This window comes from Xyrauchen texanus, chromosome 25, assembly GCF_025860055.1.
Source record: "Xyrauchen texanus isolate HMW12.3.18 chromosome 25, RBS_HiC_50CHRs, whole genome shotgun sequence".
Taxonomy (NCBI): Eukaryota; Metazoa; Chordata; class Actinopteri; order Cypriniformes; family Catostomidae; genus Xyrauchen; species Xyrauchen texanus.
In genome coordinates, this window is record NC_068300.1 from 21,320,122 (window position 1) to 21,392,210 (window position 72,089).

The following is a 72,089-nucleotide window of genomic DNA, read 5'->3' on the forward strand; positions in this document are numbered from 1 at the left end:
GAAAGTGAATAAATCATAAAATAATAGAAGACACATTCAACTTGAATGTAAATTTTGGCATTATTTTCTTTTCTTTTAGCAGCATTAACTGTATAACCAAAACGCAATACAAACACTAAATCTATTTTGTGAAAAGTCATACACATCTGGGATGGCATGAGGGTGAGTAAATGATGAGAGAATTTTCATTTTTGGGTGAACTATCCCTTTAAGAAGATGATTTTTTATTATCATGATGACACACTTTTAGCACTCTCAGTAAAACTAGAGCAGATATGTCTGCTTTGCTTATTAGTGACCTGATTGAAGTACTCCATATATTCTAAAATAAAAGGGGGAAAAAGATCAAAATATTTCAACCCACTTTAATGAAAATATATTTTTGAATGCTGCTCTACTTCCTGTTTGAGGTCAGAGTGTATATTTGGTGACTTGGACTTGTTTTTATGCCATATTGTGTGATGCTGTCATGAATATAGGGCAGCTTTTTATTTTGTAATTAAAAATTAAAAATGCTTTAAACAGACCCTTGACAGTCAAAGCAGGTGGAGGTGAAAGTGTCTCCTAACTCTCTTTGTCTTTATCATTGTGCTGTCAGTGATGTGGTGGTGTGGTGTGTACATCTCAGTGTTCTGACCATGCCCTTATGTGATTGTTGTGGCATTCCTCTCTTCTCGTGAATTACATTTAAGCAATAAAATTGAGACCAGAAGAAGGTGAGTGTAGACGTTCTTTCAGTTGCTGTTCACACAAAACATTCTTTCCATCTTTAACAGCTGTTTTTTCAGCATCTCGCACTGGGATTTTAGAACACTGCATTAAGTTAAATCTGAAGTATGTTACTTTTTCATTGTTAAAATACTATATTCTATCCCACCTTAACATGCAGACAACTAGAAGTAAATTTTCTTGAAAAATTTCTCTGTGGCACTTTAAAAATTCCTGTGTTTGTTTTGAGCCCCAACAACGTTCCTCAACCAATGGCGTGAGTTGGGGACGTGACTAGCTTGACTGTTTAAACAACTATGAATGAGTAAACATTAAAATGGAATTGGAGAGCATTTTAATATATTAAAAACAATTACACATTTCACCTCTAATAATTTTCTTTAAACTTTTTTTAATTGAAAAATGGGTTTCCTTCTTTAATTATTTTGCTTTCTTCCTTTTGCTCTTGTCCTTAAAGCAAGCAAAACGGCTAGCTACGTGAGACTGACCTGCAGGGCAGAGGCTTCTCCAGGAGGGGGCGTACTCGTTAAGAAAAAACTTTACAACCTCAGAACTGATCCAAGAGGGACATCCTAAGTATTTGCTGGAAAAAAAAAAGACTTGAACTGAAACTTGGCTTGAGCTTTGTTGTGATTTATATCTGTGTTGATGTGTGCGTGTTCTGTGCATGCAATTGTAAATGTAGAGGTTTATGCCAAATTCGTTCACTATCACCTCTACTTTAACAAAAGGTTGTATAATTATGACTTCCTCGGGCATTAAATATGGTGAGACATGTGATCACATACACCGACTCATTCTGCACTCCTAAAATAAAACTCTACATTATCACTACAGTATATATTTTTTTAGCAGTGACTGAATCTAATTGTGAAAGATGGCGGATGAATTTGGAACAACCCATTCTTCATTATACGTTAATGTGAAATGCTCCTCTAAATAATATCTAAACATATTTGCCTTTGTCATGTTTATCTCCGGGCTGTTTAATGTGGTATGTTTTGAAATAAAGCTAGCTTCAAAAAGCGTCCAAAGCAGTGTAACTCCATGGGAATTTTTCATGTTGGAAAGAAGGATTTAATTCATAGTTACAACTGTCCTTAAACAAAGCCTAATTGTACAAGAACTGGTTAGTTTGAACAAGAACAAAAATGATATGCTTGAACAAGTTAGAAAGGTGAATAAGACAAGACTAATGCTAAGCCATTGAAGTTCTCTATTTCAGAACTGAGATCCAACGCCAGCTGGCAAAAGCACCAGATCTTTGGTTAACACGTCCATGTAGGCAGCTCATGCCCCACTTTTCAGCTCTGTTTTCTGCAGGAAAGCTCTTGTTCTCACATTCCATTTAATTTGATCAAACCATCAGGCCCAGCTTTGTGTGAGGAACTTGCCCACTTGAAACGCTTTACCTAAAAAAAAAAAAAAAAATGGACCACACACTTCAAAATAAAGGTACTTCTAAAGTTCTTTGCAGCACCTTAGGTTCAGCGATGAAACCTCTTTTTATATTTTTTGCTAAGACTTGTCACTCTAAGAATTCGGCAACAGTAGGTTGAAAGTTTTGCTTTTGTAATCTGTCTGTCGAAATTCGAATAACTGCCCCTTGTAGCAGAAGCTGAGCATTCAGTTTGTGAGGTCCAGGTTCCAGATGAATTGATCACAGAGTGGCACCAAAAGTATTTTTTTTATTTAAATGATAAATTGATTTAAGTAATAGTCAACAGGAATGCATATTTCATTAATCCTAACCCCAAACCTAAACCTAACCCTAGGTGGAGTAAAAACATTTTTTTTAAGTAAAAATGCAACCTTTGTTGTTTGTGTACGTGTTTACGTGTTTCTGAGGTTGCTCGTACTATCAGTAGTGCCGGAGAGAAATGTATTTACACGTAAATTGATGCAAAATGGTCTGATAGGTGATGCCGCTTGTCAGTAATTCAGCTGATTGGGGTTGATTTCAAGGTTCATAATCTTTGGGAAGCAGCATGTAGATTTACCATGTGGTCATGTTGTTTTCGCTGTTAATGTTTATTGGGTTAGCATCTTTGTTGATAAGATCATGATGTTGTATTATATGTTCTTCAGATTGCAGGTTTTTTTTAAAGCAAAATAGATGGATCAAGCTACCCTGATTTATTAAAAGTTAGGAGGCGACAGGTGTTCTGTTAATGATTTCTCTATAACCCCACCCACCAAAACTGAAAAAGAATCTCCATAGCCCTGGGCTCTTTACCTCTCTCTCTTTACCTCTCTCTTTTTACCTCTCTCTCTTTCCCCTTCATTTTTTGATTGTTATGATTGTTGCGCGTTCCTTTGCTGTTCAGCCTGCAGGAGGGGTGGGTTGGTACATGTCATGGTGCTGAAATATGCAACATGGACAGCAGCCTTTTCACTGTATTACTGATGGACTCCATGTGCCTCATCACCTGCAGGAGCAATCCAGAACAGTCTATTACACAAGAATCACATGCTGAAATGGTATAGATAACTGTCATGCATTGACATGTGTTTTTCCATCTTAATACAATGATTTTTCAGTACCAACGTATTGATAATAGGATATAAGGGGTTGTTAACAATAAAGAACCATCTTATGTGATCTGCCAGTCTGTTTACTAAAGTTCAGTGATTTTTTTTTCTTCCTTCTGAACTCTAGACTTTCACACAGCATATCTTGATAAACAGCTCTTTCAATTCACTCAGCCCTTTATAAGTAAATAAATGAAGTGTGTGAAAAGGAGCAAGTTAAAGAGGATTTAAAGAGCATATCAGAGTGAATTTGAGCATGCCCTTTCAGCTATACTCACTATCTTCAAACTGATACTTTCCTAATTATGCACATGCACATGCACACTCGCATGGAAGGGATATTCACATACATTTTTATTCCCACCCTCCTTATTCTCCTCTCTATCTCACTAAAAACTAACCTTTCCAACTCCCTTCTAACAAACTGCCTGCTATCCACTTGCAAAGCACTGCTGTTGACACATAGGAATCCAGACCCACACACACACACACACACACACACACACACACACACACACACGCTCTTTCTCCCTCCTTGGCAGGAAGGACTCCCCTCAGAAGCAGACGACAGCTTGTGCCTCTCCTTCTTTTCCTCTGCTGGCAGGTGTTAGAAATAAAACCATAAATAAGTAGAAGAGGGAGCCAGAGACAGCATGTGAGTGGAGGACAAATGTCTTTCTTCATTTGTTGTAAAAGAGAGAGGAGGGGAGCTATGAGCACAGATATGGAGGAGAAATAATTTTTTAAGTAGCTAGAACAGTTAGTCTTCTTTTCTTCTGTTGCAGCTGTATTTTTGAGTGACTGATAAGGAGATAGAACAGAGCACTTGGATCATCTGATCTTAAGCCGCAGTGTTTTGACTGAGTTAGAGTGCAGCTGAGTGGAAACAAAGTAACCCAGAGGAACACAAGGCGGTCATGGACACTATTCCACTTCAGCCACAATCTTGTATGGCTTGGATTTACACAGTGGTGTTGGAGTCCAGCTTGCAGTCCACTGATACCAATGAGGTACTGCTTTTCTGTAAATATAATCTATGGATATCCGTTGCATGTAGGCTGATACCACCAGAATATTTCAGGGAAAGGTTGTGCACTTTATTTTTCAAGTTTATGTAAGGAAGCATTATAAATGCAGTAGGGTGTAAAAGTCGGAGACAACAGATAAACCTGGAAATAAAAGTTTTAGCGTTTTGAAAATAAATAAATGTTTAAGATTTTCCACATTTACGTTATATCACTAATCAAATGTAAGCAAATTTGTGAATTTGACCTTAAAATATTAAGTTTTAGGAGTTTGAAAAATTTAAAACAAAGACATTTTATGACATATAATAAACAATATTTTTGCCCTTTGTATAGATTACCAATCATCAAGTGCAAATTTGTGTCATTCACCATGTTAACTCCTTTGTAGAAAAGATCAGGTTTCCTTGTTTCCATTGAAGAACACAAGATGTTCTTTAAAAAATTCTCAAAACACGTTTGGATAACACGGATTATCATGTTTTGACAAACTCCATGCTAATTCCATGCTAATTCAAATGCATGCTGTTATTAAAGCAAAAAAGGGTACATATCAAATCTCAATGTCTACATTTATGCGTTCAACTTTTTATTTATATTAAGCTGATAACAGACTTGATAACTAATTTGCTTAGTGCAACTTTTGGATATTGTGAACTGTTGCCATCAGCATAATTCGACAGTGACAATGTTTAAGGTCATATAAACAAAGGTAATCTGTCCCATGGGGTTTTCAAATTGTTGTACCAGGTAATCTGTACTTTGCTTGAACAGACACTCTTGCATTGAGTAAATGTTTTGCGTTGCACATCTGATACTCATCACCTGCCTAGACAAAGCTCATGATAGGCTTGGGATATAGTCCAGTTTATTAAATCTTGGAAAACCAAGTACCAGCACTGCCCTGCAGCCCTGCTATTAGACACAATCAGATGCAAATATGCCAGCGCTACTGAGCACTTGCAAGCTACTTAATCTTGCATGCATAACAGTGCTACAGATTTAAATGAGCCCTGAAAATGCTACAGCTGCAGGGAGCAGAGATGGAAAGTGTGCATGCATGAGCTGCTGCTGTTGATCTGTGGGGGTGGTGAGTGCTTGTCCGGAACACACAGTCAGGGATACTATAAAAGAACTGTACATGTACAATCGGTCTGTGCATACTGATATTCGAACCACTGCCCCCAGTGGCAAAAGCTGGAAGTGTTACATACAAGCTAGAACTGCTACTGCGTCGAACATTGAGGTAGATGGGCTACAACAGCAGAAGACCACTTTGGACACTTTATTTGGACCATAGTGTTTCTAATAAAGTGCTCATTGAGTGTAAGATAGTTAACAGGAATGTATAATCAACCATATGCCCTAACCAAAACACCAACCCTAAAACTATCTGTCAGTAGGGTAAAAATATAATCTGGGAGGGAAAATGCAACCTCTGAATCGTGCTGATTGATTATGTGAATATAATTACTTCCTGGTTTCCTCAGGACCAGAACATGTATCTCTGAGGCTCACGCAACACACACAAAAAAAAAAAGGTAAACACATTTGAACTTATACAGAGATGCCTTATGAAAGATGCCTCTTGTCAGTAACTTGGCATAATGGGGTTGATGTCAGGGCATCGGAATATTCAGTAGCAACATGTCGACTTCCCTTAATTATGTCGGAATTTTATGCAAAGTGTTTCATAATGAAATCTCTGATTTTTGATCGCAGACTTTGGTATCTTGGCAAACCTGAGCAGAGTTTGTGACATTATTGAGATCTCTTCTAACACTAATCACATTTGCTGTTTTGGAGAAACAATTGAGAAATTAAATAGATTTCATTTGTGAATTTTCTTTCCTATGGCAAGTTATGAATAGGGCAACGTGGCAGTTCTTAAACAAGTTGAGACAGATAAAACATTTTCTACCTGCTTGATGACTTACTCAGTCATAAGTTAAGAGTACTCGCTGTTCTTCCAATGATTCATATGATAGAATGTGTGTTGGTTGTTAATGTGCATGTGTCTTTGTGTCTGTGCTTCTTATACATTTGTTTTCATTAACGCCATGTGTGGAGCATGTGTTTTGGAGTGTTTTCTTTTCTTTCTGAGTAGGTGGGTGAGACGTCCTCTTTATGACCTAGCACCTGCCTGATAGAGGGCTCTATGTTCTCTATAGTGTTGTGTGGGCAACCGCAATTATCCTAGCTGCACAGACCCAAGAGACAGAGTTATTAAACAGTAGAAGCCATTCCTTAAATTTAAAGGTGAATTGTGTAATTTTTTCGATAGAGCAGATTAATATGCAGAAAGAGAGACAACTAAGTAAGCCCATTACTTGGTTGATTCTCTCAAAGTGTAAATACTGGGGCTCTTGGGCGCTATCAAAAAATTTCAAGTACTGTTTAATTAGGAATACTTGATTGTTTTTATTAATGACAACTTTCAGGTTTAGAGAGTAAAGGTAACTTAATGTAAATTAGTAGAATAGTAAAAATTTCTGCTTAAGTTGAGTAAACTATATTTTTTAGATAACTATCAGTATTTACAGTTACCCTGCTAAAGTTTGCTTCCATGTCTCAAAACTGAAATGTGAAAATTCTGTTCTGTTTTGTTACACTAGCAGTACAGAATTTACACACTTGACATTTAAACTAGCTTCATAATATCAGAGTGTAGGTAGCTTCTTTTAGTCTTGGCTCCAAATGCCATGGGATTGTTTATCTACCTGGAAATTGAGTATGCTTTAAACCTCAAATAAAACCGGTATCATTCTCATAGCTCATGAGTGAATGTCCACATAGGGATATGGGGACAACAAAGAAGTATCACATCTCAATAAAATCTCCCTTCCTTATTCATCTTCATTCGTATTCATCCTCAACCCGTATAGAACCAGAAGCCATTGTACGTAATTGATGTGTCATACCACTGGAAATGTAAGAGATATCCTTTTAGTAACGGTGATTATCCCACACAATTATGGGTCCTGCATGAATGCAGTGAGATCAGGTGATATTCATACACCCAGACTGGCTGGACCTTGTGGACCAGATGAAATGTCTGTGAATCTCTTGCCCATCTCCTTTATCCAATGACAACCATAGATCGACATTTGTAAGAGACAAACACACCCGGGACAAGAACACGTTTCAAAGTCTTCATGGATCTTTGGTACAGGAGTGAACTTTCAATGTTGTAGGATGTGTGTTTTAGCATGGATGAAGCTGACAGGGTGTGGCTTGGTGGTGCTTTGCTTTAGTTAACACTGTTGGCAGATATGAACATCAAAGAGACAGTGGGGGTGGCCAGAACCATGGAATGTCTATCATAAACTGCGGCTTGCCGCTCCTCCAGTTTGGCCGTGCCAGCCTATGTGTTTTTGATTAATGTGTTTGGATGAATCATTGCATGCTCATATATGCAGGTAGATATAAGAACAGAAAGTGGAGGGAGCACTAGGCTCTATGGCACAGGATGTTTGGTAACAAATGCAACTTAACAAACAGGCATGTGCATGTGCTTTTGAGGCCATATATTTGTTTTCATTCTTTTCTATACTGTGTGTCCTACTCCATGAATCCACTAACAAATAGAACAATGTTATTAACGTGTTGTGTTTTTTGACATCGCACCATGGTAATACCATGTTTTTAGGACATGTACGACAACATTACTATGTTTTTTGGACATGTACCACAGCATTACCATGTTCTTTTGTATATTGTTCAATGGTAATACCATGAATGTTTTGGACATGTATTGCACAACATTTCAATATTATTTTCAGCATGGTACATCTTGGTGTCTTAAACATTTTCCATGTTTGTTTGGACATGGTATATTCTGGTTATTTAAACATGTGCCATGGTATTACAAAGTTTGTTACACATGGTATCACGATAATACTGTGGACTCTTAAAAATGAACCATACTATTACCATGTTTTTTGGACATGTTACCATAGTAATACCATGTTTTTTGGACATGTTACCTTGCTAATACCTTATTTTTTAGATACTGTATGAATCACAGCATTACCATGTTATTTTGGATATTTTACCATGTTTGTTTTATTGAACATGGTACCATGGTAACACCATGTTTTTTGGACATGTACCACAGCATTACCATTTTATATGTTGCCATGGTAATACAATTTGTTTTGTTTGTATATAGCACAACATTACCAGGTTATTAGGGGCATGTTATTTTTGGTACATTTTGGTTACTTAAACATGTACTATGGTATTACAATGTTTGATTGAACATGGTACCATGGTAATACCAAGAGTATTGTATTTGAACATGTACCACAATGTTACCATGGGCCTTATCATGTATTTTTGGACACGTCGCAATGGCTATACCATGCTTGTGGACATGTAGCAAAATATTACCATTTTCTTTTTTTGGACATGGTATCATGGTAATATTGGTTATTATTATTATTTTATATACATGTACCATGGTTATACCATGTTTATTTGGACATGTTGCCATGGTAATACCATGATTGTTTTAGACATAGCACAACATTAGCATGTTAATGTTAGCATGGTACATTTTGATCACTTAAACCATGGTATTACAATGTTTGTTTGGATATGGTACCATGGTAATACCATAATGTTTCGATATGTACGACAATATTAACATGTTTTTTAGACATGATTCCATAGTAATACCTATCTGAACATTTACCACAACATTACAATGGCCTTATCATGTATTTTTGTTTTGGACATGTTACCATAATAATACCATGTTTTTTAAACATGGTATCATTGTAATACTGTGGTTTCTTAAAAATTAACTATTGTTATTAGTAACCACATTACTATGTTTTTTTTGGACATGTTACCATGCTATGCAAAAAAATGTCCTACTCCCTGAGAGCTGAAATAAATGTTGTAAGATATCTCACCTGACTGTGACAGGTGACTCTGTAAACAGCAAACAAAAATTGTGTCTACAAAACTCTGCCTGCAAAATGTTCTCTCCTTAGTTACCCTCATTTAGCTTTCTAAATTCAGGTCAACAGGGCCGCTCCGGGTGGAAGCATGATCCAGCTCCTCAGGCCTCTGTTCTAAAGCCCCTTCTCTAAACTCTGTTTGTAAGGCTGGCCTTAAAGGACTTGTAAAGTCTGAAAATACTGCAAAGCTCACCTGCAGAATGAACAGATGGTGACGGAAGAGGTTTGGGAAGCAATAAGAACAGGCCTTGTCTGTGTGACGACATGATATTAGGGCTACAGGGCTGCCATACTCTTCCCCCAATAGTCAGCACAGATAGGATGCAGCCACACAAATAGGGTCTGTTCTTGTTGCGTGAGCTGGGACAGACGAGACTCTTTGTTTGTTCTCGGCTACAGCTTACTGGGCAATTTAAGTGGAATGACAGAAGCGGAGTTATTTGGGGAATGTGGAAAGTGTCTACATGTGTCAAAGATCTTTATTGCGACTGGGGGTCACCCATGATAATGAACTTGCTTTCTTGCAGCTCAGAAGGCTTAATGGTTAACCATTTTATTGTATTCTCTTTTTGCATTTGCAAAAGATTTGTGGCCCTTGAATTTTAGGTTGTATAAGAAAAAGAAGGAAATTATAATTGTAATAATTTGTTGGAAGTAGGATTGTTTTGAATTATTAATAAGGTTTTTATTATTTACACTTTATTTTAGTAAAATGTAAAATGTTTTGTACAGTTTGTATATTTACATTTTTCAGCATATTTAAATGTTATTTTTACATTTACATTTATGCATTTGGCAGACGCTTTTATCCAAAGCGACTTACAGAGCACTTATTACAGGGACAATCCCCCTGGAGCAACCTGGAGTTAAGTGCCTTGCTCAAGGACACAATGGTGGTAACTGTGGGGCTCAAGCCAGTGTCCTTCTGATTACCAGATTACCAGTTATGTGCTTAGACCACTACACCACCACCACTGGTGGTTTTCGTTTATGTGTTAACTGTTACACTTCTCAGGACGCCTATACTGAATACATTACATTACTTTTAATGAAAGTGGGTTTTAAAAGTTTCAATAATTTTTAAAGAATTTGTGTATTTTAGTTTATTCTTCATGTCATAAAAATTTATTTAATTTAGTTTCAGGTTTTTCCAATTATGCTTTATGCTTTAGGAAGTTAATTGTTTAAATTTACAGAAATATTAGACCACCTGACAATCTATAACAAGCTTTTACATTTTAGTAAATGCTTTTAATGTACATAAAAATATGTGTCAAGGAATCTGCACCTCCTCTCGTTAAGTATGCTCTTTCAAATGTGTGTCAGTGCGCTTGGGTGGGTGATTGTTGTTTTTTGCGTGGTTGAGTATGCGTGCACATGGTTGCGTTTGTCTATGAAAAGTGATCCTGAAAAAGCCATACCCTACAGGTATGTGTAAAAGGTCTTTCTCTGGCTCCACTTTGTGCACACCTGTTTAGTTCTGCTTCAGTTCTGTTGATTACCACAAAAATAATTTAAACTTTTCACTTCTTTGCATTAAAAATAAATAATAAAATCGAGATTTCAGAGAGGAACATACAGTAGAAGTGAATGGGGCAAATCTGTAAATGTTAAAACACTCACTGTTTCAAAAGAACAGCCAAAAGACATAAACAATATGCGTGTTATTTTTTTGTGCCACAAATGCTGTCCTAACTTGTATTATGAAATATGTATTGAATAAATATACTGATGAGCCAAAACATTATGACCACTCACAGGTGAAGCAGATAACATTGATCATCTCCAAACAAGGCCACATGTAGTCAACATGTTGAATGCAGGAGAAATGGGCTTGAAGAAGGCCTAAGTGACTTTGACAAGGGCCAAATTGTTATGGCCAGATGACTGGTTCAGAGCATTTCTGAAACGGCAAGGCTTTTGGGATGTTTCGGGAGAAACCACAAACCGGGGACAAGGTGTTGGGCACTCAAGGCTCATCGATGCATGATGGCAACGAAGCTACCCATCTGGTCCGAACTGATAGAAGGTCTACTGTGGCACAAGTCACAGTAAATGTTTATGATGGTAATGGGAAGAATGTGCCATAACACACAGTGCATCACACCCTGCTGCGTATGGGGCTGCACATCAGAGTGCCCATGATGACCCGTGTCCACCATTGAAAGTGCCTAAAATGGGCACACAAGCATCGGAACTGCACCTTGGAGCAGTGGAAGAATGCTGTCTGGTCAAATGAATCCCATTTTCTTTTACATCACGTGGATGGCTATGTACTTGTGTGCTGTTTACCTGGGAAAGTGATGGCACCAGATGCGCTTAACGTCATATTTGTGCTTAAATTATATCTGAGTATAACAGACAAAAATGGTGTGCAATTTTTCAGCTCTTTCTTTTTAATCTTGTACATTTTGTACACTTTATTGTCATGCAGTAACTGGCAGCAGCATTGATGTTGTGATTGATGAATGCAGTCATAAAATCACACAGCCTCCCTTTGAAATCTAAATCTGTCAAATGTTAGACAGCATTTGTAATAATTATACAATAGTTATTTTTTTGTTGCAGATGAGTTTTCAGCAAATGCAGCCCCTGGTCATGCCAGTCTTCTTTTTATTTCTAAATCACAAGCTACGAGGACTAAAATTCATGTGATTGCTCCGGAATTCACCAGGTCATAAAGTCATGTCGTCAACGATTGTACATAACATGTGCAGAGGCTCACTTTGGAATTTCCTGGATTTGTCTTAAAATCTGGTTTGATCTTCATCTGTTACAATAATGAACAAACATATTTTATCTAATAACGCACAAATTAATGTACTGTTCTTGTACATATTGAATACATAATTCAACCATTCACAGTGAAGGTTGGAAAATGTATGTGAATTCCTAGGCTAATGACATCAACAAAAGCTAATTAAAGCCAGGAGTTGACAAACCTGCCATCCAATTAATTAAATGAGATAGGAGGTGTGGGTTAGAGCTACTTTGACTTATAAAAAGCACTAAAACATTTTGAGTATGTTATTCACAGAGCATCTGTTGACACGGACCATGCCTCACCATAAATAGATCTCAGAAGACCTACAATCAAGAATTGTTGCTTTGCATAAAGCTGGAAGGGGTTACAAAGTTATCTTGAAGAGATTAGATACTCCTCTAACCACAATTAGACAAATTGTCTATAAATGGATATGATTTAGTACTGTGGCTACTCTCCCTAGAAGTGGCTGTCAAGCCAAGATGACTCAAAGGGCACACCGCAGAATGCTTAATGAGTTAAAAAAGAACCCTAAAGTGACAGCTAAAGACTTGAAGGAGTCGTTGGAACTGGTTAACATCTCTGTTCATAAGTTCACTATATGGAAACATTAAACAGGCATGGTTTCCATAGTATGACCACACGAAGGAAGCCGCTGCTTTCCAACAAAAACATTGCTGCGTAACTGAAGTATGCCAAAGACCACTCAGCACTCCTATGGTGTAAAAAGGGCACCGCATACCAAAATGAAAACGTCATACCAACGGTGAAGTACGGTGGAGGGAGCTTCATTATTAGGGGCTGATATGCCTGAACTGCTTGACATCATCAAGGGAAAAATTTCATTTGAATGAAGTCCCAAGTTTAACAAGATATCCTACAGAATAATGTCAGGGTGGCTGTGCACTAGCTGAGTAGAAGTTAGGTGATGCAGCAGGACAATAAACCTAAATTTCGAAGTAAATCCACTAGAGAATGGTTTCAACAAAAAAAATCCTGCTTTTTTAGTGGCCCAATCAGATCCCAGATCTTAACCCAATAGAGATGCTGTGGAATGACCTCAAGAGAGCCATTCACACCAGACTTTTTAGATTATGGCTTAATTGAAGCAGATCTGTTAGAATGAATGGTCCAAAATTCCTTCGTGAACTTTGTGTAATTATTGATATATGCGATTAATTCAATAAATTAATCATGTAATTAAAACAATTTGAATTTTTAATCCATTGACAGCCCTATTTAAATTTATTTCCCTCAGCTTAGTATTCAGAAAGAACAACAATTAAGCAATTCATAGGTTAACTCCACTGAAAAGTTGCAAACACTGTGGCTCTGTGGTGCTATATACTGAGGGGTTATCTATTACAGCTGCTGAGAGAGTGACAGTAAATTTGGAATCTTCTCCCATTTTACTGTCTTAATCCACCACTCTCTATTTTTTTCTTCTACTGGAAAGTCATTAAAACTTAATAGTGGATTTTTTCTTTTGGTCTTGGAGCAAAGGGTAAGTTAAAATAATATTCACTTCCATTCATTGCAAACGTTTATTTCCACCTTCTAAAACACAGAGTGTGAAAAAGGTCTATTAAAACATTGCCTTGTTTGTTTGAGCATCCCGAACTGTCTGACAAAGCAACATTTCACTCAAACAATGGTGTAAATGTGGGGTGGGGTAATCTGTTTGTTCGACCAATGGCTGATGGGGAGCGTTCATTATTTTTTGCAATTCCATTTGTAATTAGTGGTGCAGAAATTACACATTTCACCTTTAAATTTAACAGATTGGAGTTAAGTATTGCAAACTGTGAGTTTGCTTTTAGTAAATTTAACAAGCCATATTTTTACCATAAACATTTAGCAAGATATTCACTTGTAAACTATTTAAGAGGTTTTTAAAAACTTTAGATTGTAATTGCTGCATCAACTTTAAATACAAATTATTACATTTCAATATATTAACAAATATATGACAAATATTGTGTTACAAATATTGAATACAGCCTGATGCATGGTCAGTCTTAAAGTTTAAGCAGTGTACCTGATCATATTTCAAAACAAGTAGCTTTGAGTGACAAGTCTTTACTTGTCTATATAATAAAGGGAGAGGCAGGGGGAGAATTTGCAGGCTTGGCTCACCTGCTGAGCAGAGAAAGAAAACAGGAAGCTGTGTGTAAATGAATGTGAATAGAGTGGTAAAAGTAGGTCATTGTTTCAATGTGACACAAATTAATGGAACATTAAAGAACTGATAGAGCAAATATAAAAAGGACTATGTGAAGGGTCTCCCGAGTGCAGTCATGCAGTGAATGGTAAATACTGATACTGTGCCTTGACAAAAGGACAAAAAATATCTTTGTTATTACACACTATAATTTATTGGATTGCTTTTATTTCCTTTCTAAATAATTTTTTCCTCCTTAGAAACAACTTTGAACTTCAGAAAAGTTGCCGTTTAATATTTTCTGCTATGTAGACCATTACATGAATTTAAAGGTTTTGTTTGAGCTTTTTTTTATTGCAAGGTAATTAGTTACTGTAATCCAACTACTTTTTAGTCAAAAGTAGTGTAAAACATACAATTGTTAAATTCTTGTAATGAGATTACAGTCACTGACTAGTTATTAGTTCATTCATTTTAAGTACATTACTTGGGTTCAGGGCCCAAGAATGCAGCAAAAATACAAGCAGGGAGATAAAACTAGTGCAGCATCCCAGAGTTGTTATAGGCCTACTAAATATCAGCACTCTTGAAAGTAACACTGCTTGTACAACCAGATTAGAGGACCAGAAGTAAATATTTTTTAATAAGACAATATACACTGAATGTGTACAATTAAAAACTCAATGATATTTAAAAGCACTAGAGTAAAGCAATGTGATTCTAACGATACACCATTCATTCAGAATGTATAAATCTCCAGATTAATTACACACTTAACTGCAGCATTTAATAATAGTGCTTTGTTTCCATACTCAGCACTACTGCCTGTGTGCATAACCCTCCTATGTTTGACTGGGTGTGTCCAGTATGCGAGGTGTTGATGTTTAAAGAAGGTGAGTGCACAGATGTCCAAAAAATGTGTTAACATTTTTCTTTAAGAAGAAACCAGGGGGTCTGATATGGTCTAAAGAAAATCAGCTTGTTAGAGTCATACCTTATACCAGGTATTGTCATATTGGCTTCTCTCTCTGTATTGTATTAGAGCTGAGAGGGTTCAGGACAGTGGCAATGCTTTGTGAAGGTAAAAAGGGATTTTCTTGATGGAGTAGGTGGAGGAAGGCCTCGGGTACTTTCAGGGATCAGGCTCCACACCAAACACAAACAAAGAAGCGAGGATTTAAATCCATACCTGCAATCTCTATAATAAATGTAGTCATTTTTCTTCTCTTACAATACCTTCACATATTAGCAGGATTCCCATGTTTATATTAACATGGCATGGAAAAACGTGAAATATTAGGGAGTTTTAAAATTGTTATTTCAAGAGCAGGAAAAGACGTCGAAAATAATAGAATCTTCAACCCCTCAGTTTTTGGGAAAATTCCAAACAATCATTCTTTTTGGGAAAAAACAGACACAGTAAGTATAGATAGAGTAGAGGTAGAGTGCAGTAAGTATTATGGGTAGGTAAGGATAGTTAACCCTTCATTTTGAGCGACTAAAGCTGATAATTGGAATACTTGCACACTGTACCTGTTTGAAGATTCATGGTTTATAGTCTAAAATAAAGATGAAAGAAAGAAAAATGTGCAAAAAATCCCATAGACTTCTATTAAAAGGGTCCCCAAACATATATGTGCCTTTCTACTGAATTAGTTTAAATTGCAGTACTACAATAAAAATACATAATCATGATCTATTTAAACCTATTGCATTAATTGTGAGAATAGTACAGTACTTTCTGTTAGAACATGGCTGGATCAAACCCTTTTAAAAATTTAAACTTATAAAAATAATACCTTTAATATAAAATTAAATATAAATTAAGAATACTTAACTTTTTGTAATTTTTTCAGTGTTGTTTTTTTAAAAGATCTTTTTACAACCTAAAAAAGTTAATATATTTTCAGAGAATGACAGTTCTTCGTTACACACTGATTTTCAGACTTTGGAGAACATTTACTTCATGGGAACAAACTACTCACCATGTGACCATGATGGACAGGGATGCGGTCTCACTTCCTGGTTGTATTTTTCTGATGTTGGATCTATTTGATTTGAGAATACTTTAGTTAACAAAGTGCTCAGGAAGTTAGACAGTTAAGGCTTAATATAATTTTTATTTATCTATAGAGTTTATTTTAAACCATTCCTCATCTGTATGAAAAACAAGCTGTATAACTAAGCAGTCCTTAACAAACTCAGTGACAATGCAAAAGTAGTGTTTGTTTTCTAAATACGGATGATGGGAACATTTATGTCTTTAATCATAAATTGCTACATTTTATTTATCATAAAATATTTGTGCTTGTAATATTGTCAACATAAACCATTTTATGAGATGAGATTAGGAACCAAAATTAAGGGAATACAATATAACTATGCAAACTAAATGTCACTATTACACCAGGATTTATGCTGCTTGTTCAATTTACTTATTAAAATGAATTAAAGCAACACAATTCTTGAACACTTTGTCACAACTTGATTTCATTGCATTCTATCCATTTAAATTTGTAAAATGGAAGTTAACATAATCCATTGGGACAACAAAAATACTTTTTGTGGTGTTAATGTTTCAATGATGAATTTAGGCAAGGAATTTCCATTTCCCAGAATACTTTGCATGGGATTTGACAGGGAGAGTAAATGATAAAATTAAGTGTAATTTTATGTGTTTTTGTGCAATATGAATATACACTTGTTAGTGTTTAATGTTTTGTTATGTTGGAATTTAGAATAGATTCTGTTGTTATGTTTTGGGGATTACCATTATATTGAAGAGTGGAGCTTGAGCTAACGATAAAAACAGGTAGATGTTGTTCCCTTTCAAAAAGCTACACTTATGATGCTGTGCTGAGTTAGCGCTTTGGGAACAACTTTAGGTGTGACCAGCTGTGAATATGTGTGCAACACGTCAATGAACATAGACCGGAATTTATAGCCTCTGCCGGTGACATCATTGGATGCACCTGTAGCAGAGCTATAAATAGATGCGTCACAGGTGCATCGTCAGATCTTTTGTCTTCAGATCACTCTGTGTGTGTGTGTGTGTGCTTCATGAGCCACTCAGAAACCTTTCTACTTTCCTCTGCTAGGAGTTAGATTTTGTTAGGCAGTGCACAGATACCTTTCTCTTCTTTCTCAAAAAAAAAAAGAAATACAGTTTAAAAAAAGGAGAAAATGACTGAAAGACAGAGAAAGCGATGTGTGTTCCCTAGTCTACGCTCTATGGCTGAGAGGGACACACATCAGCTTTGCTTTGTATGTTTGGGGGAAGAGTATGCTGCTCTCGTGTTGGGGCAGGGCGGGTGTGAGCATTCCGATCTGCTCACGGTCAAAATTCTTCGCGCTCGTCTTGCTTACTTCCAAGAGTCAGCGCCCTCACTTCAATCGTGGGGCTCTCGTATGTATCTGACTGAGGAGTGAGAGACGAGTCCGTCCCTATCGCTCGCTCTCTCCCCAGACCCAGCTGTTCCTTCCCGTGATCCTGAAGCGTGCTCCGGCACCTCTTCTGTTCATGAGGGGGACCTTGAATCTCTTGAGTCTGTGGACTTCGAATTACCCACCTCCGGGCATGATAGTAAATCATCGGAGGAATTACTCGAGGTGATTACTCGTGCGGTGGCCAGGCATCAATTACACTGGCCACACGAACAAGAGACCCCCAAACGCTCCAAGTTGGAGGACAGATTTCTGTCTGATGGCCAGGGGAAGGGAATGCCTCATCAGTCCCTTCCCTTCTTTGATGACCTGCCCTGCACACTATGGCAGTGTTATAGGCATACCAGGCTGATCTGCTGAAGGACCTGAGTGCGGGTGTCATGCTCAATGAGGAGGCTTTTTCCGAGCTTCGTCGAGCCACGGATCTATCTCTCCGTGCGACCAAGCAGACGGCCCGTGCCTGATAAGCCTTCCCTACTAGCGTGGAGGTAGTCCTGCACGGCTTTGTGGGGAGAGAGGGTTTCTTTAACGATGATGCCGAACCCGGCGAGAGATAACCCGCAAGTGTCTCTTCAACCGGCGGCATCCCCGAATACCCCATGTCTCAGCACCCATGATAGTCGAATATATGTCTGTGCCTATGTCTGCTTTAGTCAGCACGGAAAGACACTTATGGCAAAACCTATCAGGCATCAAAAATAAGGACAAAGTTTTCCTCCTTGATGCCCCGGTTTCACCTTCTGGTTTATTTGGTCAACAGGAAGTGTCAAAATGCATACCCATCTCAGAGAACCTGGCAGCATGGAAACTTCTGCCAGGTATTTCTATGTGGGTCATAAGAACAGTAGAAAATGGCTTCAGAATTCAATTTGCTCGCCGCCCTCCGCATTTCAAACTAGGGCTCCCTCTACCAGAAGAATCTATGCCAATAAATGGGGTGTCTTTGAAAGATGGTGCAGTGCACATAATGCAGATCCAGATTGTTTCAGTTCTGGACTTTCTGCAGGAAAAACTGTCAGCAGGCATATGCCCCGCCACTCTCAGGGTCTATGTGGCTGCCATTTCGGCTTGCCACGCCTTGATGTACGGGGTGCCGTTGGGGAGACATCCTATACTCGCTCGCTTCAATCGTGGAGCTATGCGACTGAGGCCTCCTGCTAGGACCAGGACCCCTTCATGGGACTTAGCAATAGTCCTTGAGGGTCTGGTTGAGACCCCCTTCGAACCTCTAGAGTCAGCGTCTTATAAGCGTCTGACTCTCAAGATGGTTTTTCTTATGGCGATTACCTCTCTAAAGAGAATTGGGGATTTACAGGCTCTGTCTGTCTTGCCAGCCTGTTTAGATTTTGCCCCTGGAATGGCTAAAGTGATTTTGCACCCTCATCCTGACTACCGGTCACTCTCGAAGCCTTCTGCTCCACGCCGTTTACAACGCAGGAGCAGGAAAGACTTCACAGACTTTGTCCAGTCCGTGCCCTTCAGACTTATGTCCACCGCACTAGCCAGTGGCGTAAGTCAGGGCAACTATTCGTTTACCATGGGGGCCGCAACAGGGGGGCGGCCACCACCAAGCAGACTATGTCACATTTTGAGAGGGATGCTATTGCCCTGGCCTATGAGGCACACGGTCAAACTTCGCCAGTAGGTATCAGGACTCACTCTACCAGAGGGGTCACCTCCTATAAAGCCTTAGCTAGAGGTGTCCCTCTGCAGCATGTTTGTGATGCGGCAGGCTGGTCCTCTCCGCATACATTAATTCGATTTTATAGTTTGGATGTTCATGCCACACCGGGCTCTTATGTCCTTGAGTCGACATCACAAGCTCATGTCTGAGACCTCTCGTGCTCTTGTGAGCTCACTACACAACCGTAAGGGGTCCAGACATCCACAGTGTGGCGGCGTGGGTATTCTCTTTCCCAAAGCACTAACTCGGCACAGCATCATAAGTGTAGCTTTTTGAAAGGGAACATCTCGGGTTACTTGACTGTAACCCTTGTTCCCTGATAAAAGTGGAACGAGATGCTGCGCTTCATTGACGCACTGGGATACCCCAGGACTGCTCTTCAGACAAAATACCTGACGATGCGCCTGTGACGCATCTATTTATAGCCCTGCTACAGGTGCATCCAGTGATGTCACAGGCAGAGGCTATAAATTCCAGTCAATGTTCATTGACACATATTCACACCTAAAGTTGTCCCCAAAGTGCTAACAGCACAGCATCTCGTTCCGCTTTTATCAGGGAACAAGGGTTACAGTCAAGTAACCTGAGACATTCACAATATTGATTGCTTGTTCGTTGAGCAATTGCTGTGCTAACTAGCATAGTTACTAAACTAGAAACTATTTTGCAGTGATGGGCCTCTTCTATTAAAATGAATGGGGGAAATTGAAATACCCGACGGCAGCCAATGGCCAGTGGATGAAGAAAGGATGTCCTGACTTACAGGAAAAGAGCCAATCACCAATTAGATACAGGAATCGCCTGTTAATCAACTTGAGAACGTGCATGCGCATTAACTATACAAGCTGGGATTTTTTTTTTCTCAGCGTAATCAGAGGTAAAGAAAATGTATGGTTACAGTTTTGTCAAAATTTACTGCTGATTTGAAATATATATATATATATATATATATATATATATATATATATATATATATATATATATATGTATATATATATATATATATATATATATATATATATATATATATATATATATATATATATATATATATTTATTTATTTATTTACTTTTATTCCAAAGGCGTTTTAACCAAATACAAGACTAAGATTTGTTTGACCATTTTTAACTCTTAAAAAGGTAAAAAATTACTAAAATATAACATGTTGTACTAATATGTACTTGTCTTGTTGTCTAGCTCACCTGAAAAACATTTAATTGCACTCAATAATTTACATTTAGTAATTTAGAAGCCACTTTTATCCAAAGCCACTTACAAATAAGGAACATAGTAAGCAATTCATCTTCCAAAAGTCAACAATGTCTGCCATTTTACACTGCCAAATTCTCAAAGTAGCTGGAATCGTACAGATGCTAACGTCAGTGAAGATTTTTATTTTAAATACTGATAAATATTCAGTGCATTTAGAGTGGATTGTCTAAGTTTTTCAGCTGGATGGATTAAGCAAATCATGTGGAGGTTGGAATCTCCTTCCACCACTGAGGAACAGACCACCAGGCGCTGCTCGTTCATTGACCACAGAGAGTGAGTTTTAACGTAGACCTAGAGGAGGGAATTGAACTAAAAGGGTGCTGTTCCACAGGCTGTTCTGAAGGCCAGATTCAAAGCCTTAAAATTGGATATGGTCAGCTACAGGTAACCATTGGAGTGAAATCAAGAGTAGGTTGACGTGAGCCCTCTTTAGCTGATTGAAGACCAGATGTGCTGCTGCCTTCTGGATCATCTGCAGTGGCTTAATTGTGTTAACTGGGAGGCCGACCAACAGAGCATTACAGTAGTCCAGTCTAGAGATGACCAGAGCTTAGATCGGAAACTGCGTAGCATAGTTTAACAGTGGCCAGCTGATAGTTGTGCAATGTGTATAAACCTCACTCTCCTGACCTCAAGAGGCACATTAGTGACTGACGCTAGGGGCTGTAGCCTTTAGCCTCCTCGTTAGCATGCCTGCCTCCCATGCCAGAGACGCCGGTTCAAGTCCCGTACAGAGCAGGTAGAACAGGAGTGTCACAACAGCCAGACAGGAAAGGTCCTGATGTTTTAAAGTGTGAACCTGCAATACTTGGAGGTTGATGAGATGAGGGCAATGAAGTTAAGCTGGTCATATATCACTACTCCCAGGTTCCAAGCTATCCTGGTTGGCGTTAGTGCAGTTGAACCAATATGAATAGTGTAAGAACACACCACTGTTCACACTAGAAGCAAGGGTCTATAGCCAATCTTTCTAAAATAATAAACCATCCTTATATTATGATGTCAACCATCTGAGCCTTATATCCAGAATATATGCCTGATATACCATCAGATATTAGGTATTAACTTTTTTTAAATAAAAGCATTTCAAACTATTTTATTTTAAGGCCAGTTCATGGCAGGAAACACCTTATGGGGCAATTGACAAATAAAGTCTATATTTTGTTTGTCACCTATATCTTGCCATCAAGTTGTGTGCCATAGTTGCAGGAGCTAAAAATTAGGCATTTGATTGTGAATGGCAGATGCCTTGATACAGCCTGAGTCTGAGCTCTCTGTCAAAGACCAATTAGAGAAGTGGTGTGAGTCTGCCTCAGAACAATATAACACTTAAACAAAAAACAAAACAAAAAAACTATCACACCACACTGTTAGATTGAGAGCTCAAACTAGTCAATATTCTTGGAATTAAAGAGTAAAAAGGGGCAAGGGTGCTTTACAGTCCATATTTGGAGTTGTGGCATTAACAAATTTAGTGCATGCATTCCTTTATCAGAATTATTGTGTGGGTTATTTCCCATTAGGAATTATGCTGCACACCTGTATGGAGCATCTGTCTAGACAGCTACACAATAAAAGAACTGTGCAGTCTTTCCCTCCATTTCAAATACAACCTATTTGTGTTAGTATTTCTATTGTTCCTGACGTTAACATTGCTCAATACCATGTTTTATTACGTTTTTGTAATTCTTTCTCTAATCATAACTACAGTGAAGAAGATGCTAGTTTTCTATTTGTTTACTTTGCAGACGCCCTGACTTACAGGAGGCCTCCAAAATTACAGGGAAATCAGATACAACAAAGACCAAATCATCCTTAATTAACATGTTGAGAACATTTGAAATGATATGTTGGATTTCACTGAAAATTGTAAAAGGTGTGAGAGATGAAATTGAATGTATGGAATAGCTGTTTCATAATGGGTTGTAATGTAGAGTATTATGGTATTCGTTTTATAGTGAGGTTTATGTGGAGCATTCACAAAATTACAGCGGCTCCTTGTACATTAGTACATTTCATTTTTGTAGCACATCTTCATGGTAATAAAATTATGCTTTATAACACGTCCAACCACTCTGTGTGCTCATCTTTGGAAAATAAATTCCACTGTACCCCTTTCCGCCTAAAGTTGGACCCAATGGGCCAAATTCCGGACAAGTGCCGCCAGGTGGAAATTGTTCCAACCTGGTATCATAATAATGTTACTATACCTATATAAAGTAACAATGACATTTATTCCCTTTCACACAAATTACAAGTAAAAGGGCAGATTATCAGATCATAAACACATATTGTTTTTGTCGTTGTTGGTTTTGCATGTCTGTTGTGAATGGAGCCCTTGCCCTGTGTGGGATTAAAAAGTTGTAAACTGCTCTTTTCCTCACACAGTGTTATGACATCTAAACACTTTTATTATAGTGCATGAAGGCCATATATTGTAATGTTTGAATTATGTATCGCTTCCTTCCCTTTAAATAAGTCCCTGCACCTAACCTATTTCACAGAAGGAGAACCAGGTTCTTTTAGTTTTAGCCTCTCGACTATCATCTTCTAATAACCCCGATTTCAGAATTATTAACTCCCCAGACATATGCACATGAACTCAAATGTATAATAAACAATAATATTTATTTACATAAAAAAATATCAAAATAATCAAATAAACGGTCTAAATAAAAAAAAAAATATATATATTTATCTTACCCTTTAAATAAAAACGTATTTTAACCCTCTATGCGTTCCATACACTCACAGGAACATACACTTAATCAAAAATAACCTCTTTCTGTGTTAATATTAAATTAATTCCTTGTAACTATATAATAAACATCTATCAAATATATACACAGTGGGCCCACACTCACACACACCGTTTCAGGCCTGTGTCGTAGCTTGCGTTCGGAGTAGCCTTCAAAATTGTAAATTGGCCTCTTCACTCGTTTAGAGCCAACAGCACCATATATTGAGTACCTGAAACTCCTTGATGTCCGATAATAAAGCTCTTACTGGATTTCAGCTTTCACACGGGCTCACAGTCCTCCTCTCCAGCGAACTGCGATGAATCACGTGCCAAAATGATTCAGTCTCTCGGCCTCTTCTTACCGTCTGAATACTTCATAGCCAGAGGACCTTGAGTGCGTCCGGTGACTCAAAGAGCTATCTGGATTCTTCCACAGTGTCCGAATAAATCCCTTGACAACTAAACACTCGTGCTCAGTGTACAGAGTCTCTATGTGTTCATATGCAAACCATCTGTATGATCTCCGTCAGTTAACAAAAACACACGAAATCTTCCAGATTTTTAGCATCAGTTCACTCAACAAAACAAAAGGCTCTTCAGTGTTATCTCTTATCAATATAACACAAAGATACATTTTTTAAACGCACAATACAGCGATTTACATACTAATCATCTCTGTTCACGACCTTTCGTCTCCATTCTTTGTCTAATTCACATCTCTCCTCGTCTCTCTATATATACATATTTCACACACTCCCTTGATTGACATGTCAGGGCACTGTTAAACATTTACCATGCATTAAAGAAGGCGTACGCGAACAAGGAATTAGCCTATCACATCATGATGGTTCCCAAATGTTCGCACCAGTACATTTCACACAAACTATATAAATACATTTTTGGGGTTTCCATCAATGAGCCTTCCCATGAGCTCTTGGTTCTTTTACCATAAATATCTTATATAACTGTGTTTAACAAAGTACACCCACAAATTACAATTTATATCACAGTTATTAGTCAAGAGATATTTTCAACAACAACCCTCATATATATCACTTATGTTAACAAATCACTTTAACATAGTGCTATTATTTATTAACCCTATTTAACACAGGGTTACAATTACATAACCAACTACATTTATAAGTGCAATCAAACTGCGTGATAGTTGAACTTTGCTCAAAAAAGCATTGCACTTGTTATGCAAAGGACTAGGGTACAAATCCTCATCTGTCTGGTAGAAAATATAACTTGCTTTTAGTGCCACTCAGTGGACATTTACCTTGGATCTGCCACAAAACTTTTAAGGAACAACGTAATATCATTTTGCAAAAATGTCGCCACAGTCACATCATTTTCATGACATCAGGCTAACATATAGCTATCATATAATTGCAAAGACTCAAGTGAAAGAACTGTTAGGGTTAAGAGTAAATTAATATCATTACTACTCACAAAATTGGACATGCTGTGGCTTTTAGGTCACATCTATTAAAATGTTCCTTTTGTATCATGTTTGCTCATCTTGCGATGTGCTTCACACACCACTGTAGTTCTATCAGGAAGACTTGTAGACTTGAAATTTAAGATGACATTTATTTGAGGAATATAAAACAGAGATGTAATGTCTCTCTTTGGCGTAAACCCCATCTGGCGGTCCGAAGAAGTTGTACTCGGAACCATCATATCCTGCCGGAGATAGGAGGCAGGGGCGAAGCGTCTACAACTGTGCAGTACGGGACTCAACTGGTGGTGGTGGGGTGGTGAAAGTTGCTGTGTTGGCACACTGAAACAGCAATGTGATATTGTGAGAAGACTTATGTTACATACAATGGCTTACATGTGATTGGCTAGGAGTTACCTAGCTAATGGTGTGATGATGTACAGCTGCTAGTCTTCCCACTAGAACTACGCTGCACTTACATTTCCAGCTTTGGCCACTGTGGGGTCATTCAGAGCGTACATTTTAGCAGACAAATGATTCAAGCTGCTATTTTCCGTGAAATTAATTCAGACAAATGCTTGAATACTTACCAAACTTGACCTAATTTAAGTGTTTACATGTAAATATTGTACCCTTAACTAATCACAGTCTGTGGTTCAGTACTGTTTAATAAACTGATTGCTAATTTAATTCAGTGTGTGCTTGTAAGGAATCCAGAATTGTTCCTTAACTCTCAAATCGCCTGTGCACCTAACAGCGTTCCCCATCTGGAGAAATAAAGAGAGCCTTTGTGTAGAGTAGAGAACAGGTAACCATTTGTGCACTGTGTTTTTGGGTTTTATTTTGCAGATGTGGGTATAGTTTTTATCTGGATAAATGGTCAGATTGTGTTTTCTGGGCTTTCATAGTTGTGTGATTGTGTGTGTGTGTGTGTGTGTGTGTGTGTGTGTGTGTGTGTGTGTGTGTGTGTGGGGTTATGCTTATGGATCATGTTGAATCTTGCAATGGAGGCAAGGTGAGTTGAATTTAAGTGCTTTTATAAAATTATAAGCTTCACATTTCTGACTTTAAACCCTACAAAAACTGGTCCCTTTCACTTCCATTGTAAGAGCCTCATTGTAACCCTGATTCTTTGTGTGGCATTACATCTTTGCATGGCATTACATCTCAGGTAAATGCTATATGATGAACATGATTTTTTAATTCCAAAGTCCTTTCAATATTTTTCTGAAGCTTAAAATCCAGTCTTAATTGCTGTAACTGTCTGGAGACAGATACAAATAATAATAATAATCATCATCATAATAATAATAATAAGTTTCATTCTTGAAAAAATAAAGTTGGTGTAAGCAGTTTGGAAACAATCTTTTACTATTTCTGGAAAAAATAAGCAGTGAGAGATTTTTCAAATAATTGTATTTATATTTGAAAATTTTGTCCACCAAATCAAAGTCAGATGGTGTAACCAACATGTTACAAAAAAGAAAAACAAAAGAAAGGACCCCTTTAAATACTCATGACATTTTTATGAAAAGGCATATTTTGTTCAGGTCAAAAAGAGTAACCCTAAGAAAACGTCTTGGTATTTGTAAAATAAAAAAATTATAATATATATATATATATATATATATATATATATATATATATATATATATATATATATCTACACACACATATGATATTTCTAAAAAAAAAATTTTTTATTAAGTTTTGTATACTTACATGTATTCAAGGGGTAAGGAAATAATTGTAATACCTTTTACTTGACATTTTACAAGATATTAAATCTTTTTTTGTGTAGACCTTTTTTAAGTGAATGCTGTTGAAATACTCCAGGGCTTTCTGCAAAGTTATTTGTGTTGACCTGTACATGAGTAAGTCTCTTATATTATTTTGTCTTTATTTTTCATTTGTTTTACAGTACCCATGTTCCTCCTGAGCCATGCTCCCTGGCCATGGATTCTCTCCTTTCCTTGATTTCCAGCCTCACCTCCAAGCGTTCCATTGCAGAGGGGAGAGCTCTGACATGTGGTTCCCAGGCTCAGTTGAGACCCAGGTTCTGAACGACTCTCGGGAGAGTAGGCCACTCCTGCGGCAGCATCAACATATTGCCGTATGCCAGCAGGAGACACTGGCCTTCATTGACCTTCAACAACCTATCACCAATGGTTTCCAATCACACATACCAGAAAAGCGTAGTTCCTTCCCTTGCTCCAAACCTGTGAGATGCACAGGAAACCAACCCTCTTACTTTGCCAAGAATGGGAGTACAGACACAATTCTGGACAGTTATTTGACCCAGGACAGCAATATTGTGGAGGTGGTTCAGGATCAGACATGCACACCCATTACTGAAGTACCTGAGACTGTTTATGAAAATTCTGAACCAGAAATTAAGAGTCTCAGTTCTAGAGGCTTATTTTTGCCTCTGTCCTCAACATATGTCCCAGGGGACAGAGAATCTTTGGACTCTCAGAAGCAGAGATCCCCCTCTTCCCCCTTAGAGTTCCAGAGGCCAGACCCATTTTACCTACAGAGACGCACCTCACTGGGATCCCTAAAGGAGAAGTCTATACGTAAGTGCCATACGTAATTCGTCCAGCATGTGTTTACCTAGGAAAACAATTGGAAAACAACAGACCCGCGCAGAAACACATTTGGTGTGAACAGCCCCTAACGCTTCCATTTTCACGTGAGTGAGAGCACTGGCGCGAAACAAGTTCGGTAGGCCTATTTATTGTTTCATTAATTTCAAACCCGAACTTGAAGTCTTACTTGAAAACCCGTCATGCTCTCGGGTCCCTTCGGGCCTGGGTCGGGTTGCAGACCTCTATTCCACGTCTTTTAAAGGCATCCAATAGGTTTTGGTGAGAAACAAACTGAAATGTAAGTAATATTTCCATTAGATTTCTTGACGTCTGTTGCGCGTTCATGAACGTATAAGAGAAGCTTGTTCACAATGGCATTAGTGTTCATGTGAGAATTTGCAAGAGTTTTTAGCTTCTCTCATTGTGCTAGATTTATGACTTCTATTTTGGGTTATATCTCACCAATACCTATTGTATGCCTTCAGATGACTTGGGGCACTATTTGCATAACTGCGATAGATCAACAACCATGCACTGTGTCTTTTCAAATTTTCGCGAGGACGGTAATTCTAAGCTAATTTTTCATGCCAGTGCAAAGTACAAGTTGTGGTAGTGCACATTACACGAGAGACATAGAGTGTGTGGAGGTTTAACGCTATTCTCCGTGGCATCCACACACAATTAAACACGTGGCCCACCTAAAGCAAACCACATTATAGTGACCACGAGGATGTTGCACCATGTGACTCTATCCTCCCTAGCAACCGGCCAATTTGGTTGCTTAGCAGACCTGACTGGAGTCACTCAGCATGCCCTGGATTCGAAATTGCGACACCAGGGGTGGTAGGACTTGGAAAATATTAAAACCTCATGCCTACTGACTTTGCGCGTATGATGTATTGCATAGCACTGCGCTTAAGACTGAGTGACTGAGAAATATGTGCCTTGCAATATGACGCACTAATCGCATAGACTACTTTTGGGTCTTTTTATGCTTTAAAATTAAGCAATATCGACTGCTATTGCATTGACAAGATGGACTGCGATATTAATTAAAATGTCTCCTTTTGTGTTCCACATAAGAAAGAAAGTAATGCACATTTTAAACAAATTGAGGGTGAGTAAATTGTGACAAGTGGTTGTGCCTTTTCTCACTTAATATGCCCTATCACTACCAGGGCGCAGGATGAGGGTGTACTCACCAGACATTTTGAGTGATGAGTCACTCAGCAGCCCAGGCCTGGAGTGTGACTACATGCTCCCGGGATCCTTTGAATCATTCGTAGAAGGAGGACTCGGCATGGTGGGATCTACCATACCCACATCTCAGAGTTCCAGCCCTATTCCAGATCTAGATGAAGACCTCTCTCTTCTTTCCATACCAACCCCTCCAAAACCCTCCTTAGATCCCCCTCAGGAGGTTTCTGAATTGGAGGTGGGCGTAAATGACGGGGGCAGGCAAAGGCTAGGGCTGGAGGACTGTAGGGCTCTGGAAGTTTCTGCCCCCAACAGTCGGGCCTTACTGGCTCTCTCACGTTCCCGCACAGCAGACAACGAGCGCCGGCGCTTCTCTGCCTCTGAGCTCATCTCCCGCCTGCAACTCTCACAGAGGAAAAATTCCTTCACCCTTAAGCTGGGCAAGTCCCTCTCTGCTCGAGTGGCCTCACGGGACCGCCACCTGTCTGGAAACCTCAGTCCAGACTGTAAGTGACTCATCAGGGCTGATTAGTTCAATGAAAGACTTTTTTGTGAAAGTCTCTTACTATGATGTCATTATGACACACAATTGCTAAATGTTTGAGGTTCCTTTTGTAAAACTTTTTTCTTTCTTCTTTGTTTGTAGACAAACCCAACTCCAGACAGCGCTTCTCAGGGGGATCAAGTGACAGTGTGCCACATAGTCCTGTGGGGTCTGCACCACCACTGTCCTCTGCTGACTGTAATCTGCCACTACACCGGAGAAGTTCAAAGCAAAGGTGGATCTACACTCACTGAGCAATTTATTAGGATCACTTTGGTCCTAATAAAGTGCCTGATATGGTCTTCTGCTGTTGTAGCCCATCCGCCTCAAGGTTTGACGTGTTGTGCATTATGAGATGCTATTTTGCTAACTACAATAGTTCAGAGTGGTTATCTGAGCTACCGTAGTCTTTCTGTCAGCTCGTACCAGTTTTGCCATTCTCCATTGACCTTTCTCATCAACAAGGTATTTCCGTCAGCAGAACTGCCTCTTACTGGATGTTTTTTGGCAGCATTCTGAGTAAACTCTAGAGACTGTTGTGTGTGAAAATCCCAGGAGATCAGTGGTTATAGAAATACTCAAATTAGGTGTACAGGTGTTTCTAATAAAATGCTCAGTGAGTGTAACCCTAGCTAGTACCAACAAAGTACACCTCAGCGAGTGGAGCGATAAACCATTCTATTTTAACATCTTTTCTACCTTTTCTTCACAGTATGAGAAAAGTTTCCATAAATGAAGATGCAGACAGTCCTCCAAGTAGCTTTAAACGCCTATCACACTTTCTACCAAACTGTACGTCTGATAAATGAAGGATTCAAAAGTGGTTTTTATACAGATTTTTCCTGTCTGTTTTTTTCTTCTTCAAAAATCTCTTTCTCTGTCTCATTTCTTTCAGTGATTTTGTATCAGGAATACAGTGATGTTGCTATTAACAGAGAGATACAGAGGCAGCAGGGGGCAGAGCCTGGAATTGATGATGAAAGAGGGGAAACTGTGTCTCCTGGCAACCTCTCTCCATCCAGTTCATTCCGCTCATCACGAGGCTCTGCCTTCTCTCTTTGGCAGGATATTCCTGATGTTCGGATGAGTGGACAACTGGACAGCTTCAGCAATGAAGAGCGTAAACTGCAGGAGGTGACCACATTCTGAACATGTTATTATTTTTATTTTAGATTTTTAGTTTTTATTACACATTTTACTGAGACAAAAACAAATCTATATTTATTCAACCTGATTTCTTATTTCAGGCCAAGTTTGAGTTGGTGACGTCAGAGGCCTCGTACATACGAAGCCTGTCTATTGTGGTCGACCATTTTATGATGTCTCCTGAGCTGTGTGAGTGTCTCGGGACCCAGGAGAGGCAATGGCTTTTCTCCAAACTGCCTGATGTGAAAGAAGTCAGTGAGAGGTGAAAGAAAATTAGCAAGACTGGCGAGAAGATGAAGTGTAACTGCAATTTAGCAATTTTTGAAAGAGATATCTCTAATTTTCACTTGTGTTCTTCAAAGTACTGCTACATCTCTGCTTGAACACCTGTATCTTCTCTTTCTCTTTCAATTTCCCCTTCCATAGGTTTCTTCAAGATCTGGAGCATAGGTTAGAAGGAGACATTTTGCGTTTTGACGTGTGTGACATTGTCCTTGAACACTGTCCAGCTCTACGGAGGGTTTATCTGCCCTATGTTACCAATCAAGCCTATCAGGAAAAGACATATCAGCGGCTCTTGTAAACAGTCCCACCTAATGAGTAGCATCTCTCTTACAAAAATACTAAACAAAAATGTATATGGTGCACTACTGTCATATTTGATAGGTTTACATGCTTGCTTTGTGTTTTCTTAGACAAGGGAATCCCCGTTTCCCTGGAATCCTTGGCCATCTGGAAGAGGACGTAGTATGCCAGAGGCTGCCTCTAACATCATTCCTTATCCTTCCTTTTCAAAGGATTACACGTCTCAAAATGCTGGTGGAAGTATGCCACCATCTCCTCTTGTTTAATTAAATCTTTTCCACTGTTTTAGAACAAGCCTCATAGATGTTACACCATCAATAGCCCCTTTCACACATACAGCCTTTTCCAGAAAATGTACTGCAATTTTCAGGATGAGAGGTCATGTGTGAACATGACCATTTTAAAATGTTGGTAAATTTTGATCTGGCAATTTTCCTTAATGAGAAAGTTAAGAGCCATATTGATGGTATGTGTGAATAGAGCCATAAGATTAACGGTTTCCGGACACGCTGACATAAGAAAGTTCTGACAGAGGGGACGTAATTCCTCTGCACCGTAACACCAGTGAATCGGAAGAAAAATGTCAACAAATTGTTCATATAGTGAAACTAGTGTGCTTCTCTTCATTCTTAAGCTTAAAGGAACAGTGGGCTATTCCGTTACATATGACACATTTAACAGCCTACTTCGGGAATGAGCAGACCTCTTTGTAACTATATATGTACACATTACTGTGCTTTTCAGCCTCAGATAGCATCTCTTAAATTCCCTGTGTGTCTTTGTAGAATATCCTGAAGCGAACAACTCCTGGATCACGAGATGAGGACACTGCCAACAAAGCTCTAAATGAGCTGAAAAAGGTGAGACAAATAATGCTTTACCAGAACGAATAGAAATCTAAATGTGATCAATGAATAAAACACCCTTATCTAGATTATAAAGGAATGTAACTCCAGTGTGCAGTCCATGAAGAGGATGGAAGAACTAATTCATCTGAATAAGAAAATTCACTTTGAGGGCAAGGTACTACTACTATTAATTTTAAAGTTTATGTACTCAGAGAAATTAGTGTTTGTATACATATGTATGGTGTATTACATACAGTGAATTTGTAGTTACTGATTCAAGAAGCTTGTCACTATTCTATGGTAATTTTCTTCTTTTTAGATTTTCCCTCTGATCTCTCAGTCTCGCTGGCTGGTCAAACATGGGGAACTTTTAGAGGTGGACACACAAAACTTGAGTATATCTGGGTCAAAGTTTAAGCTTAACACTCGGCCTGTGTATCTTCATCTGTTTAATGACTGCCTTCTGCTGTCCCGAAGGAAAGAGTAAGTCCATAAATAAAGGGAAGAGGGGACAGAGTATGGGAAATCAAGTGGAAAAGAATTGTCTGCTGTAGAATGATTTCAACCTGGTCATTATTATACCTAAGTTATTGCAAAATGAAAATTACATGGCTCAGTGTACATATCGCAGAAGTTTCCTGAATAAGGTGCTAAAACAACAATTACTTTTATTCCCTTTCACACAAATTATGAGTAAAACAGCAGATTATCAGTTCATAAACAATTACTTTTTGCCATGTTCCTCAAGCCCTGTGTATATTTCCATTTTGACAAGAATGCTCAGCATCTGCGTACAGTCCTGTCAAAGTATACTCAATATAACTGTGCACACATATACACAGACGGTTGGTGCATGCATGCTACAACTGCTATGACTCTTCAGTAGTTTTGACACATAAAGGTGTCTTTATATTCCTTCAGTCTCGACAAATGGAAGTATCTCAAGACCTCCTCACACACTCGCTCTTGACTTCCACTTTTGTTGTTTTTACTTTCATCTCCTGATGTTAAGTGCTGGTTACATCTTCTTCTAGGTCTTCTTGTGGACCCACTAATTAGTGAAAACAACTCCAGGCGCATGTGCATTCTGCCCGTTCAAAGATGCGCGGTTAGAAAAATCAGGCCGAGCACGTTCAGTGCTCACACACTCTGCTGATGACGAGATTTGCATCACGCATCCTTACTCAGATGCTCGGATGTGTGACCGAAGTATACTTTGGGTTTCACACAGCGCTCTTATGACATTGTTAGGGAAATTATCCTAATAAAGATATAAGACTCAAGAGAAGTCTTAAATCTTTCCCAGATCAAGAAATTATATTTCGATACAAGATGACAAGAGCAAGCAGCTTGTCAAGAGAAGTCAAGGAGTCTTGCACATCTAACTCTGATTGGTAACATTTCTTTAAACAAACAACATGCCTTGATGGAAACAGGGCGTATTGTCCTTATGCTATGTTTAGAAACTTGGTGCCTCAGAGACAGCTCTCTGCCTACACGCACGCACGCACGCACACACACACACACACACACATCAACAGAACCACAGACATAATTTCTAACACTACTATAAAATGTCACTTTAACACTTTAAGGGATTATTATTCAGCTTAACATCTAAACATTAATATCATAAATGCAATGTAATCAAAACCATAATCAACAAAAACATTTTCCCTGACACAATCTAAACACGTTAGCAATAGCGCAGTAGCAAATATTTTTAATGTTTGCATTACATAACAAACTACATTTACAAGCTTGCTCAAATGCAATCAAATTGTGCTGTTGCGCAACTGATAGAGTGTTGCACTAGTGATGGAAAGGACTAGGGTACGAGTCCTGAAGAGCATGTGAGTCAACATGTGAGCACAGCAATAGCATTTCTCATGTCAAATGAGCTTTTTATGACACTATCGGGTAGGTTCAGGTTTAGGGTAGGGAGGTAGACTTAAAAGTTGATACAGCATTAAAGGGATAGTTCACCCAAAAATTCTCTCATAATTTCTTCCGTCATGCCATCCCAGATGTGTACGACTTTCTTTCTTCTGCTGAACACAAATGAAGATTTTTAAGTCACTTTTATTTGTATAGCACTTTTCATGACACACATTATGCTATATTATTAAATTATGCTATAACAGATCATTGTGCAGTTTGAAAACAAAAAACAAAATTGTGAAGAATATTTGAAGAACATCTCGGCTCTCTAGGGCCATACAATGCAAGTGAATGGTGACCAGACCTTTGAAGCTCCAAAAATCACATAAAGTCCACATAAATGTAATCCATAGGACTGGTTAAATCCATAACTTCAGAAGCGATGTGATAAGTGTGAGTGAGGAACAGATCAATATTGAAGTCCTTTTTTACTATAAATCTCCACTTTCACATTCGTTAACATTTTGAAAATTAAAGTGAACGTGGAGACCTCACTTTTAGTGCCACTTAGTGGACATTTTAACTCCAAACTGCTGCGATACATTTAAGGAACCACGTAATATGCAAAAACGTCGCCACAGTTATATCGTTTTCATGAGATCAGGCTGAAGGATTTAGTTGATTATTTTGGTTTATTCATTAAAGATGTTTGATTTTGTAAGAAAGACCAAACAATTACTGTATAGTATAAATGATACAAAGCTTGCTACATAAGATGTTGCTTCTTTTCTGTCACAGCACATGGAAGTTCATGGTGTTTGTACATGCAAAAATTGAAGACCTCAAGGTGAAAGACTTAAGCCAGAAGCTTCAGGGAATCTCAGGCTTCATCTTCTATCTGCAGTTATGTGAGGGACAACAGCTAAAACACCAGATCTTGCTCAAATCATCCACAGAGTGAGGATATATCCTGTAATTTCCAAACATTATCAACCATAATGACATTGACAAATAGAGCTTAATGTTCCTAGAAGATGTGCCACTAACATGTCCTCACAAGATGCAGAAAACTAAGAATATTCTGTTTTATACATAGAAGCAGCAAGCAGAGGTGGATCTCAGCCATGTTTCCCTCTGATCCAAAGACAGCTATTGAGCAGACCAATGAGAATGATGGTGTGTACTTTCTTTATGAGACACTCTTACTATCGATCTTAGATTTAACTGTTTTTCAAACATTGTGAGATGAATGTTTATGGCATAAAGTTAACTGTGGCTGGTAATTTTACATTTTACAGATTAAGCAGCAATGTGGACCAGACTTAATGCCTACTGTCAAAAATCTGGCTCTGTGAAACTAAGCAAACATTGGTCTATAAAACAGCATCTTTTTTACCTGATGTAATTCTGAAAACAAAGCAAATCCATTGACTAGTTCTTCTTTGGAAGGCATTGCAGCAACTTTGGCCCTTGTAAATACAACTTTATTTCTTTGCAGATTAATAAGAACCTGTGCCTCCACAGAAGTTAGCTAATCAGATTATAGCTTGCAATTTTGAGAACTCCTTCCATTATTGAATGCAATATGCATCGGCCCATTTAGACCGTCTGAGGCAAAGACTGATTTTTTAAGATCTTTCTATGACTTTTATTTATCATTTCTATTTGTATGTGTCTATACAGATCTATCTCAGGTCCAGTGCATCAAGAGCTATCAGGCTCAGGAGCATGATGAGTTAACGCTGGAGAAGGCAGACATCCTTCAAGCTATAACAATTACTAGTGATGGTAAGTAAAAATCATTGCCCTTCTCCTGGGTAAATAAATAGTTGTCCACTCCATTTTTCCTCTTTTAGATTTGTTGGAGGACTACAGAGCAGAGATAAGTCATTTTGTAATGTTTTCACAGGGTGGGTAGAGGGGATCCGGTTGTCGGATGGAGAGAGGGGCTGGTTCCCCAAAACTTACGTGGAGGAGATTACAAACCGCAGTGCTCGTTTGCGAAACCTCCGTGAGAACATTCGCATTAAGTGTGTCTCTCAAAAATTAGAAGGAGAGACCCTTTGAGATATTGAAGTTTGGTGCATTCTTTTACTTAAAGCTCAATCTGCTTGATCAAAAAGCAGAGTAAATTTGTTTCATTAAATCATTGCGTATTTCTAGGCATTTTTAAAGTGTCTTTTCCAGCTGTTATGAATTATATTGTAAACATGCATTGCAAATAGGAAAATAAAGCTATGCACTGCCTATTTGAATAACGTGTAATCAATTATGGAGGACTAGAAGAGCCACATTCAATAAATTAAAGAAATCAATTTGTAATTTATAAAAAAAATTATAAATGAAACATAAATTCCTTTACAATTTTACAAATAAATAGGCATACATTCAAATAATGAAAATGTATATAAAGAGAAAATAATGTATTAATGCATAATTTTTTTAATCCCTGTTCAATTTACAATTTACAACAAATTTCTACATCAGAGATACATTTAACACATTTTTTTTTTTCAGTTGCACTTAAAAAATTATGTGTACCATTTGGAATTAGCTGGTTTTCTGCAATAATTGGTCACAAAACATGATCTCATCTTCATCAAAGTCACAAGTATATACAAACACAATGTGCTTAAGCTAACAACACACAAACAATTATAGTCTTTCATGTCTTTATTAAACACATCCCATTAAACATTCACAGTGCTGTGGAAAAGAAAGTGAACCCTTGGATTTAATAACTGGTCAATCTTAATTTGGCCGCAATAACCTCAACCAAGCATTTCTGGTAGTTGCGGATTAGACCTGCACAACGTTCAGAAGGAATTTGTGACCATTCATCTTTACAGAACGTCTTCAACTCAGCCATAATCTAAGATGTCTGGTGTGAACGGCTCTCTTGAGGTAATACCACAGCATCTCTATAGGGTTAAGGTCTGGGCTCTGGCTGGGCCACTCCAAAAACCACCATTGTTATACCACCATTGTGTCCTTGAGTAAGGCACTTAACTCCAGGTTGCTCCGGGGGGGATTGTCCCTGTAATAAGTGCACTGTAAGTCGCTTTGTATAAAAGTGTCTGTCAAATGCATAAATGTAAATGTAAATGACACATGGGGAAAGCGGGAAGCATGACAAAACAGAAAGTTTCACCACTATATCAACTAGAAATCCCGACAGGATTTACTTAAATGTTTAGGGTCATTGTCCTGCTGCATCACCCAACGTCTTCTGTAGGCGCACAGCCACCTTGGCATTATTCTGTAGGACTTGGGAATTAATTTTTCTCTTGACGATGGCAAGAAGTTCAGGCCCCGAAGCAACAAAGCAGCCTCAAATGCTCCCTCCACTGTACTTCACAGTTAGGAAGATCCTTTCATGTTGCCCTTTTTACACTACAGGTAGTGCTGCATGTTCTTCCCAAACAATTAAACCTTAGTTTCAGCAGTCAACAGCATTTTTTCCAGTAGCATTGTGGAGTGTCAAGGTGGTCTTTGGCAAACTTCAGACACACAGAAATGTTTTTTGTTGGAAAGCAGCGGGTTCCTTCATGGTGTCCTCCCATGGATCTTAGATAGCCTGTTAATGTTTTCCTTATAGTGAACTCATGATACCTTCAAGTCTTTAGCTGTCACTCTATGGTTCTTTTTTACCTCATTGAGCATTCTGCGGTGTGACCTTTGAGTCATATTAGCTGGATGGCCACTTCTAGGGAGAGTAGACACAGTACTAATTTGTCTCCAATTATAGACAGTTTGTCTCACTGTGGACTGATGAATATCTAAGCTCTTCAAATTTATAACCCTTTCCAGCTTTATGCAAAGCAACAATTCTTGATCGTAGGTCATTTGGGAAGACATGGTTCACGTCAGCAGATGCTTCTTGTAAATAGCAAACTCAAAATGTTTGAGTGCTTTTTATAAGTAAAAGTAGCTCTAACCCACACCTCCTATTTCGATTCAGTAATTGGATGTCAGGTTGCCAACTCCTGATTCTTATTAGCTTTTGTTGACGAAATTATCCTAGGGGTTCACATACTTTTCCCAACCTACACTGTGAATGTTTGAATGATGTATTCAATATGTACAAGGACAATACAATAATTTGTGTGTTATTAGTTAAAACAGATTGTGTATATTCATTGTTGTATCTTAAATCAAGATCAAATCAGATTTTAAGACAAATCTATACATAAATGCATTTAATTCCAAAGTTTTCACATACTTTTTCTTGCCATTGTAGTTATTTATTATATTTATACCAATTATTTTTCTTCTTTCTTCTCCATTTTTTTGATTTATGCCTGTTCTTTTTCTTTTCACATTTGTTTTCTCAATTTTCAATTCTCCTGTACATGCTCAAAAGGCCAATGTAAAGAAAATTGTCATTGGACATTTGACCATGTGGATGCAACCAATGAATTTAAGACACATCCACTTTGACAGCATGGCTGACATTGAAGGTAAATTACTGGAGAGAGAGTGTTGATTAATTGATATCTGTAGCACAGATGCTCCATTCAATAAACATTATTTATATTTAATAATGATATATCGTTGTATTTCTTAATTTAACCCGCATTTGTAATCAATTAAATAAACAATTCTGAATATATCAAATTATTTGTCAGTGTGCAAATTAAGTTATTTACATTTTTATTTTCAAATAACTAGAATAATTACTTATTGATTTCTTTCTTATTTGGCACTCATAGTCCTCCAAAAGCAAATAATTTTGCACTTGGTTATTTAGAATAGGTAGCACTTCAAGTGATACTAACTATGGTTCAGTTCTTTTACTCGCTTTAGCTATGACCAGCATGTGTCTTTACTGCTTGTAGCATATGGTGCTGAGCTGCCCAAGGCTCATCATATGGATCTGTTGAAATATTTAGTAAGGTAACATTATCCAATTTAACTTAGTTTTAAGTGGTATATCAACCATTACATGACCAAGTGTTTTTTAAGCATTTAACTTGTACATGGGGTCTCAGAGACACCTGAATCTTGGAGGTAAAGTGAGATGTTTTATGCTCTTGTCATTAGTTGATTCACTGAGGCAGAAATGTAGTAAAGCTACATGTTTGCTAATCTAGTGGTATGTTGGAACCAAATTTTGGACATTTCAAATGATGTTGCAGTTGCAACATATACTGTATATTAGTTTATGCTACTATTTTAAGAGGATCATTTACTCAATAGAAGCGGAATAATTATAGGAAGTATGGCAAACTTTCAAATTATTACTATCATTTATGTCAGTGATACTCTTGTTTCTTTTCTCTTTTTTTTGTAATATAGATTTGTGTTCAAATTGTTTGTGGATTATTGATATTCTGAGCATGTCTTGTAAATCACATTTGAAATGTAAATGTAAATAAAATAAAATAAATGCATATATTCTAACTGGAATTGCCTCAAATGTCTGTGACAATTCCGTGACTGTAGGTCAATATTTCTGCTGAAATAGGTCTATGCTTACCGGAAATCAAAGCACTGCCCCAAGAGGCCGAAGCTGGAATTTTTGTTCAACATATGGGCACATGTGAGCTCCATTTTCCAAGTGAGCACCAAAGGTGAGTTCTATTTTTAATGGTAAATGAGACCCAAACCTAACGATCTGCAGAAAAAAAAATGCAACCTCCAAGTCACGATTTTCATTCATTATGTTACCGTAATTACTTCCTGGTTAACATGGGACCAGAACCCGTGCCTCTGAGGCTGCTTGCATAACACAGGAAAAGGTCAACAAGTTTGAATTGATGCAAAAATATCTCCTAATAGTTGGTAAATGTCAGTAATTCAGCAGAATTAGGTCGATTTCAGGACACTGAAAACTTTGGTAACAACATATCGATTTCCCATGTGATCATGTTGCAAATGTTGTTCAAACACCAACACTTCTGGTAAGATTAAACTTTCTGTGACCAGGATTCCTAGCAATGTATGCAGGCAGCTACAACAAAGCATGTCTCATAAAAAAGAGTTTCATTCTAGGCTCCTCTACCCTGCTCACCTCATATCCCATGGGGCAATAAAGCAGCCGTGTACAAGGTAAATAGAATAGTTTCTTTGTCACAGCTGTTCTAAGAACCTTGAATGCTGTCCAACTGTTGTAAGCCAGAAAAGGAGCTGCCTTTAGAAACAGATAAGTGACGGACTGCTGAGGAACAGGAATGCCTTCCTAATTTAAGCAATCTATTACATCTCATTGAAACATTCTTTTTATTAATTTATACACTGCTTTGTACCAGTGTTGAGGCCAGAAATCTCCAAGTGGGTGGACCTCTGTTCTGTGACTACTTTCTGATTTCATTGTGAATATTATTAAGCGTACCCCTTTCCACAGTCAGAATGAGTCAATAATTGCTCCTGTGCATCTATACACCTGAAGATGGGATCTTTAATTTAGTTGACAAACTCCCCTTTGGCTGGCGTTTTGTGCTTCGTGGAGCTACTGTAATGCTGTATAATAATGATTTTGAATAGTATGTAAAATTAGAGAGTTTGTTTCTTCCCTCAGCCTTATCTTTGTTCTGGATCATTGTCATAGGCATCATTTAAGGATGGGACAGGTGGGACATGTCCACTTTTTACCTTTGACAAATTTTGATTTGTTTACAGGAGCAACTCGGTGAGAGATGTGGTGCAACCCACTTCAGCTTTTATTTTTTTTAAATAAATTATAAAAACAAAATGCTAACTATATTTCTAACATATGATGACTATCATGCATGTATTTGGCATACAACAAAATGCAGTTTATTTTTATTTGCAAACTATTAGTATATGCCAGCCATTTTGATTGGGTGAACCAGGGCCACCCTGGCCAATATGTGGCCTCGTGTCTGCTTTGTATTTATAAGTATAACAATAAAATCAGGTAGACTCTACTAATTATTAAGTATACCAAAATGACCTTCTCTGTAACCCCCACATGCCTCTTGATTAAGAATGATATACAGCTGTAAATGTTCATATGTCATCAGTGGCATTTATTGGGCACACATTTGTCATCACTTCATTTGGTGAGGAAGACATGACCTGCTGCCTTGGTTCTTCTTAATATTTCTTTGACCTAGAGACATCTGGTATGAAAGACAGAAAAAATTATTTGCTTACGAATGAACCTACCTAAGAAATGGACTTCTACCTACAGGACCTGTGTGATGATAACTGCCAGTGTTAATGTTGTACAAGATGTTTCCAGATCTTCAGTTGCAGTTGTTCGGGTGTTATTACTACCGTATATTCAGATGATGCTTTTATACTCATTTAATACTGTTTACTCAACTTTTAATGTCTTCCCATCAAGTAAAACAACCAAAAAGATGTGGTACAATGCAAAAGTAATCCAGTTTTGGCATCCCTATGTAAATTATCTTACTTGCCTGTAAATATAGACTCAATAATGCAGCACCATACATAACGTTAATACACCCTATTGTAGCCCAGGCTTAATAATGGAAAACACTATTTAGCTGTCTGACAAAGTCACTAAGGGTTAATTACATTTGTCTCATCTTTGATGGATTTGTTAGTGAGCAAATGGGTGAACTCTATGAGGCAGTGAGCTGACCAATCAGCTGTCTGCTAAGCTCCGTTACAGTTATGCCATAGGTTTGCGTCTCTGCACGTTCTTTTTGGCGCTGCATCTGAGCATAGGAGGCTGCGTTATTTATTTGGTAAGACAGAAAAAAACGACAGAGTGAATTAAACATATTCTAAAAATTTGTATTACATATACTGACTATACCTTGTTGTACAGTAGAGATTAAAAGAGAGCTGTGCCTGAATCCACTGTTGACAAGGAGTTAAAAGCAGTGAATTCCACTAAAATGGTGAGTAGGTTACCTGGTTACCCAACTGTGAGATCGCTAGCATTTATGCTAATCGGCGCTAATGGGTAAAGCAATGCAAAGGTGCTAACTGTGTAAAGCTAATGTGAGCCTGCTGTAGTCATATGCTAATAGGGTAATTAGGCACAATAGGCTAGCGGAATACTAGTTACTACCTGTGAAAGGAACTAATGTTTTTGGTTGTGTGTTATAAAAAGAAATGGTACCTTTCCATACTGTGCTTAGTGTTAAATAATAATGTTAAAAACTTAATTGTGGTTACTGGAGTTACAGAGGTAAATTTTTAGTGCATTCTTTCCACTGTTACCGGTGCAGAGGGGGATAAATAAGCACGCTAATGTCTTAATGCCTCTAATTTTCAATATTGTAGTTTAAGTGTAAGGGTATTACCAGTTGATGAATGTTTACATGCAATTGCAGTTTTATTCCTTATACTGCTAAAGTTACTAAGGTTCCATAAAACTTTTATTAGAAATGTGTGTTTTTAGGAAGGATGTCATTTTTGATGTAAATGTACTTTTGATATTTGAGAGAAATGTATGTACTTTGATACCTGAGAAGAAACAAAAGAGCTGTTGTACAATGAGGGAGATATTTTGATATTGCATTATAGGTGTACTGAAATATGATTTCATTTTATTTTATAGTAGCCTGTAGTAGTCCATTTAAACACTGAATGGTAATTGAGAGAAATGATCTGGCCTTATTTTTAGGTCAGGTTTTGGTAAAGAGTTGGAAACATCCTGTATCTGAGATCCTTTCCACGGAGTGATACAGATCCAGATGATCTCCCAGAGATTCATAGATTCCCAGTCCAGGTGGCTGGGTGGCGAGCCAACTGTGTTTGATTCTGACTTTAGACGGATTGTCAGGATCTCCTTCTTCATCCTTATGGTGGTAGGACAAACACTGACATAAACTCAAAAGGGCCCCAACGTTGGTTACTGAACTCTTGTCAACGAAGGCAAGTGGATCTGAGCTCAAAGAAATTTAAAGACAAGGGATTTATTTATGTGCGCACTTTATTATTTTAGTTTGTTATTTTTCATAATTGTTTTCTTATATGTATGTACCAGCCATATGTAATTAATACACTTGTTACAAATTGTCATTCTGGTGTGGTATTCTTTTTATTGACATTCAATTCTCAGGCTCTTAACAATTTAGCGTCTTCTGATCCTGGTCCAACTTCACATTAATGATAACCTCTAAGACTACTTTAGACTACTACACCTATGTACATTATTACTACCTTGTAATAAGGGTTACACTATACTGTAGATCAATAGGTCAATATGACACCTATGATGCTGGTTATGATATTTTGTATGAATTCACCACTGCCCTCTGCTGACTGTAATCTGAAACTACACAGGAAGCGTTCCAAGCAAAGGTGGCACAGTACTCACTTAGATTTGTGTACTAAGAACACTTGAGCGTATGAATTGATAACCCTTTCTGTCACACTTCCACCCTTGAAAATAAAAACTAGTTCAGTTGATGAGGATGGATACATATTCAAACTGCTCAAAATGCACATGAAACTTTCATTCGAGATATATATATGATGAAACTAAAATAAGCACAGCGTGTTTACTTGTTATATACAGTATGTGAAATTTCAGTAACATAGTAAGTGACTGCTGGGTGGTCAAGCATAGTGAACTATTACAGATAGACAAACAGACAACTAGTTTATCTTGTTACAAATTTAAACTTACCAGTCAGCATGTACCTTAACCTGTATTGACTGCCTCATACTGTCCCCAAAGAAGCAAGTCCATAAATAAAGGAAATGGGGTGATAGAGGGCATTGAAAACTAGTGATAAAAAGAAAAGTTGTCTTGTGGCTCTGCCTGAGTTTGGGTGTCTTTTTTTGTCTGGAAATGTAGAAAGGTGATTATTCCAAATTGTTTAAAAGTTAATCGGAACAACGTGTTATGTCTAAAAATAGTTCACCCAAAAATGAAACTCTCATTATTCACTTACCCTGATGCCATCCCAGATGTGTATGACTTTCTTTCTTCAGCAGAACACAAATGAAGATTTTTAGAAGAAGATGGATCTCTGTCAGGTCCTTATAATGGAAGTACATGGGTGCCAGCACTTCAACAGTCCAAAAAAGTCATATTTAGGCAGCATAAAAGTAATTCACACGTCTCCAGTCGATCAATGAATGTCTTCTGAAACAAATTGATACGTATGTGTAAAAAATAAACCAATAATTAAAATGTTATCACATTTTTAAAAGCACTTCCTGCCAGCAGATGACACGAAGTGAACAAATGAACAAATGACACCTGAAAGTTTGGCCATTTCAAACTTCATAAGAGCCCTGAATAGAAGAGCCAATTTAAAGTTCAAATGTTTTAATTATTGACTTGTTTCTCACATAAACCTATCGATTAGCTTCAGAAGATATTAAAGGGTAACTAAACCCTAAACCAACTTTTTTTAGTTAATGATCTGTAAGCATGGGGCTTTATTAGTACTGGTCATTGATTCAAGTAATTTTTTTGACATTTGTGTATAAAGTGTTTTAATTCTACAATATATGGTGTAAAAACGTCTGAGTGCTGCCCTCTTCAGGTTGAACGGTGGCTACTGCAGTTGAATTTTCCTATTGGCTGTTGCGGTACTTCGTGACATAAGCGGTGACAGCTGACGTAAGCAGGTTCCAGCTCACCACGCCAGATTCATGTACATGTCGTCTTGCGACCGTGTGAGGAATAATAATAACATAGAGTCTGACAGCAGCTGTCAATTAATCCGTCACTACGAGTCTCAGGTGCACTAATTTTTGGGCAAACAGTTCCTTTACGAAGGAGAGTATTGAAATAATTTATACAAAGTATGCTACATATCTGCAGAGGACATGATCATTCCTAAACATTAATATCCATAAACATGCCACTGACGAATAGTCCTTTGTCACTGTTAACCCTAATGCAGGGATGCCAGGATTTTTTTCACAGGGGGGGCCTGGCAGAGTTCCGTGATCAGTCAGGATTTATGATGGGGAACAGAGAAGCTTGAGCTTAGGTTGAGGACAGGTACATTTTAAGATTGTTCCACAGTGCATTGCTTTACCCATTGAGTAATTACTATTCTGATCAAAGCATAGCATTTAAAAATGTGCATGCTAACATTAACTGCGTTAGCTTGTTCTAGCAAGCACTAGCTAGTAACATTACCTCTACTTGAGGTGTTCAAATTGAGCTTTTATGGTTTGTGTTCAGTTCAGTCAAAGAATTAACTTAAAAGTTATGTGTCAAATGAATGAATTATCTTACTCAGTATTTCAAATTAAGATAATTTGACATGCATGTGTAGTGCAAAATCAAAACCTGAACGTTCTATTAACTTAAACTTGGAAGTGAATTAACTTTTTTAAAAATTATGTTCTGCTAACTTAGGGTTTACATTAGTAAATTCAATCTAAAAAACAAACAAACAAAAAAACCTTCTATAAAAAGTCATCTAATTAAAGCAATTTATTACATCTCAAAGAAACATTCGGTCCTCATATTATACAATATTTTGCACTTCAGTGTGCATGTTCCCATTCCCTTACTCAAAATGAGATATTTACAGAAACAGAATTTACTGTACTAACTACTGTCTAACAAAATTACCTTTTCTGTTTCCTTGCTATTGATAATGAGTTGCTTATATGAGTATAACATAACACATCCAAAGGAATAAAATACAATGAAAGGTTAATTTGTCATCAGTAGCATTCATTTGGAACAATGAATGCTTGGTGTATTTTTTATGTAACGTGGCATCAAAAGCAGGTCAAAGAGAGACTCTGGTCACATTCATTTGGATTCCAATCCTTCACATCTTCCTTAACTTCTGCGCTTTTTTGGTATGAGAGGTGGAGGGGTGTGACGTGGCAATGACTCTGCCAGTTTATCAGGCTTTGGGAGATGAAAACAAAAAATTACATGTTAACCTGCTTAAGATTTATTGCACAGTTATGTTCTGTTGTGGCTGTATATCTTGTAAACTTAGAAAGCTGTTTGTTCTACTATAATAATAGAAGCTTGTCTTCGAACAGAAAATATTGTTTAAAATCTGTTAAGAATGACTGCAGACTTGCCTGTTGCAACTGGAAGATCCAGCTTTGATAATCCTCAGGGTAAACACAGGAGATTAGCAGAGGCTCCATCAGTTCACCTGGAAAACACATGATTACAGATCAGGATTAAGGTTACACCAGTTCAGAAAACACACTAAAGTTGTTTCAAATTGTTATGTGACTTGAATTCTGTTGGTAACTCTTTTTGGCTTTTGGGTTTCAAGTAATGTTTTTAACATGGTGCATTGTCATTTTTTAATTTAATGCTTCAGTTGTACAAAATACAGACAGGAACATTGAACCAGTCTGAGTGTGTTTATAACACAGCTATTTTGTGAAGATGAGTCATAATGATGAGTCTATGACTAGCACGCATCATTTGATTTCTGAGTCTTCACTCACAGATGCAATGTATCCAGATTTGGATTTCTTAGGGTTAATGAATTCCCAGTACATCCCAAAGCCAACAAACACTGGACAGCTGATTTGAGACAAAATACCCCCAAAAGTGATGCATTATCCATAATGCTGTTTCCTGGGTGCTCATTAAGAGTCATAGTGACTTCTCAGAGTCACAGAGCACACCAGCACAGATATGGGCATTAACAGAATCGAAACCATTAACATAGAAATGCTATTTGTGATGTAGAAATACATTTCGATGATGGCAAAACAACACTAGCCCCACATAATGACTCTGCCCCTATACAAAGGCTCAGATTCACAAGCCACTTCATTGTTAAAAGACTCCTGATCTTGTTGTTTTGGAAGCTGGATTTGGGGCTCCAGCTCTATATGCAGAACTGTGGGAAGCACTTTTGCAATTTCCCATACAACAGAATCTTTTATACAGGATTCAGCAGCGCTAGGCATATAACATTTTCTCTCACAAAATCTAGCCTAATTCTTCAGCCAGTGCTATTTGTGGTGTGTGTGGTACACCGTGAATTTAGGAAGTAGTGGATTCCCAAATTGAATTGCTTATGCTTTCAATCTTTCAATGCGGGAACTTGGAAATTAAAGGAATAGTTGACCCAAAATTGTGGAGAATGGAGAGTGATTTGAAATGGCAAGTTCAAAAAGTTCAAGGGGGGTTATGGCAAATAAGTTTTCCATAGCTATTAAAATGTATGTTCTGTATGTTATTTTGCATTAAGTTAATTATTTTATGTTTTATGACAGGTGCATTTTTGTGATAAACGATAATACACTACAGAATATGAGAGTGATACACTGGTTGAGGGAGACACATACCTTTGAGTTCAAATTTCAGTCTGCCAGGCAGTGCAGATTTTTCAAAGGCTTTAATGCTCTTCAGTGGCAGACGACCCTTTCATAGAAAATCATGATATAAAATAGTTAGTGCTGTGATGTTTCTGCAAAATGCATACATAGTACTTTAATAATTTTTTATTTATCGGTGATTGTCTTAAAAAGTAGACTCACAATCATATTGAGGTGAATGATGAGGTTATTCATGGTCATTGTCCGAAGATGTCACAAAGTGCATTTGATAAAGGAATGTTACCCACTCTTTTCTTTTAAAGGAACAGCTTGTAAAAATGCACTGTCAGCACTTTCAGTTAGTTCATAGCAGCTGAACTGACTTTTAGATCAAATGGAATTCACCATTCTTATTAATTGAGTTTTCCAAAACATTTTCTATGGCTCACTGTAGCAGACCTCTAGAGCTCATTCTTTGTCAGCAATATCAGCTTACCTCATATTTTACTCGTACGCGTTGACAGTCAACAGACAGAATGAGAAGGTCAAATGGAAAGAGCACAAGCAAGCGTTCCTGAGGTCCCTGCAAAACCCGGTCCTGTTGTTTAAAAGAAGAAACTGTTTGCACTTGTGGCATAATATTGATTACCACAAAAAAAAAAAATTCAACTCATTCTCTCCTTTTCTTAAAAAAAGAAGAAACAAAAATGTAGGTTACAGTGAGGCATTTACAATGAAAGTGAATGGGGACAATATTTTATAATTTTATAAAAGCACTTAAAGTAATTCTTATGATAAAATGTGTGCATTATCTGAGCTGTAAAGTTATTTAAATATTTTTTTTACTGTCATTTAATGGTTTTAGGGATGTGACCTGTGAGCATACGTTGCTGATGTGTACCAGTGAAAGGTATTTTGGATAGCCCATGTGCTGAATTGGCGTCCCCTCCCATTGCAAGATGGGAGACCGCAGTAAATATCTTTTAAGCTCCTCCCTTTTCCAGCTCTCATCACATGGCACCTAGAATAGTGACAAAAAATGCCACTCTTTTTTTTTAAATATTTTTAGTGAGGAAACTTAAGAAATACATTTGTATACACTTGCTATTAGTTCTGTTTTACTTTTTAAGATTTTTCTTCTTTTCTTTTTTTTTTTTTGCTGTTTCTCTGGGCAACTATAATCAGCGTTCACCATTTAGCAAAATGTTGGAGAAAGTTATTACATTTTATGAGTCCTGTATAAAATCTGGAATAAAATATACCAAATATGAGAGAGTACTATGGCGGGGGCTCAGTTGCCTCAGGCATTTGTATCTCCTGTCTTCAATGTTCTCCATCCAGGCTTTTAATTCAGCAGCACTTGCACAGATGAAGATCTTTGAGTCCACCATAGTACCTAGAGAATATCATAAATCAATGTACTACTATCAAAAATATTTGGTGACTTTATGTTCAGGTTCAATTTAACCAACATGGTTTCATTTTTAGAGGGCTGAAATAGATGTATAAGATGAAGTAAGATACTCACCGCTAATCTCAAAAGTATGTGGAGAACTGAGGTTCTGTTGAGAGATCAGACGCACCTCAATGGCCGAGAGAGGAAGAATGCCCTGTCACGAGACAAACTGATATGTCAGCACGCGGAAATGAGAGCTCAGAGTGAAATTCATGCTATTAAACATTCCTTACACTCTTACCTCATAAATAAAATCATGATTAGAGCTGTCCAAAGCAAGGATTAACAGATGGAAGGAAAATAAAACCAGATATCGTTCACTCATAGCCTGTAGATAGAATTAATCATACATCCAAGTTATAGTTAACCAAAGCTTTCGACATATACTGTACATTATATGGCCAATAGTATTTGGACACCCCCTTCTAATTAACAGATTTTTTTTAGATACACCCATTACTAATAGGTAGCTGTGCAATGTATAAAACCTCACTCCCCTGGCCTCAAGAGGCACACTAGTGACTAATGCTAGAGGTTGAGCATTTAGCCTCCTTGTTAGCGTGCCCGCCTTCCATGCCGGAGACGCCAGGTCAGGTCCGGTTTCACGTGCATCCAGCAGTCTCCTCTCAATTTATGCCCATGTTTTTTAAATGAAATGTTTGAGAAGTACATATGGGTGTGGTATATGGGTGTCCACTGTTCAAATATTTTTGCCCATGTAGAGTGTAATTGGGGACAGTAGTAAATGTACTATGCTGTGTCCATGTGAAGCAATATATTTTGAGAGACTTTGGTGAATTGTTACCTTTGTGTATCCACTGTGTAAATACACAGAAGATGAGTGGATAATGTCTCCATAGGTGTGTGGATCCTGCCCTTCCCATTCTCTGATTGGTTGAGTGTACAGCCTATGATGGAGCTCCTCTTTCGTCCATCCCCAAAGCACTGTCTGAGAAGCAGCATTGACATCACATACTCTACTTGTAATATTAAGATAAATGTCTAATTTGAACAACAAACACACCGGTGAAGCTTGCCAAGCAGACCTACTTTTGAATTGGGGCGCTGTTTCAGCTCCCTTGCAGAGAAAGGATCTGGGTCCTTCCATAAGACACAGATGCAGAGATGAAGATAAAGTTGACATATATTATTGTATTCAGTGTAGATATTGCAATCATCTACATTTGAGTCAATCAAACATGATACATGTTGCAGCCATTAGCATTTCATAAAATATTTTTGCCAAATGCACTTCAGAACTATTGTGATAGGAGTTAGTTCAGCTACATCCACACTAATCCATTTTCAGTTTGTTAACATCAACGTTTTCTGAAGTAAAAACATAGCTATGCCATTCCCACTTCCTGTTTACTGGTTTACCTCTTTCTTAAGGTGCCCGACAGAGGGGCAGCGACTGGGACCTTCATGTGTGCCATTTTGTGTGGAATTTTGGAGCCTACTTTCAGCAAGACTCCATAGCCTGAAACAGCATATGGTCAAAATCTGTAAAATCCTCTTTTGTCCAGCACAATTCAGAATTTAATTAAATCCAATAAAATTTGCAGCGCTTTGCAATTTACATTTAAGCCACACTTAAAAATGTTTGAATATCCTTTTGCATTATTTAAAAAATATCAAACAAAGTAGCACATACACACTTTTCAGGCAAAACTTTAAAAAAAAAATAAAAAAAAGTTTGCATAGCATCTTTTGTTTTTAGATTTTGCATTGAAATGTACTGAATTTATTGAAAAGTTTATGAAATTTAAATACCCCTCAAACATTTTAGTTTTGGGCCACTGTTTGATCAAGTTGGCAGGAGCATTATTTCAGTCATGGTTGTTCTTTACAAAAAGCTTGTTATAAGCAGTTATTATGCATATGACTGTTCTTGCACTTTGAACTTAAGCTTGCAATAAAATAAAATGTCAGCCCTCTTCTTTGTTTCCAAAAATCAATCTGTATGTGTAGACAGGTCTAAAAGTTGCATTAAGACATTGCCTTTCTGATGTTATACTGTAATTTAAGTTAAGCTTCAGCTTACACCTCCCAAATGTTTCCTGTTTAATGCAGACCCCCAAAGTCCCTCTGTTCTTTCTCCATCTACCCACCCTTCAAGTTGGATGAGTGCCTAGACATAAGCAGCTTATTGTGGTTTGTAAATGACAGGCAGACGCGCACCATCTGACCATCTATGGGGTCATTGCTTTTGTGTATACTTCACCAAGTATTTTTCAAGACCATTTCCAATATGATATGTGATCTATCTTTTTTATTACTCTAAACAGACTGTTTTCACCCTTGTGCATTTTACTCTAGTGAGTATGTGTATTACAGTTTTTCTCATTCGCTTTGGCTCAATTCCCAAATGAGAATTATTTTTTCAAAACAATAAGTTCAAATATGTGAACAATTAGTTTCTTGTTCACACCAGATTTGAATTTCTTATTCATTTAAGCAAATTGCACATGTTTTGGCTCATGTGTGCGAAAGTAAGTGCAATTGTCATAACTAAATACAATTTGAACAATAACTAAATGCACACGATTTGCTGATCAAAACAGATGATTTGATTCTCAGTGAATTTGTCATTCTCTTCACAACTTCTAAACATTCTTTCATCGTGTAAGCCATCACATGCAAAATTGTCCATTCAGTTATCAAAATCTGCCAGACATACATGCATATTCCATAAATAGCTATGACATGGAATCTTTGTGATGTCTCCTAAATCTCTGGCCAGACCAACAAGAGCGACAGGATGTCCACCAAGAAGATGTGAACTTGTAGTGTTACATACTGTGAGGAGGTACAATTTATTGCTTTTTATAGAACTACTTCATTTTTGGTTTTTGCATGGATGCCATTTCGTGGCAATTTTATGTCAACTATATATGATATGTAAATGTGAATTTTCTGTTTACATGTAACACATTGCTACAAAAATAAATGTAATGTATACATACAAAAATGCACATTCTTTTTCTGTATACTACAGTATTGTACAGTATTGACTTGTCCTAGTAAACTTTTTAAAAGAAAAACTTTGCATTTTGGTGGCATTGGCCAATTTACTGACACAATAACTAGGGTTTGAAGCATGAATTAAATATTTTGGGTGAGTTACTACATTTTGCAGACATGCAGTAGAGTAGTGATGTCCCATAAAACAGTTGTGACAAATGCACTTACAGTTTAGAGAATGTTAAGGCGACTGAGAAAAACTAATACTTTTCCAACAGATGTGTTTATTTCTGCAGATTGGCTATTGTCTGATCCCTGTTCCTCTTTTAGTTTGGGCATATAAAGCATATGAGCTCTGATTAACTCCCACTCTAATCCCTACAGTCTCCTAATGAGAGGATTGAGGCTTCCAGCCTGGAGTTAGACACTAGACTACTCAAATACTCTTCACTCCTTTAATTGGCTATACTAGCTGCATTAGTTCTGCCTCATTTGGTGTACGAGAGGCTCTAATGAGATCTGTAGAAGTAAGTCTGCTGCTCATTCATGGTAAACACTATCTTTGTGAGAAGGATAAAACAACTCAAACTTACACAGTAAGCTCAAAAAGTTCCATCTCAACGAATACATTTACACATTTGGCAGACACATCCAAAATGACTTAGGCCATGTTCACAAAGTCAGAGTTTGGGATGGATTACTGCATTTATTTACAAGTGTGCAGGATTCTCAAAATTACATTTTTATACAAAAGCTTACAGTAGTGGCTTGACCTGTCTACAATAACCGAAGTCAAGCCCGTTTTCTAACACCTGTATCCATAGAGATGGTGACTTAAGGTAATTAAAAGATTGTAAGTTCCATAATGCCGGAAAGTTCTATCAGAGTTTATGTGACGTTAGTCAATAGACAAGTCCAAATGAGGTACGAGTTTATCTGTTAAGTATAAATTAACCGACAGTGGCTTTGAATGCTTTTTAACCAAGTGTAGAGAACAGCATTTAAGTTGTGCCCACACGATGCACATCTCTGGTCACGGTGGAGGACAGTCTTTATGAGTTAAAGGTTTCATGAAAAGGTATGCAAAAAAATTCCTACTCCCTGAAAGATTTTAATGAAATAAGTATCTCACCTGTCTCTGTGACAGGACTAGACTCTGTAAACAGCAAACAAAAATGTGTCAACAGGCCGCGGTCAGAGATGCTTTCTGCCTGTCAATCATTTTGCGTGTTCTCATAGTATTGTAGTTGCAGCAATTTATTAAGGCTTAACGCCATTTTTATGTCATGTTGCTCATCACCCCAACAGTTTCCAGTTGAGGGTGATATTTTGGTGCTGTTGTTTTTGACAACTGTTCAGTAACAGTCTCGATAAAGCTCATTTGGTGCTCTGGAGTGTGGGGTTTTGGAAAGAGGTGCGTAGGGATGCAAAGGGAGTGGGTCGCTTTTGCCGGCAAAATCCAAATTATGCGTGCTCCCGAAAGCCTTGCCTCAGACACTAGTTTCTCTTCCACTATTCAACAGCGTCAACAGACAGTCTGCAACACTAGGTAACATTATCTTAGAGATGTAATCCAGCAAATATCCAGCTCCCTACACAAACTCAGAGTAAGCCAAAAAAACAAAAACAAAAAAACAATTATTTATCTACTGAATTCCCATCTGGCTAAGCGGGAACGTGATTGTGGTCGAGCAAAAACTAGAGTGAACATCGGCAGGGCATATGATTCCTGGAGGGACATTCGTTCGGTTTTGGGGATCAAAACCGACCCAGAATTGGCATTCTTATTATTAGACAGGTAAGCTTACATAACCGCAATGCACGTGAAATATAGTGCCATAAGGATTGATCTGTGTAATTTTAGCTAACTTGATTTTGCCTGCTAACACTGACGAATTGCAAGCTAACTTGCTTCGTAACTTTCAATTAATTTCAAGGATCTTCTCTTTATACTAAAAGTCAAGTTAATGTCAATGTTAATCTGTAATTATTCAGCAAGGTAAACCACAATAATGCATTAAATGAATGCTAGACAATGTTCAAGATAATGCAAAAAGCTCCATTCATTAGTGTAATGTAAATTGGTTATACAGAAAATATATACAATCTGTTATTATAAAACAATAGCGCTGAAAGCCGAAATAGTATAAATGCAGTCAATGTATCATGCAAAGGAAAGTGATTACTTCAAACTACAGTCTTGCATAGTCAGACCTATATCCACTCTTTGTTTTAGCCCTGTTCCAGCACTGGAGTCAAATATAATATGCAGTCACAAAGTTTGTAGTAAAATAATCATTACTGTTTAATTTAAGTTATGCTACCTCATCTGTCAGAATGATGTCGGTGAATCACTTTCAGCCTCTTTGTACGTAACATCATTGTTTTGGTCGATGCTCGCTCGTGTCTCTATGGAGTATGTGCGTGAGCAGGAGCAACAGGTAGCTGGCTGCAGTTCACTTAATGGCCACAGGTGTCATTAATAACAAGGGTTTCTGAATCTTACATACTGCACCTTTAAGTGTTAGTTGAAGTGAATTCAGGCTCAACTTGTGCAGTTGTTGGCTAAGTTAATGACATCAGTGTAACTAATCTCAGGCCATCTCTTCATGTCATCTCCCCACTCGGATGAGGCACTGTCAAAGACGGTCATCTCAACTCAGTAAAGTATTAGCGCTATGGAGTTTGGTAATTTACTATGCTAAAGATCACATTATCCACTAAAAACAAAGGGCAATGCAAGTGAAAACAATGGAGATGGAAATCAAAAACAAGAAGAAAAAAAAGGTTTGTCACACTTGCAAATAACTGTGTGTGCACGTTGTGGTATTTAGCACTCTAAAACAGGACAGACAAATGTATTTTGCTGCTGCGTGAACGTGGCCTAAGTGTGTTCAAGTTATGCATTTTTCAGGTGTTCCCAGCTCTGTGCTCTACCAGTGAAACTACCGAAACAACCCATTTTAAAAATTGGCAGAATTCATGGAAAATTATATTGATAAATGTGTCCATATGGAAACCTCTCTAGAAATCACTTACTGGCTGAAACTGAAACTTTCATATAGCAACGCTCTGTAAAAAACATCCCCAAAATATTCTAAAAGATTTCCAGCAACCTCAAAATTCAACTGTTAATATTAACTGTTTAGTTTTGTATAACATCATGGACTGCTGCTTTTATTTTAGCACCAACATAATTATGCCTAATATGGCTACTCTTTACTACTCTCTGTGGTTTTGAAGTTATCAAACATTTTCTAACACTGAAAGGAGGATGTACTATTACTATGTTTATTCTGTTTGATCATGATTATATATTAACTGCCTATTTAAAGTAACAGTCATGGTTGTGGTCAAATTCTTACCCTGCATTGTTGATTTCCATGAGTTCAATCTCATCAGGCCCCACTTCATCTATTCCTGTGTGTCTCTGTGTCACACTGCAGCATCCCATACCTCCAGAACACTCTCGTCTCTCCACCTCACCTCTCCCTTCCACTGCTCGTTCAGTCTCCCACACACGACCCCAATGGCTTCTCCTCTAAACTACACGCTGAGGGCCATCTGCCCCTGAGCTGCATTCATACCCCCCACAGCCCACACCCCAAAAGCCACTGGGGTATAAGCAGGGTGCAAGAGTGGCAAGGATGCACAGAAGCTTGAATTGTATGAGTGAAGTTTGATCTAAGGTCTATCCGAACTGTCTTTGTTTGCAGTTAAAGCAATTGGACAAAAGCAAAGTTGAGTACAAGAAACAAGACCAAGACGAGTGTATGAAACTATCAAGCACAGCAGTCACTCTAGACACATATGCTGCACTACTTCTTCCTGTTAGTATGAGTGGTGACGCAGCAACGGCCAATGCAACTTCCTTACTTCACTCTTGTAGTTTCATCTCTGAGTAAGATATGCAAAGCTTGAAAAAAGAAAGGGTTTGTTACAACTGTATGTATTAAGCATGGGGGATGCAGAGCACCATTGATGAAACAAATCCCTCTTAAGATGATAACGCTTCATGAAGCCAGAACACAAAAGTATGCACAAAGCAGTCATAACAACAAACCACAGCTGAAGCTGAGATGTGTTGCGCTGTGTGTTTATTGGCGGTTAGGAGTGTGTCAGTGTGTAGAGGAGTAATTGTGTTTGTTTTGTCACATTTGGCACAGATGGAGGAAGAAGGAGGGCTTTGTGGTTGCATTTCCAACACCGCAGACACAAAGAGTGTATGCTGCTTTAAACCTTGTTCTAATCAAAGACAATATTATGAACTAACCTTCTAACAGAGAAAGATTTAATTATATGATAATGAATTTAAACACTTACTATTTACAATGGCCTAAAATATAAAAAATGTGTAAAATATAAAAAAAAAAATGTATTTTTTATTTCAGTTAAAAAGAGCTCTCGCGCTCCCTCCTCTTTCCCGCACTTACACACACACATACGCTCACACACTTGCACACATACACACACACGCACACACACACACAAACGCTTGCCCTCGCACACACACAACCTTCTTACTCATATGCCAAAAAGTAGCACATCTTACAGTATGTACTTATCAGTACACACTACAATGGGTCCGCAGATGGCCGTCTCGGTGTGGAACTCTCTTTTGTTTGTTTGTGCTGTGTTTAGTTATCTTTTTCTAGTCAGTTTTTCCAGGCACGAACTGCTGAACATTCGGCAGCACATACCTGATAATCTTTTCCCGGTTTTTGAATATTCAGACGTTTTACTGGACATCTTAGTCAGAGGCGCAGCTGTGTTGTTAAAACTCGCTACGAAACACAGGCAAGGGAGACGAGCTGATGCGCTGGTTAAACTCCGTCAGCGTGGCATTCGAACAGCACTGCCGAGCATTCATCTTGCAAATCTCCACTCTCTTCCTAACAAAACGGATGAACTACATCTCCTCACACATACTAATAAGGACTTCTCAAACTCTGCTGCACTGTGCTTCACAGAATCCTGGCTGAGTGAGGCCATTCCAGACAGCGCATTACATCTGCCGGGCTTTCAGCTGTTCAGAGCAGATCGCATTGCGGAGTTAACGGGGAAAACAAGAGGCGGTGGAACATGCTTTTACATCAACGAAATTTGGTGTACAGATGTAACAACGTTAAAGAGGATGTGCTGTCCTAATTTGGAAGCGCTCTTTATTAACTGTAAGCTGTTCTACTCGCCACGGGAGTTTTCCGCATTTATTCTGGTGTGTGTGTACATTCTTCCAAACGCGTCTGGGAACATAGCACTGCAACAGCTGGCTGATCAAAAACAGACACAGAACAACAATACCCAGACTCAGTTATTATTATTCTTAGGAACTTTAGCAAAGCAAATCTCACACGTGAACTGCCCAAATACAAACAGCACATTACATGCCCCACCAGAGACAGGAATATACTGGATCACTGCTACACATCAATAAAGGATGCATATCGCTCTGTCCCACTTGCAGCTTTGGGACTCTCTGATCACTGTCTGGTTCATCTTCTTCTGACCTACAGGCAGAAATTAAAATCAACAAGCCAGTATGAAGGACTGTTAAGAGTTGGACCAATGAAGCAGAGCTGGAACTACAAGCCTGTTTCGATTGCACTGATTGGAGTGTTTTTGAAGCTGCAGCTACAGATCTTACCGAGCTCACAGATACTGTTTCATCATACATCAGTTTCTGTGAGGACATGTGCATCCCTACTAGGACATTTTTATCATTCAACAATGATAAACCATGGTTTACAGGGAAACTCAGACAGCTTTGTCATGCCAAAGAGGATGCTTACAGGGGTAGGGATAAAGTATTGTACAATCAGGCCAGGAACACACTGAATAAGGTATAATAAATCAGAGTGGCTAAAAGAAGTTACTCTGAGAAGCTGAAAAACAAGTTTTCAGCTCACGACCCTGCATCAGTGTGGAGTGGCCTAAAACAACTTACCAATTACAGGACTCCTACCCCCAACCCTGTGGTGGACCAACGACTGGCTGACGACCTGAATGTGTTCTACTGCAGATTTGAAAGGCCCAATCTCACACCCCACAAGCACCAGCGTGCCTTTGATCCTGTGCTAACAAACTGGCCCCCATCTTCACTCAGATCATCAATAGATCACTGGAGCAGTGTGAAGTCCCATGCTGCTTCAAACGCTCAATTATTATCCCTGTCCCTAAGAATCCATAAATTACAAATCTTAATGACTACCTGTCAGACCTGTCGCCCTGACGTCTGTGGTCATGAAGTCATTTGAGAGACTGGTGTTGGCCCACATGAGGGACATCACTGGTCCCTTTATAGGTCCCCTTCAATTTGCTTATCGAGCGAACAGGTCTGTGGAGGATGTAGTCAGTATGGGATTGCATCTTGTCCTGCAACATCTGGACAGACAGGGGACATATGCAAGGATCCTTTTTGTGGAATTCAGCTCAGCTTTCAACACCATCGTCCCAGCTATTCTCCGGACTAAGTTAAACCAACTCCTTGTTCCCATGTCTATCTGTCAGTGGATTACCAGTTTTCTGATGGACAGGCAGCAGCTTGTGAGACAGAGAAAATTCACTTCCTGTACCATCAGCACTGGTTCCCCCCAGGGATGTGTGCTCTCCCCACTACTCTTCTCCCTCTACAACAATGACTGCACCACCGAGCTCCTTCTGTCAAGCTCCTGAAGTTTGCAGACGACACCACTGTCATCGGCCTCATCCGAGATGATGATGAGTCTGCATACAGAAAGGAGGTTGAACAGCTGGCTCACTGGTGCATTCATAACAATCTGGTGCTGAACACGCTCAATAGGTGGAGATGATTGTGGACGTTAGGAGGAACACCCCAACATTGTCTCCCCCTCACCATTCTAAACAGCACTGTGGCAGCAGTGGAGTCATTCAGGTTCCTGGGCACTGCCATCTCACAGGATGAAGTGGGAGACACACATTGACTCCATTATGAAAAAGGCCCAGCAGAGGTTGTACTTCCTTCACCAGCTGTGGAAGTTCAACCTGCCACAGGTGCTGCTGATACAGTTCTACTCAGCAGTCATTGAGTCTGTCCTCTGCACTTCAATATCTGTCTGGTTTGGTGCAGCTATGAAATCGGACATCGGAAGACTACAGAGGACAGTTAGGACTGATGAGAGGTTTATTGGTTGCCCCCTGCCCCCCCACCCCTTTCAAGAACTATACACCTCATGAGGAAAAAGGCAAAAATTATGTGCAATACACAGTTAAAGTCTATTTATATTATCTAACATATCCACTTCTGCCATTACATACATTGCACTACATAATATATTGTATTTTTGTTCTTCATATAACAGATTTTTATTAGATTTGCACTACGTGTGCGTATGTGGGTTTGTATGTAGGTGTGTGACTGAGTGTATGTACGTTTATGTATAATTATTTATTTTCATTATCTGCTGTTTTTGTATTGTTTTTGTATTTTTGTCACCAAGACAAATTCCTTGTATGTGCAAGCATACTTGGCAATAAAGCTGATTCTGATTCTGATCTCCACTGCTAGTTCTAACATGACGTTTTTGCATTAGCAACAAAGGCTTGAGCTGTATGAAAGCTATATACATTTGATCAATACAACAGTTTCTATATTATATGAAATATCTGTGGGAAACACCCTCGCGCTCCCACTCTCTCACACACACACTCCCACACTCCTGGACAAACGTTATACACGTAATACCAAGTTTACACTACACAAATTTAGTCCCAATTTTCACTTACCGACAGTTTTGTGGAGATTGCCGTCAATAGCCCAAAATCATAGGCAAATCAGAGCTCGCTCCCATGAGAGACGAACACAATGTATGAATTATCAAAGATGCAATCTGAAGAATCTCCGATGCGTTGTCAATGTCAGCAAGATATCTAGCATGTTAAATATCTGGACCTGTTTGCGATTCCAAATCGCGCACTGTGAAATGTGGTTTGACTGAATACAACTGCAGCGTTGACCTACAGCCAATGAGAGAGCAAGAAATGGGGCACGGGAAGGTTCAGTGGGACGAGTCCTGATATACCTGCAACAGAACATCAACTAGCATGGCTACGAAGAAATGGAGGAAAAATTGGCTGGAGCACCAGTGTTTTATTAGATGTTACATCTGAAATTGCCAATTCTCTTGGACAGTCAGGTAAGCAAATAGGTAGATTTTTCAGTAGGAGGTATTTTTCATATTGTAACCAATAAAATATATGATGCCTGTACACATTATGTAAAGGTGATTAAAAACATAAACATTATATTCTGAAATGCATAACATATGATCAAGCATTTGTTTTCGTATCTCGTATCACTTCTAGCGTGTACTCTTCTGTGAAACGTAATTTGGAGTCCAGGCAGGGTCGTCAGGGATTCGTTAATAGTGAAATGTCTTGTAATGTGTTCACCCCTGTTGCTGATTCCTCATGTAATTTGAAAATTCTATGCCTTCCTTGACAAGACAGACAGTTGTGTAATATAAACAGTACCACAATCTGACGTCTTTGAAATTTGTGTAGTGTGTAGGCATAATGCACACACTTAAGCCCCAAATACTCGTGAGAGAAAACAAAGTAATCAGTGTGACAGACTGGAAATAAGTCTGACAGTGAAAGACAAACTTAAGGTAAAAAAAAATTATAATTAGACACTCCAAATTAATTTGTATTGTTATATTATAATAATATTTTTTTTATTTGAATTTTAATTTAAGTTCAGTGTCTTCAAGGTGCCTGTAGGTGGTGTATTACACTAGAATGATGGGGAAGTTATGTTCTGGCAAAAGGTCGATGCAATTAAAGAAAGCGTCTCGGGTTACATGTGTAACCCTTGTTCTCTGAAAAAAGCGGAACGAGATGCTGCGCTGCTAAGCGCTTCGGGGAACAACCCTAGCTGTGAACCGAGCTGAATAATGTGTGAAACACGTCAATGAACATTGACCGGAATTTATAGCCTCAGCTGATGTAATCATTAGATGCACCTGCGGCCAGGCTATAAATGGATACGTCACCAGGTGTCGTCAGATACTTCTTTTTGAAGAGCAGTCCTGGGACGTCCCAGTGCGGCAAAGCAGGGGAGCATCTCGTTCCGCTTTTTTCATGGAACAAGGGTTACACATGTAACCCGAGATGTTCCCTTTACAAAAAGCTTCACTACGATGCTGTGCTGCTAAGCGCTACGGGGAACGCAATACCCACGCCGCCGCACTTGGGGCTGTCCGGACCCCTACGGTTGTGCAGTGTACTCACAAAAACGCGAGAGGTCTCAGACATGAGCTTGAGATGTCGACTCAAGGGCATAAGAGCCTGGAGTAGCATAAACATCTAAACCATTCAATTTTGATGAATGTGTGCGGAGAGGACCAGCCTGCCGCATCACAAACTTGTTTAGGCATGGGCTGAGATGTCGACTCAAGGACATAAGTGCCCGGAGTAGCAAAGCATCTAACCCATAAAGTTCGATGAATGTGTGCAAAGAGAACCCTATCGCAACACAAACTTGTCATAAAAACTGATGAATGTGAGCAGAGAGGACCAGCCTGCCGCATCACAAACTTGTTCAGGCATGAGCTGAGATGTCAACTCAAGGGCATAAGAGCCCGGAGTAGCAAAGCATCTAACCCATAAAGTTCAATGAATGTGTGCGAAGAGAACCCTATCGCAACACAAACTTGTCATAAAAACTGATGAATGTGAGCGGAGAGGACCAGCCTGCCGCATCACAAACTTGTTTAGGCATGGGCTGAGATGTCGACTCAAGGACATAAGAGTCCGGAGTAGCAAAGCATCTAACCCATAAAGTTCGATGAATGTGCCGGAGTGCAGAACATCCAAACTAAAAAAGTCCAATGAATGTGTGCAGAGAGGACAACCTGCCGCATCACAAACTTGTTTAGGCATGGGCTGAGATGTCGACTCAAGGACATAAGAGTCCAGAGTAGCAAAGCATCTAGCCCATAAAGTTCGATGAATGTGTGCGAAGAAAACCCTATCGCAACACAAACTTGTCATAAAAACTGATGAATGTGAGCGGAGAGGACCAGCCTGCCGCATCACAAACTTGTCCAGACATGAGCTTGAGATGTCGACTCAAGGGCATAAGAGCCCGGAGTGGCAAAACATCCAAACTATAAAAATCTAATGAATGTGTGCGGAGAGGACAACCTGCCGCATCACAAACTTGCTGCAGAGGGAGACCTCTAGCCAAGGTTTTAGAGGAGGAGAGCCCTCTGGTAGAGTGCGCCTTAAAACCTACTGGCGAAGCTTGACCACGCGCCTCGTAGGCCCGGGCAATAATGAGGATGCCTCTTTGAGGGCACCCCACCCACCAAGCCGTGGCAAACTGCAGTGGCCACATAGAACCTGGCAGTGGCGAAGCAAGTGCCCGCTGACAGTTCTTGCTACAGAAAATCCAGAACTGAAGCAAACTGGCAGTAAGCTGGTTCTGTAATAAGAACTTTAATAGAAGGAAACGCATGCAGGCGCATTTGTGCTATGTATGCGTTACTACGATCAGCCCCTCCCGAGGGGGGGGGGACTGGGCGACTCGGGGAGAAGTAGAGGAGACATTGCGCTATCAACAGAGGTGAAGAGGTCCTCTTCTACCCAGATCAGTTCCAAGTGGAGGGAGCCCTAGCACTTGAAATGGTCTCGATAATCTCAAGAGAAAACCCTGTGAACTTCATTTGGTACCATTAGGGGCCAGACATGAAAGGTTTGACAATTCGGGCCAAGGATGAGAAGGTCCTCCCTGTTCGGAATCGCCCAAGGCGAGCCGTCGAGGAGAGGAATTAGCTCCGAGAAACATATCCTGTTCGGCCAGCGCGGCGCCATTAATAGGAGGCAAGACCCTTGCTGGTGAACATCGCCAAGACTCCCGGGAGCAGAGAAACCGGGGAAAGAAATTCTGGGTCATGTATGTGTCTTAACGTCCAGACCCAAGGGGGCTGGGTGATTTCAGGGAGAAGTAGAGGAGACATTGCGCTATTCATAGAGGCGAAGAGGTCCTCTTCTGCCCTAAGATCTCACCCAAACTTGTTCCAAGTGGAAAAAGCCCGGCATTTAAAAAGGTCTCGATAACCTCAGGAGAAAGCCCTGTGTCCCTCAGTTGGTACCCTTAGGGGCCAAACATGAAAGATTCCACAATTCGGGGCAGGGATGAAATATTGCCCTGTGCCTGAGATAGAAGATCCTTCCTGTTCGGAATCAGCCAAGGCGAGCAGTCGAGGGAAGAGATTAGCTGGAGAACCAAGCCCTGTTCGGCCAGCGCGGTGCTATCAGTAAGAGGCAAAAACCCTTGCTGGTGACAGGAGCTTACCCTGTGCCCTAAGGAGAATCCGATGTGTCAGAAATACAGCTGACAAGAACGTGGGTCTCCTTGATGATTTATGTAAGAGGCTACCGCTGTATTGTCCACCCGCACAAAGACATGGCAGCCTCAGGAAGAGGTATTTCAGGGCCAGAAATACAGCCATCAACCCGAGACAGTGACTGTGACAACCGAGCTGACGACCCTCCTATCCCCTTAAGCTGGACGACCACTTAAGGCCGCTACCCCGCCCGTCAGGGAGGCGTCTGTCGTTAGCAGTCTGCGACAACAAGATGCACCTAGAGTGGGACCCAAGGCAGAAAACCGGGGTCTGAACCACATAGAAAGGAAACGAAGCCTGAGGCGCGTAACCCTTTTTAGCCTAGGGGTTTTGGCCCTTGGAAAAAATCCCCTGGCTTTTGGCCACAACAAAAACGGTCTCATGAGCAGAAGGTCCAGAGGGATCACCGTGGACGCGGTCGCCCTGAGACCTGGAAATCGTTAATACTGATAACAGTGCAACCTTGTCCTAGCCTGACTTTGCTCAGAGTGATCTGAATGGACTCAATCCTAGCGGGAGACAGTTGTGCCCGCATTGTGATTGAACTCCATACGATGCCCCGATAGACAGTGTTCTGAGTGGGAGAGAGGACGCTTTTCTTGGCGTTGAGCCTCAACCCCAGAGAAACAGATGAGCTAAGACGATGTCCCTGTGCTGAACTGCCAGTTCCTGGAACTGCGCTAGGATCAGCCAGTCGTCTACATAATTCAGAATGCAGATGCCCCGGAGACGCAAGGAGCCAGCGCTACATCATGCATTGTGAATGTGCGGGTAAATAGGGCTAGGCTGAGTGAAAGAACCTGACCCTGGAAGACTTCGCCCCCGGAAGTGAACCTCAGGATGTTGTGGCAGAACTTCTAAATGAAGTATAGAAGTGCGTCATAAGATCGATGGTGACCAGCCAAACGAGTTGTAGGGCTTGAGACACAACCGTCTTTACAGGCATCATCTTGGACTTGAACACCCACGGGTAGTTCAAGCTTTAAGATCTAAGCCAGATGCCACCCCTCACCCTCCATGGGAAACGGGAAGTATTTAGTGTAATAACCTAACTCTCTCTCTGGAAGGGGAACACATACCATGGCCCCTTAAACCAGGAGATTGAGTTTTTTTGTTTTTACATAAAAAGAAATCCGGTTCACAGTAGTGAGAACACGCCGTTGACACACGGAAAAGCGGCGAGTGAATTAAATCCTGACGCCCTTATAAGACCCACAGAAAAGAATATATCCGGCAGAAGTTTCCACGCTGCCAGGATCTCTGAGATGGGTATTATATTTTAACACTTCCTTTTGAGGGGTTGTCAAGTGTTTCGCGTCCTGAATAAAATGCAGGAACAGCGAAAACACCCAATTTTGACGGAGCCTCTGCAACCCGAAACACCAAGAGGTGGCGGGAATGGAGGGGCTTCGAGGGGGTACCGGGAGGGGTGAAGTGAAGCACGCGCCCCGTCCCGAGGGGAGCTACCCCCTAATCTAGGCGCAAGACCGTCAGGGTTTTCTCTTACTAGAATTTATAGTCCTGAGGTCTTGCTTCGGGGGCTGGCGAGGGCGGCGAGACTGTCCCCAATCCCTGGGAGGAGGAGCACGACTCGCCACGCTTTGCTTTTGAGCCTCCCTTCAGTCAGGACCAAGGCGGGTCTGAGGCTTGCTTGTCAAGCGCAGAACCCACACTCAGGTCGTCCAGGAGGTCAGCCTGGTACGCCTGTAAAACAGCATAGTGTGCAGAGCAGCACCAGCCTGACCTGCTGCTTGATAAGCCCTTCCCACTTAAGTGGAGGTTGTCCTACAAGGCTTTGAGGGGAGAGAGGGCTTCTTAAGTGACGATGCCGAGCCCGGCGAGAGATAGCCCGCAAGCGTCTCTTCGACCGGCGGCATCACTGAATACCCCCGTGCCTCAGCACCCACGAGAGTCGAATATAATGACGTCGAGGGTATGTGAACACGGGAAGAAAATATATATATATTTAAAAAATTTTTTTTTTTTTAGGGGTTCTCCATGAGCGAAACAGCTCTTCATGGAGGTTATCAAAGAAGGGGAGGGACCAATGAGGTGTTCCCTTTCTTAGACTGGAAGATAAAATCTATCCCCTAATTTGGAGCGTTTGGGGGTCTCTTTTTCACGTGGCCAGTCCAATCTGGCTACCGCACGAGTAACAACATCGAGTAAATTTTTTATCGCGGACGGAAAGCTCGGAAGCGGGAAGAGAATCGCGATCCACCTCATGATCCGAAGAAGCGTCGGAACACGCTTCGAGATCATGTGAAGGACCAGCTGGGTTTGGGGAGAGAGTGAGAGAAAGGGATCAACCCGTCTCTTGCTCCTCAGCCAAATCCATGCAAGAGCCCCACGAACAATCTTTTTTTTTCGTGAGTGCTGACTCCCGGAAGCAATATATATAATATTTTCTAAACAGAAGAGAAAAGAGAAAAACGTTCACTGCACACTGCCTAACTGATTCTAACTCCTAACAGAGGAAAGAAAGTTTTGACAGGGTTTGTGAAACACACAGAAACAGAATCGCTCTGAAAAAAGAGTTTCTGACGACACCTGGTGACGTATCCATTTATAGCCTGGCCGCAGGTGCATCTAATGATTACATCAGCCAAGGCTATAAATTCCGGTCAGTGTTCATTGACGTGTTGCACACATTATTCAGCTCGGTTCACAGCTAGGGTTGTTCCCCGTAGTGCTTAGCAGCGCAGCATCGTAGTGAAGCTTTTTGTAAAGGGAACACAGAATGCTGCACATGTTAATCTGTGTTGTTTCTCATTATTTTCTACAGGCATGTAAGACAGTTTTATAGACCAATATTCACCAATATTGACATGTGAGAGATTCATAAATGTTCATTGATGATGTATGTCGAGTTTAGAAGTGATTATTGAGTTTTAAAATGATTATATAATTCACAATTCAATCGACGCAAGAATAAACTGAGTTCAAAATGCACTATATTCTTAAAAAATACGATTTAAAACTAAGAGATGTTAAATAATCACATATAGTTCTTGTGTATTTTTGATGGATTGGCATGTTAACGTCTAGGTTACGGATGTAATCTCCGTTCCCTGATGGAGGAAATGAGACATTGTGTCGAAGAAGCGACACTGGGGGTCTCTCTTGAGAGCCTTTCGCATCTCTGACCTATGAGAAAAGGCCAGACAGAATTAGCATGTCCCGCCCCTGGACATACGGGTATAAAGGGAGGGAAATTGTCTGTTTCATTCAGGATTTTTCTGAGGAGCCGACAGTAAGGTTCGGCCGCAACAGTGGCTTGGTTCAGCGACGTGGCCGGGAGGACAAAACGTCTCGTTCCCTCATTTTGTGTTATATTGAGTTAGTGATGCATTTTGCCATGTGGAGGCAGAGCTTAAATGTAAAATGGTGGTCTGCGTTAAGAATCAAATGGGTCAAAAGCAGACATTGAACATGTAGAAGAGTAACATTAATCTGTGAATTGCATGAAGTGAAATTGTTTTGTCATATAGAAATAGTTTTTTTTAAGGCTTTGAACTTGAGTGTATATAAAACATTGTGAATGAGACACAGAACTAGCTAATACATTTATTGAAATTGTAAGATACAATATGTGGAATATATTGCATTGTTGTGGTTACTAACAACAATGCATTTATGTACTGTATTTTGAAGACTGAGTATTTTTAATTGAATGCTGTAATTAATAAAAACCCCAGCAATGTCTTCAGTCAGACCTGTAGAGAAAACTGTTGTTAACAATGACCTGTAGAAGGAAATGTTGTTAAAGTTTTGTACTTGCATGTTACCTGCAAAAGAGAAAAAAAGATTGAAGCAATTAAAGAAAGTGCCAGAACGCTGCAGATGTTAAACTGTGTTGTTTCTCATAACAATTAATAATTATTACTAACTCATCCTCCCATGTTTGAGACCTGTAACATTTTGGGGGCTCGTCCAGGATCATGGTACCACCTGTTAGAGTGATGAAGCATGAAACCAGTGTGAACCTGTGAGTGGAGCTTCAAGGAATGCAGTGAGGGTAACCAGCCTTATGAGTGCAAGCCTTCAGGTTCCAATGGGAGATTGCGTATTCAACTCCTCTCTGTACACTGTCATGGGACATCCATTGGCTGTGACTGACACCTTAATTTTGGAGCAGATCACTAAATCTGTTAATGCAGAAACAGAGACAGAAACTGTTTGGTATGTGTGATGAGGAGGAGAGCGTGGCCTGGCCATGACTATGCACGCCCGGCCCCCAATCGAGCTAAGTATGGTACCACAACTCAAGCTCTTGGCTGTTAGTTCCTCCCAGTCACAAGAGGAGAGTGAGAAAAGTAATGACATGTTCCACAGAAGAGTAGAGGGAGAAGTTAGGGCAAATCGAACTGCTTTAATGGATCTGAATGCTCAAGTTTCTGCTCTCACCAAGAACCTTGAAACCATTCCGCCATTAACAAATGTTAATGTTCCACATAAACCTGATAACAAATGCAGATGTGATGACTGTGTCCAGCTCAAAATCAGGACTGCCAAGCTTTCGCTGTGGCCAGGCAGGCCACAGAGCACTTGGCTGCCTCAAGAAGGGACCTAAGTCAGGAAATGCCAGAGGGTTACTGGTGAGGGACGACCATTGGCCACTCTAAGTTGTCCATCCCATGCTAAAGTAAACTGTGTGCCTACTTAAAACTCTGCAAAGTCAACTCTGACAAAGAGTAAACAGCACAAATGTTGAGCAGCCCAACTGATTGGCAGAAAATGCATGCTGTCCTGCTGGATAAATGTAGTTCCTACAGAAATGCTGTTGGACACAGAGGCTCAAGTAAGTATTGTTGGAAAGAGGTGGGTCTAAAATGTCCTACAGAATGTTCCCATAAACCCTATAGAAAGCTTGTTTTCTGACAACTGGCTTCAAATTACTGCTGCCAATGGCTCTGACATCCCATTTGATTGCTGGATAGAAGTAGTCCTTTTTTGTATTTTTTTATCCCCTTTTCTCCCAATTTGGAATGCCCAATTCCCACTACTTAGTAGGTCCTCGTGGTGGCGCGGTTACGCACTTCAATCCAGGTGGCTGAAAACAAGTCTCAGTTACCCCCGCTTCTGAGATCGAATGTGGAGGCTCGTGCTACTCTCCACGATCCACGCACAACTTACCATGTGCCCCACTGAGTGCGCAAACCACTAATCGTGACCATGAGGTGGTTACACCATGTGACTCTACCCTCCCTAGCAACCGGGCCAATTTAGCTGCTTAGGAGACCTGGCTGGAGTTAGTCAGCACACCCTGGATTCGAACTCGTGACTTCAGGGGTGGTAGTCAGCATCAATACTCGTTGAGCTACACAGGCCCCCCCCCGGTAGAAGTGATCTTTGAACTTAGAGGCACTGAATGTGGATGCCTTTCCATTCATTTGCCAATGTTGTAGCTGTAATGGCAGTTCTCTTCTTGGCTTTAATGCCATTGAGGAACTGATCAAAGAAAACATCAACCAACCAAATAGGGCTGCAAACTTGACTGTTCTGCTAAGTGAGGCTATGAATTTAAGTTAGAGTATTGCAAATTACATCGTCTCAGTCATCAATATAACAAATCCAGCTGAGATGCCCTAGAGTTGTGTGGTCAAAGTTGGGAAGAAAGGACTAACAATTGACAGTGGTAACATTTGTGAAGTAAAACACAGAGTAAGATCATTTCCTGAAGGTAGAGTAATTGTATTTGTACCAGTCCTTGAATTCCTACTCCCAGATGGCCTTGAGTTGTTTTCCACAGTTGTTGATGTGCCAAGTGGTGCCTCTAAACTCGTCAAGATTCCTATCCACAATTGCACTCAACATTACATTTATCTTCCTCAGTGAACAGTGTTGGGTACCATTACATCAGTATCTGAAGTCCTTCCAGTCACCCTGAGCTGTGGCATTGAAAGAGGAAATAACCAGAGAAAGAGTGAAGTTTATGTGAATCAGTTGAACGGAGAGAGTAATGGAAGCCAGTTGCCTGCTGAAGCTGTCAAATGACACTCAACTGTCAATTTAGAACATCTGCCTGAAAAGGACAGGAAATTGTCAGGCAAATGCTGTATGAATAATCTGATATCTTCACCCAAGAAGATGGAGACATAGGCTGCATCTAAAGTCTGAAAGTAAAGATAAATCTGAAAGATAACTGTCCAGTTCAGAAATGTTTCAGTTCCATTCCCAAACCACTGTACAAAGAAGTTAAAGAATATATTCAAAACTTTCTTGACTGAGGATGGGTAAAGAAATCGCCATCTTCCTACTCCTCAATGGTTGTCGGAAAAAAGACAGTAGTTTGTGGCTATATGTTAACTTCCGGAAATTAAATCGCAAGACCGTTCCAGATAGACACCCATTACCAAGATTACAAGATTTGCTGGACAGTCTAGGTGGATTCACATGGTTCTGAATTCTTTATCAAGGTAGCGCCTAACATCAAGGCTTTGTGGATGAAGAATCCAGGCACATGACTGCCTTTAGCACTCCTTGGGGTCTCTACAAGTGGGTGCGTTTACCGTTTGGGTTAACTAATACCCCCGCTTCCTTTCAGAGGTGCATGGAGAATGTTCTAGAGGGCATTAGAGATAAATAATGTTCTCCGTACCTTGACCACATTCTCTGCTACTCTAAAACATTCAGAGATCATGTTGATGACCTTAGACAAGTGCTTTTCAGGACGCATGGATGTGGAATCAAACTTCAGCCCAAAAAGTGTGAACTCTTTAAACACCAGATTCGATTCCTTGGTTGGATGGTCTCAGGGGAATGTGTTGAGATTGATCCGAAGTATCTTGAAGCTGTGCTGCAGCTGAAATGGAAAGAACCAAAAATAGTAGTTCTGAGCTATTACAGATCCTTCATTTAAGATTTCTCTCGACTCACTAAGCCACTGTATGAACTCCTGCAGAATCTAGAGGAAGAGTCTTTTACAAAAACAGTAAAAGCAAGTTAAGGTGGACAGAAAGCAAAAAGAGGAACAAAACACAAATGCCATCCAAAACACTTATTCAGTGGACATCCAAACACTAGGCTGTTGTTTCCAGGTTTGATGATATACTGACCAATCCACCAATTCTTGTATACCCTGATTTTAACGTACCATTCGTGTTGCACACCGATGCATCTAACAAGGGCTTATGTGCTATACTTTATCAACAACATGGAGATAAACTTAAAGTCATTGTATTTGGCTCCAGAACCTTGACTCCAGCAGAGCACAGTTACTACTTATATTTGGGCAAACTTTAGTTTTTATCACTCAAGTGGTAGATCTGTGACAAATTCATGGATTATCTGTACTATGCTCCTACATTTAATATGTACACAGACAACAATCTGTTGACATATGTTGTCCAAATTCTACTTCGATATTAAGTATAGACCTGGCAAATTGAATGCTTGTATCTTGTATTGACACTCAGCTTACCGGAAGCAACTAGTCCTTCCTGAAAAGCTGAAACCATTGGTCCTGAAAAACCTGCATGACAAAGTAGGTCATGTGGGTGCTGACAAAGTAACCCACTTAGCACGAGATAGATTTTACTGGCCCTTCATGCTGCAGGAAATAAATGACTACATAACCAAGAAGTATAACTGTATCAAACAGAAACTTCCAAACATTCATGAGAGTGCACCAATGGGTTCAAGCACCACAAGTTCACCTTTTGAATAGGTGTCCATTGATTATCTACATTTGAAACAAAGAAAAAGCAGTTATGAATACATACTGGTACTTGTAGAAAATGTCACGCACTTTGCACAAGCTTACCCAACAAGAAATAAATTTCATCCCACACTTTGGGTACCCAGAGAAACTGCAACACATTCAAGGACATTAATTTGAGAACAATTTGTTCCAAAGATTGCAATAATTAGCTGGAATTTCTCATTCGAGGACTACTCCATACCATCCTCAGAGTAATCCAGTGGAAAGGCTGAATCGTACCTTGTTGCAAATGCCTCACACTTTACAGGAGAAAGAAAAGGCTGATTGGAAAGAACAACTTCCACACATGGTTCATGCATATAATTGCAGCAGACATGAAGCCACTGGATACTCACCTTTCTTTCTGCTGTATGGAAGATCTCCAAATTTGAGAATTGATCTGATGTTTAACCTAATATCAGACAGTAAGACTCAGACTCATCAGACCTTTGCTCAAAAGTGGGTATCAAGAATGCATGAAGCTTACAAGATTGCATCTGACAATAGCAAAAAATCGTCTGCTAAAGGAAAGAATTACTATGACAGAAGTGTGGAAGGAGTTCCTCTTCAACCAGGTGATCAAGTCTAAGTACAAAATATTTCTGAGAGAGGAGGTCCCGGAAAGCTTTGTCCATACTGGGAGAAGTCAGTGCACAGAGTAGTGAAGAGAATCAAAGATGGACCTGTGTACAAAATCCTACCTGAAACTGGTGGCAAGACAATTTGAGTATTACACAGAAACCTCTTATTACCAGTGAATGACTTACCCCTTGGAGACAGCATTCCTAAAGCACCTGTGAAGAGTAGATAAATGAATAAGAGAAAAGTCATTGAGCAGAATGTGGACCAGGATGAAGAGTTTTTGGATGAGGAAGAATGGTACTACCCTTGCTTACCTGAGACGTCAGTAAACGATGACCATCCTAAACCTCCACAAAAGCCTGAGTGAAAAGAGACCTGAGTTAAGAGGATTTGCTAAATAGTTTCATCCTACTAAAACACCAATGTCAGAACCGGTACACGTACAGCAAGATAGGACAGAAGCTGAGTACCAGGTTCAGGGAGAAGTTGAAGTGTTTGGACTAGACCCAGAAGAAATGTCTCTGCCAAGTCAAACATTAACTGTAGGACGATTTACAATATGGGAATGCTGATGGAGATAAGCTAGATCCAGTAAGAAGATCTAAAAGACAAGCAAAGCCGAAATAAATTCTGTCTTACGACATGTTAAATCAACCTTACAGACAAAATCAGATTAACACAGTGCAAATTTATATGATCCCAGGAAATCCAATGACTTTCCAGGTAGTTAATGCAGTACCTTGGTGGCAACCTATACCTATATGGACTTGTTTGATGACTTCCTAAGAGAAGACAGACTTAGTATTGATGCCAGGAGTCGTCAAAAAGAAGGGGAGAGTGTGACAGACTGGAAATAAGTCTAAGAGTGAAAGACAAAGTTAAGGAAAACAAATTTGTCATTCCAAAAAAAGAAATCTGTTTTATTATATAAATCAGAGTATTTAATAAGTGTTCCAGAGTTACATGGATTTAAGTTCAGTGTCTTCAAGTTGTCGGTCGGTGGCGTATAACGTTAGAGTGATGGGGAAGTTATGTTCTTGCAAATGCAATTAAAGAAGGCACCTGTTAAGCTGTGTTGTTTCTCATTATTTTCTACAGGCATGTAAGACAGTTTTATAGACCAATATTCACCAATATTGACATGTGAGAGATCCATAAATGTTCATTGATGATGTATGTTGAGTTTTGAATTGATTATTGAGCATTATATTCTTAAAAATTGAGATGTGAAATAATCACATATAGTTCTTGTGTATTTTTGATGGATTGGCATGTTAAACTCCATTTTGTGTTATATTGA

General features: G+C 39.2%; 2 protein-coding genes and 1 long non-coding RNA gene across 7 annotated transcripts; 2 read left to right on the top strand and 1 right to left on the bottom strand.

Moving 5' to 3' along the window:
* The first annotated feature begins 3,816 nt into the window (after positions 1–3,816).
* Positions 3,817–38,952, top strand: arhgef19 (Rho guanine nucleotide exchange factor (GEF) 19). Its single transcript, XM_052092258.1, has 17 exons — positions 3,817–3,916; positions 4,047–4,271; positions 26,685–27,339; positions 28,530–29,054; positions 29,195–29,327; positions 29,805–29,884; positions 29,988–30,226; positions 30,340–30,500; positions 30,665–30,817; positions 30,934–31,063; positions 31,609–31,683; positions 31,757–31,846; positions 31,991–32,154; positions 34,351–34,509; positions 34,649–34,728; positions 35,236–35,340; positions 35,462–38,952. The coding sequence occupies exons 3-17, from the start codon at positions 26,706–26,708 to the stop codon at positions 35,617–35,619; spliced, it is 2,886 nt and encodes a 961-aa protein (XP_051948218.1). The 5' UTR covers positions 3,817–3,916; positions 4,047–4,271; positions 26,685–26,705; the 3' UTR covers positions 35,620–38,952.
* A 2,236-nt stretch (positions 38,953–41,188) lies between these two features.
* Positions 41,189–43,283, top strand: LOC127618378 (uncharacterized). The gene is made up of 3 exons (XR_007967428.1): positions 41,189–41,234; positions 41,318–41,390; positions 42,122–43,283. It is a non-coding gene; the product is annotated as an uncharacterized LOC127618378 (long non-coding RNA).
* Positions 43,284–43,397: 114 nt separating this feature from the next.
* LOC127618890 (uncharacterized) lies at positions 43,398–54,936 on the bottom strand. Of its 5 annotated transcripts, none has more exons than XM_052091577.1 (13): positions 54,502–54,936; positions 49,553–49,652; positions 49,223–49,273; positions 48,978–49,121; positions 48,414–48,500; positions 48,245–48,326; positions 47,979–48,112; positions 47,591–47,737; positions 47,213–47,314; positions 46,747–46,822; positions 45,514–45,590; positions 45,228–45,331; positions 43,398–43,588 (listed from the first exon to the last, which is right to left on the bottom strand). In XM_052091577.1, the coding sequence occupies exons 1-12, from the start codon at positions 54,588–54,590 to the stop codon at positions 45,260–45,262; spliced, it is 1,161 nt and encodes a 386-aa protein (XP_051947537.1). In that variant the 5' UTR covers positions 54,591–54,936; the 3' UTR covers positions 43,398–43,588; positions 45,228–45,259. The 5 variants fall into 5 exon arrangements, with proteins under 5 accessions (XP_051947537.1, XP_051947536.1, XP_051947539.1 ...); XM_052091576.1 differs by having other exon boundaries at positions 43,398–43,591; XM_052091579.1 differs by having other exon boundaries at positions 43,398–45,331; positions 47,618–47,737.
* Between the last annotated feature and the right edge of the window lie 17,153 nt (positions 54,937–72,089).

Bases quoted from the DNA above. Each gene is read 5' to 3' on its own strand.
- arhgef19 (XM_052092258.1), top strand. From the start codon at position 26,706: ATGCTCCCTGGCCATGGATTCTCTCCTTTCCTTGATTTCCAGCCTCAC. The intron at 31,064-31,608 runs GTATGCCACCAT...GTGTCTTTGTAG, and splicing joins GTCTCAAAATGCTGGTGGAA to AATATCCTGAAGCGAACAAC. The intron at 31,847-31,990 runs GTACTACTACTA...TCTTCTTTTTAG, and splicing joins AAATTCACTTTGAGGGCAAG to ATTTTCCCTCTGATCTCTCA.
- LOC127618890 (XM_052091577.1), bottom strand. From the start codon at position 54,590: ATGGGATGCTGCAGTGTGACACAGAGACACACAGGAATAGATGAAGTG. The intron at 48,113-48,244 runs GTGAGTATCTTA...GATATTCTCTAG, and splicing joins ACATACTTTTGAGATTAGCG to GTACTATGGTGGACTCAAAG. The intron at 47,315-47,590 runs GTCACATCCCTA...TTTAAACAACAG, and splicing joins TCAGCAACGTATGCTCACAG to GACCGGGTTTTGCAGGGACC.